Source organism: Peromyscus californicus, unplaced genomic scaffold (genome assembly GCF_007827085.1).
Source record: "Peromyscus californicus insignis strain IS unplaced genomic scaffold, ASM782708v3 Scaffold_14__1_contigs__length_90479793_seg_2, whole genome shotgun sequence".
Lineage (NCBI taxonomy): Eukaryota > Metazoa > Chordata > Mammalia > Rodentia > Cricetidae > Peromyscus > Peromyscus californicus.
Window position 1 is genome coordinate 69,419,144 of NW_026294436.1, and position 60,948 is coordinate 69,480,091.

The window sequence follows — 60,948 nt, forward strand, 5'->3', positions numbered from 1 at the left end:
CCCAACATGAGCCAGAAGTGAGGTATGTGAGCATTGTCGAGACATGGATATGGGGACCCCTTACATTTTGTGAGCTTGGGCGGAGCATATGACATGGTGCTACTTTGCAAAGTCTTAGAAGCCCAGAGATGTTACAAACCCAAGATGCATTTTTTTCTTTATATGTCTTATGTATTTGTGTATGTGTACATGGGAACATGTGCCACAGCACATATGTGGAGGTCAGAGTACAGTTTTCAGGAGTCAGTTCTCTCATTCCACATGGGTCCCAGGGATTGAATTCAGGTCACTGGGCTTAGCGGCAAGCACCCTTACCCACTGAGCCATCTCACTGGCCCCTAAGACCCACTTAATTAATATGGTCTAGACATCTCCATGTTGTGGATAGAGGGGATAGGCCTTCAGGGAATCAGAACTCAAGTCTTTGGCACACCTGTAATGGTTCCCCAGAACTGAGGCGATGAGGGTCATGAGTGGCCAGACTCCTATGAAGGAATCTGGTGATTCCTTCATATCTTTATTTTGGATATGAAAACAAAGTAGAGGTCAAAACAAATAAAAATGACTTGTTAAAGTCCCAAACTCCTCAGAACATAGTGCTATGCACATTCTATCTTAACGTCCATGGCTTTAGGGTGCTATTTATGGATTTACGAGTGAGAAACAAAATAATTGAACTGAGTCAGAGGCTATCCATTTTGCGAGCAGACTCCCTTGAGACTTGCTAATCCTACACTTCCCATGGTCCCAGCCTCCCAGTCCCCTCTCAGAAGCATCACACCCATGAGTGCTGACCCCACACCTGCCCAGCTCAGAGCCTGTGAATAGAGAAGAACTCAAGAGCTGCCCCATCATCCTCTATGATGACAGCTCATAATTTATTTGCCACCACCTCTCTTCAGGACGTGACGATTGCATGTGCGAAGGGGACAGATGAAGGCTCATTAATCTTCCCCCAGTGGGGAAGAGACTGATGGCAATTTAATTTAAATGGATGGGTGAGGTAGGTAAGAAAAGACCACAAGGTACAAATGACAAGATTAGTAACTGCCCCCAGGGCCGGCTGCTTACCAAGGTGCCTCATGCATGGAAGCAAGATGGGTCAATGTGGACATAGGTTCAAGCAAGGTTTACGGAGGGTTTTCTGCCAGAAGTGGGGGGTGGCGGGGCTTTACATTTCCAGGGAGAAAGCAAAGGAACCTCTGTGGGTAGAAGAGGAACTAGCACTGTGACCAGCTAAGCAAGCAGGCTAAAGTTGAAAAGGTCAGGGCAAAGTCAGAAATACTTCTCTTCTATGCCCGCAGAAAGGAAACGGTTGAACTTAATCACTGAGGTCTCCCTTTGAGTCCTGCACTTACCAACCTCCCTCCGGTTCCAACAAAGTCAGTTTTTCCTTCTGTCCAACTTGTTTGCAAGTGCTGAGTGAGCTACAGCTCTTTGCTTTGAAAGGATGAAAGTCTTCCACTTCCACCTCACGAATCTGAGGAAGAACTGAATACCCACCTCATGCTCCATGGGAACTTCTGGTATACCCACCCTCTCCCCCAGGAAACGTAATGTCATTAGGTAAAAAGATGAGAATTAATCACTCCTGGTTGCCAGCATCCTCCACAGTTACTCTTGGTGGGACCTAGGTACCTGTGTGAGAAATTGCAACAGTGGTGTCAGTGAGATGGCTCAGCAGGAAAAACGCTTGCTTTGCAAGGCTGATGGCCTGAGTTCAATCCCTGGAATCCACGTGAGAGTCAGCTTTGGAAGCAAACATATGTGAGTCTAGCTCTTTGAGAGTGGGGAAAGACCCAAGAATCATCTGGAAGCTCCCCTGGCCACACAGATGAAACTATGCAGCACAGAGACCAACAGAAGTCAGAGATCCTGCCTCAAACAAGGTAGAAGGAGAAAAACCAACTCCCTAGAGTTGTCCTCTGACCCCCATGGGGAAGCCATGGCGTGGACATGCACACACGCGCACACGCGCGCACACACACACGCGCACACGCACACACACACGCGCACACGCACACGCACACACACACACACACACACACACACACACACACACACAAGCTAATAAAAAACAAAATAAAATTGATTTGACAAATCCAACAGTGAGAAGTCATGCTCCCAAGCACAAACTACAATAAGAAAAGGTGCTGTGGATATTGCTTTATATAAATAAAGCACTGATTGGCCAGTGACCAGGCAGGAAGTACAGGAGAATTGAGGAAGGAGGAAGGAAAGGGAGACCGGCTGGAGCCACCGCCAAGACAAGGAAGATGTAAAGTACCGGTAAGCCACGAGCCACGTGGCAAAGTAAAGATTAATAGAAATGGGCTGAATATAAGAGTGAGAGCTAGACAATGGTAGGCCTGAGCTAATGGCCAACCAGTTTAAATAATGTAAGAGTCTGTGTGTTTATTTCATAAGTGGGCTCCAGGACTGGCGGGACTTGGTGGTGGGAGCTGGAGAAAAATTCTCCAGCTACAAAAAGGAAGCAACTGCTGTTCCAGTTCCTGGTCTAGTTCAAGACGTGTGCACAGAAATGGAATAAGGATCCTCCACGTGCCTTCAGTGGCCTGCTTCATGCCAGAAGGGTTCTGATTCCATCCCTGTGGCTCATTCCCATACCCACACTGAACAGGGCAAACTTTTTAGCTGGGGAATCTCATATAGTACCCCAAACATAATAAAACTGAAAGGTATCCATGTTTGATGCCTCGAGTTTTGAAAGGCATTTTTTTGACTGTCAGTAGGGACAGGGCAAGTATTAAGATCTCCAATTTACAGTAGAGAACCCAGAGACTAACAAGGGCTGGTTCTTGCTAAGGTCATGGGAAGCAGGACAGACATTAGAATCCCTTGATTCACTCTCATAGGTATCTGTGTGAGCCAGTGTCTCTTGATAATAGATCTACAACATACCTGCTCAAAAGTCCCTGACCAACCCAGGGAGACAGTGCAGCCAACAAAATGCTTGTCATGCAAGTTGAAGATCTGAGTTTAATCCTCAGAATTCACCTTAAAAAGGCTGAGCATGGTAGCTCATGGTTACAATCCAAGCACCAGGAGGCAGAGAGAGGTGGATCCCTAGGGCACACTGGCCAGCGGACTAATCAAACTCACAATTTCCAGGTTAGTGAGAGACACAATCTCACCCCGAGTAGATAATGAGCAGTCTGAAGAATGACACCTGACCTCCACACAAACACATACACATACAGACACACACACAGAACAGAAACACAGAGAGAGAGATACATACAGAGATACACACACAGATAGATACACACATAGAGAGATATACACACAGATAAACATAAACACAGATACACACAGATAAACATAAACAAACACAGATACACACAGATACACATCACACAGATACACATCACACACAGAGATAAACACACACAAACACAGATATACACACACTGAAACAGATATACAAACAGACACAGAGAGATACACATGCAGAGATACACACATACAGATACACAGATTACACATACATACAGATACATGCACATAAATTAACTAAAATTAAAAGTTACAGATCCCTTTTTTTATTCACAAAACAATTATTTTGCTCGGTGTCAATCAAAGTTGCCTCGGTCTCTGGAAACTACCAAATATCTGATCTAAAGATGGGTATGTGACCTGTGAGAGGAAAGAGGATGTCTGCTAAATAGTTTCCGGGAAGATTTTCCTCCATGATAAAAGGAAGGCACCATGAGAGAAAACTCTCTTGCCCTGCATTGCCCACTACCCCTTATTTTTACTATCATGTGTGTGTATCTGTGTGTATGAATATCTGTATGTGTGCGTATCTGTATGTATGAATATCTGCATGTGTGTGTATCTGTATGTATGAATATCTGCATGTGTGTGTATCTGTATGTATGAATATCTGCATGTGTGTGTATCTGTATGTATGAATATCTGCATGTGTGTGTATCTGTGTGTATGAATATCTGCATGTGTGTGTATCTGTATGTATGAATATCTGCATGTGTGTCTATCTGTATGTATGAATATCTGCATGTGTGTGTATCTATGTGTATGAATATCTGCATGTGTGTGTACCTGTGTGTATGAATATCTGCATGTGTGTGTACCTGTGTGTATGAATATCTGCATGTGTGTGTACCTGTGTGTATGAATATCTGCATGTGTGTACCTGTATGTATGAATATCTGCATGTGTGTGTATCTGTGTGTATGAATATCTGCATGTGTGTGTACCTGTGTGTATGAATATCTGCATGTGTGTGTACCTGTGTGTATGAATATCTGCATGTGTGTGTATCTGTGTGTATGAATATCTGCATGTGTGTGTATCTAAAGATGCAAAGACTGTAGCGAATGCAGCTTTTCTGCAGCAATGGAAGAGAGAGATGAGAACAGCAACAGCAGAGAGCCTGTAATCTACGCTTCTGAATCAGTGCCTGGAACTGACAATCAGCGTACTTACAGATAAGCCCAGCTCCTCAGTGTGTTGCAGAAGCTCAATCATTCCCAGCTAATATGCTTCCCCGTATATTGAGAAACTCAACGGCGGACACCATACCTTATTTATGCGTGAGTCCCTTCTGGGGTTTGGTCCAGAAAAGGCCCCTGAATAAATATTTGCCAGGAGCTGAGGATATTCCTCCATAGCAGAGAACTGGCGTAGCGCACACAGGGCCTGGGTTCAGCCCCTGTACCAAAAATAAATGAATAATTTCTAGAGTAAACGAAGAAAAAAAAGAATATACTCCTAACAGACATAGCTCAGTGTGAATGTCTCAGAAGAAGGAAAGCAACCAAGAGTTTGTGCTTGTTAATATTTGATCTACCGCTCAGTTCTACATTCCTGTTGTCTGATTTCTATCTCATTATGTGTTATAAACCTCGACAACAATGATATTTTTCATAAAATTAAATGAGTCAGTAATGCATGCTCACAATGAAGGTATCTTCCTGCTTACAAAAAAAACAAGTCACTTAAGAGTGGCATCTGTAATAAATGACAGGGAGACAATTCCTCCGTAAATGATGGAATATTCAGATAATTATTTGAAACAATTAATTAAGAGTTCTGGTTACTTAAGTCCCAGATGAATGGCATGCAACTATATAATGAAGTAAATGATTATCGAATTCTTTTACAATGTAAAGATGGGCTGGAGAAGTGGCTAAAGGTTAAGAGCACTTTCTACTCTTGCAGAGAATTAGGATGTGGTTCCCAGTACCCACATGGCAGCTCACAACTGCCTATAAACAGTTCCATAGGATCTGGTGCCCTCCTCTGGCCTCCATGGGCACCAGGCATGCACATGGTACGCAGACAAAACACCATACACATAAAATAAAAAATAAAATTCAAACTATTGTTCAGGAAAAAAAAAAAACACAGCATGAAAAGCGCCCAGGGATAAACAGGGCCTTGGTGTGCACATCTGTGATCACAGCTACCAGGAAGACTGGAGCAGGAAGATTGAAAGGTTCAAGGCCAGGCAACCTAGAGAGACCCTGTCTCAAATTTTTAAAGGTACAAAGGGGCTGGAGATGTAGTTCAGCGATAGAGTGCTTATTTAACATGTGATACTCTGGATTCAATCCCCAGCACTGAACAAAAAGAAAAGAAAAAGAAAAAAGTCCCCAGGAATAAACAACCCATAAAGCAAAAGAAGATATAAACTGAAATCTACAAAACATCACTGAGATTCATTTTAAAAGATAAATCTATTCATACATTGAAGGACTTAATAATAATAAAAACAGTCACTGCAGCCAAAGCAATCCACAGACAAAATGTATTTCTATCAAAATTTGTTTTTAACAAGATTGGGGAAACAATGTATCCTGCAATTCATGAGGAACCACAAATGAGCTCAAACAATCCAAATAATCTCAGGAAGGAGCAAAGCTGGAGCCATCACACACCCTGGTTTCAAAACACATTACAAACCCATGGTGAGTAAAACGGTATGGTCTGGGGAGAAAGAGACAAACGGAACAATGGATCGTAATATCCCACCCATCCACACAGTGAGGAGAAGGTGCTCCCTCCAGGCAATGGTGACAGCCAAGTGTCTGCAAGACTGAACAGACACTGGTCTCTAGCCAACAATGGTGTACGAGACGACCCATGAAAGATGGAGCCAGACCACCCACTCATGCTCACAACTCTAGACCCTCATTCTACTAAAGCTTTTGAGCTCTGGTTTCCTTTCCAGACTGTTCTGTTTCATTGCAGATTGTAGGTCAGGGATCGGGGAAGGAGCTACAAGCACCCTGGGTTTATTGCAGCCACATCATCAAGTTCAGCACCTGCAGGTTGGGCATCTCTTCCTGCTCGTCCTGCTGACGCCAAGTTTCTCCAAGTGCCTGGACCATACTGTGAGCTAAGCCATGACTATGTGGGGGTGCTTTATAGTGCTGGAGATGGAACCCAGAGCCTTGCATGTGCCAAGAGCTCTGCCACTGAACGACACCTCCAGCCATCACATTGGGTTTTATTGGTGAAACAAGTGGACCTGGCATTATGAGGCTCTCAGGGAGGAACAAGAAATGACAGCAAGCCGTGACACTGCTGGCCCTGCTACAGCCTCTGTATAGGAACCTCAGAAAAATGCGGGGGGTGGGGGGGATGCTTAAAAAAATCAAATTAAAAAAATAACAAGAGGGGGCACTTACAGAAGTGGCTCAGTGGTTAGGAGCGCTTGCTGCTGTGACAGAGGACCTGGGTTCAGCCCCCAGCCATCGATATGGAGGCTTACAACCACCCTGGGCTCCAGTTTCAGGAGATGGGGCCTCCGTGGGCACCAGGTATCCATACAGCGCACATACATACATGTTGGCAAAAACTCGTACTCATAGAATAAAAATTAATAAAACTTTTTCTAGAATGAGGAGAACATTTTAGCTCAAAACTGACTAAAGGGGGCCAGCAATATGGCTTAACCACATAGTGGACAGAGAGAACCAATTCTCACAAGTTGTCCTTTGACCTCCACACACTGGCAAACATGCAGATACACACACACACACACACACACACACACACACACACACACAGAGAGAGAGAGAGAGAGAGAGAGACAGAGACAGAGACAGAGACAGAGACAGAGACAGAGACAGACAGAGAAGTACATTTAAAACTTTTTAATTGACCCAAGAAAAAAACTACTGAGCAATCAGTCAGCACAGAAATGCAGAAACCCTACTGATGACAAAGACATTCGAACTAAAAAGAAGACGTTTGGGACGGTAGCCCAGTGGCAGTGAGGGTGCTGGTGAGTCTCTGAAGTCAGTTCTCAGCACCAGGCACAGGGAGAGTTAAATGAGGTTTCCCTTGTGCTTACTAGCTCTCCCCTCACCTGACCGCAGACACCTGGGAGAAACCATCTGAAGGAGAGGGGAGTCCTAGGCACCCCTTTTCACAGTCCCTGGAGGTGGGAGCTCCAGATGGAGCAGAGCACCTCACACCCTGGCATCCAGGATGGAAGGAGCAAACAGATGCCTGGCCCGGTGGCTTTGTCCCTCTGCCCTCCACTGCGAGTTCCAGGTCTCCAGCCCACCAGAGGGGCCACCACGGTCCATGGGTCTTCTCCCCTTCAGGGGTCCTCTCCAGGAGGTTCTCATAGATAGACCCAGAAACCAGCTTCACATCTCCTGGGTACTTCTCGGCCCCTCGGCAAGTTGACAATCAACACAAGCTCCAGGCAGAGAAGAAAAGTCCACAGAAACCCAAAGAAACCTTTGACCCATCACATCATCTTATTCTGGGGAACCCACCCTAGGGCCACACTTCTAAAGAGGAATACAAAGATCTATCTGTAAATGTGTCTATTGCAACGTTATGTAGGAGAATTGAAGAACAAATTAACCCAGCCCGGCATGGTGGCTCACAGTTATTATCTCAGCATTTAGGAATTTCACAGGCGCAGGAGCGGGAGGATTGTGAGGTCCAGGCCCGCCTGGCTTACGCGGAGTGATACAGCCCAGTGATAAGTTATCTGTGTGCCATACCCACGGCCCGGGTTTGTTCCCAACACTTCAATGGAAAAAAAAAAATAGAGAAATTAACTTAACCTTGTCAGTGACAGCTTATCTGCCTAATGCTCTTGCAGGGCAAATCTTGCAGCAGACGCCCCCCTGTGGTGGATTTGAAGAAGCAACACAGACAAGCAGGAAGTAACTTACACGTGTTACTATAAACTCCACTCCACAGTTTCTAAATGTTCCCATCTGAGCATGCATTGCTTTTATAACCAAAACCAACTATTTTGTGTCAGAAAAAAAAAAAACAATCAGACTCTCTCTTGTCTGAGTGTCATAAGCCCGGTGACGTGAGAGGACCTCCAGTCACGTTCCAGCTTTGGCACACGCTCAGATATGCCTCAGAGAACCGTGTTCAACAATACTCTTCGGCTGACAAGATGGCCCCGTCAGTAAAAGTGCTTGCCTTGAAATCTCACAAACCTGGGTTCAAGAGCCAAACCTCACGTAAAAAAAAAGCCAGATGTGGCCAAGGGAGAGAGGCTCGGTGAACAGTAAAATACTCACTGCCAAGGTTGATGGCCTGAATTGATCCCCGGGAGTGTTGGAAGGCGATAGATAATTCCCACAAGCTGTCATCCGACCTCCACATGTACATGATGATACTGCTCGACCCACAAATAAATAAATGGTTTCATAACGCCAGATATGGTAGCACACATCTGCAATCCCTGCCGTCTTACTTCAAGATGGGAGATGGCAGCGTTAGCAGAAACACATGGGCTAGCTAGCGGGGGAAACACATGAGAAGAGAAACAGGAGGGACCCTGCTTCACCGAGGTGGAAGGAGATAACTCCTAAAGTTGTCCTCTGACTTCTGCCCACGGTCCATGGCACGTGTACATGCCACTCACACACATTATAACATCATATATATGTGTATATATATACACATATATGTGTGTGTGTGTATTCAATAATAATAGTAATAAATTTTTTAATTTAAAGTCATACTGTCAGTACATCATCAACAACCTTTCTGGACAAATCTTGTTCATAAAACCAATAAAAAAAATTTTATACCTTCAATGCCCTGCGCAAATACTCTGGCCATAGCCTTACAAAACCCCGCAGAGGGAGACGGTGTAGTGTAACAAGTCTGTAATCTGAGTACTGGGAGCCGAGACAGGAGGAATGCAGTTTCAAGGCCAGCCTGGGCTACACAGCAAAACCACCTTCTCTCAAAAGAAAGAATGGAAGAAAGGGAGCGGGAGGGAGGGAGGATCACCTGCTTCCCTGGCATGTCCCCTTTCTGTGGCCTGCTTCTGGGGACCCACACAGCCCCCTGGCATGTCCCCTTTCTGTGGCCAGCTTCTCGGGGACCCACCCAGCCCCCTGGCATGTCCCCTTTCGGTGGCCTGCTTCTCGGGGACCCACACAGCCCCCTGGCATGTCCCCTTTCGGTGGCCTGCTTCTCGGGTACCCACACAGCCCCCTGGCATGTCCCCTTTCTGTGGCCAGCTTCTGGGGGGCCCACACAGCCCCCTGGCATGTCCCCTTTCTGTGGCCTGCTTCTGGGGACCCACACAGCCCCCTGGCATGTCCCCTTTCTGTGGCCTGCTTCTGGGGGGCCCACACAGCCCCCTGGCATGTCCCCTTTCTGTGGCCTGCTTCTGGGGACCCACACAGCCCCCTGGCATGTCCCCTTTCTGTGGCCTGCTTCTGGGGACCCACACAGCCCCAAGCCCTAGTCTTATTGTCTCTGAAGTTCCGTGTTCTTGCTGAAGGACAGTGACGCTCTCGGCTGTCCCTTCAACTACAGGCTGGTACTCTCGCTGGCACCTTCCACATCTTTCCTAAGAGAGCAGCAGGAACCTATCAGGGCTGAGGGAGGTTAGACACGAGTCTTGGGGAGAAGTTTGGTCAAGAAGGAAGTTGTAGCTCAGCCAGAACTGCCAAATTAGTCTCCAGTGTTTCATCGACTAAAATCATTCCCCTTCACACTGTGCCAAGAACCAGCCAGGGGGACCTGAAACCCCAGCTATTTCATGCTCAATATTTCCTCTCTGATTGATGTCTTACTGCAGAATGGTCTAACTCCTTGTGAGAGAAAATAAAACAAATTTATAATCTACATCTACTTTTGCCCCACCCTCCCTCATGACAAAAAGACCCAGGCCAACCCCCAGGCTTCATTCAGACTTCCCAAGCAATCCAAAACCCGTCCCCCATTTTATGCCCCTTGTCGATAATGTTCCCCATCCTCTGAGGCCTAGCATTGATGTTGCCTCCCTCAGGCTACCCTTGTCCTGCCTGCTTCCCCACAGCCCAAGCAGAAGCCATGGCCCCCATCTCATGGCACTCCCCAACAGTGTCAAGATCTGCTTTCTGCTTCTGCCTCCGCTCCACTGTGCGAAGATCCTCAAGAACAATGGTCAGGTTCCTGGAACATAGTCAGGACAGTGCTTCCATGTGACGGTTGTCCTCCTTGATCCTCTCAGAAGTCCCTATGAAAAAGCCAGAGAATTGCCACTCACCACAAGACAGAGGGGAAGTCGGGATGGCAGGCTCCACTGGAAGATGAAGGACGCAGCCACAAAGGATGCAGCATGGGCACCTTGCCTCCCTGTTTTAAGAAGGACCACAGATTTGAGGGAGGTCTTCACAAGAGAAATAATGTGTCCTGGAAACAAAGTCAGTCAGGCAAACGGGGTGAGGGGGGCCCATCTCAAATAGCCACACAACTATCTATAAAGAAGAAATGAGTTCCACTAGACTGCGCTCGAGTCTTCCGATAGAAGAAGCATGGCGTAAGCAAACCCCCAACAGGGCAGTGCTCCATGGTGCCCCACCTCCATGTCTGTTGAAGGAGCTGAATGGTATCCACTCAGTTGCCAAGGAACCAGACAGATTACAGAAGAGAACACAAACAACCTGTATACCAGTGTCCCATACAGGACATGAGAGGAGAGAAAAGACACGCTTTAAGAAATATTGAGATACTAGACTAGCTCTATAACCCAGATCCCAGATCCCAAGCCATTGGAAGAAAAAAATTAACCTCTCCCTCAAAGTAAATCAGTTTGGAAAATTAGCCCAAGCTAGAAATTATGGAGAACTTGTGAAAAGGAAAACATACATTGTCAAATGCATGACACTTAAAATGTCAATTTTTTTTTCCAAGAGCTTTCTGGTATGGATTTTCAATTATGCAAATCTCTTAATTATTACAATCCAATAGTTAGTGAGGGGGATACTAAATCGTGGCTGAGATGGGGCTAGAGCAGTGGCCCTGAAGTGACGGCTGAGTTCACTATTGTCTTTAGTCACACAGAATAGTGCATATTGCCTTCATCTCCAACACACCTCCAAAGGGCTTAGGCCTGATTCCAACTCCAGCTTGGTCGTGACAGTCAGTGAGTTTGGGAGTCACATTACCACACTCCACATTCAGCTTTCTCAACTATAAAATGACAGCAGCGACATTTGTGTATTCATTTGCTTCTCTGCTGCTGTGATAAAGCACTGTGACCAAAAGCTACTTCAGAAAGAAAGGGTTTATTTAGCTTGCAGGTTACAGTCCATCCTCAAAGACCTCGATGGCGCTGAAGCAGGAACCTGGAGGCGAGAACTGGAGCACAGACCATGGAGGAAAGCTCTAGACTGGCTTGCTCCCTCTGACTTCTTAGCTTTTCCATACCCACCTGCTCGGGGATTTACCTGCTCACAGTGAGCTGGGCCCTCCTACATTAATTAGCAATCAAGAAAATGCCCCACAGACACGTCCACAAGCCAATCTGAAGGAGACAATTGCTTAGTAGGCAGAGGGGTCCTTCTTCCCAGGTGTGTCAAGTTGACAACGGACATTATGGCATCTGTCTCCAAGATACCTAAAGAAAGACCAACTCTTCTCCTTATTTTCCCTCCTCCGTGGCCTACTCAGAATGTACAATCAGAGTATGGGGAAACAATTACTGCCTGGTGTATGGGTCTCACAGCTGCATAAGTGGAAGGCAAGGTAAACAGACAGCTTCTGCTGTGAAAAGCATAAAAACAAAGTCCGTAGACTGAAAACACCTGACATAAACCGCATCCAGGGGCAGGGGCAGGGATGGTGAAGAGTCCAAGACGGTGGGTACAGTGAATCAAGACAAACTTCCTGTGAGATGTGCGCCTCAGTGTGCAAGATACAAAGAGAAAAGGGTGTGAGCTTCCTGGAGAGGAGGAAGAACTGGGAGAAGTCAGGATACCAAAGAAGGAAGGTCTTGGAAATCTCAATCGTAACGTCAACTGCAAGCTTTAGCACAGCACAGCCTGTTGAGCTTTTGGGTCTTGTATTCACAGAAGGACTAGAAGAGAAAACTTGGAGGCGTGGGGGTCATTCTAACAATGATCACTCCCTCATTGTCCAGCCTCAGAAAGGGTAGAAATATGTCTCCTTAGGCACATGAGTCATAGGAGGAGGATCCCTGAAGACAAAAGTTTTGTGTGGTCCATCTTGATGGCCCACATGATACCTAAATCAGAACTGTGCATCACTGTTAAGTCAGCTTTCCACTTCCCCATCTGGGAAAGATCTGATGTGATGGTTTCTAACTTGAGTCTCTGTCTACACCCACTTCTTACTCCACATTGTAGGATGTACCACGACTTCTTCCAGACCTTTGAAGATGCTTCTCCTGCCTGGAAAGCACTGCACAGATCCTAAGTAGGTCATGACATCCTGCAATAGGCCTTCTCTGTCACCCACCACAACACCTGACGACTTCCTCAAGCTCCTAGCATGTGCTGGTACATTATACCATGATTTCCTGGCCCTTACCTGCCTCAGGGTCTGGTCAGGTTCCCTGAGGTCACATAAATTATTTTATCAATTTTTATTTCCTGTATACCACATGTAATCAATATATATGAATGGTCCATAATATAAACATAGTGGAATACCTCAAATCCTAGTCCAAATGGCCTAGAAATGAAGGAACTTGAAAGAGGAGGTGTCTGTCTTGGCTTTAACATGTCTTTGCCCCTGGCAGGACAATTGTTGAATACAATGCTACCTGGTAGAGTGTAGCTCAAGGCTAACCTTGGCCCTTACATCTGTGCCTCCTCTGCAACTACCAAGCTCCTAGATGGGCATACACCACACCCCACTCGGAGTATGCTACTGTGTGATGGACAGCCTCCACAACTCCACTGTGTCCTTTAATCAGCAAGCTGCCCAGGACAGACCAAGACAGCACATGATTTTATCATAAGCTCAATAACTTGAAATAAAAGGCTCAACTCACTGATTTTCTAACAACAACAAAAGGCAGGCGTGACTAACCCTCCTCATCAGATCATAATGCAGGTGCCCATTGGGACACCCAACAAAACCCAGGAATACAAAAGAAAAAACACGGGCAGCTTGAGGAGGGAGGAGAGAATACCCAGCAATGTAGGGCTGGTCAGTACAGCACTTCTAGAACAATCTATAAAGCAGCATAAGATTTCCCCAAAGCAGAAGCCCAGCATGATTCTCTTTTGATGGAGCTCTGCAGACATGCTAAAAATCCAGGTTTCCCTCTGCCCTCCCCCCCAGCTTCTATCTGCCTTATGAAAGAGAATTCTATGTCCCCAAATCTAGAGGGTGTGTGATGATGCCTTCCAGAGAAGACATCTGTTCTGGAATGCGTGAGAGGTGTCACCAACAGGAGCACAAACTCAACAGCAGCCCAGCAGTGGACTTCAAAATCAAGCTCATTTTGAATAGCAATAATAGTTTCCTTAAATTCAATGATGTGAACTCACTCACTCTGCTTTGCTCAGTGGGACGTACCTTTACCTCCAACCCAACTTGACCAAAGCGGCCTGTTTCTGCTAGGAGATATCCCAGACTGTTAGATCATTTATCCCTTGATATCACTGTCAGATCTATGGTTTCTGATATGTGTATATTCATAAGTAGTGGATTCATGACTTCCGTAAGTGAATTTGGTTAAGGCTGGTCTACATGACAGAGCTCAGTCCTCTGGAGTCCCTCATCACTTGCCTCCATCCTTTGCCCCCTCCAGACGCCTTTTCCAGATAACCGCCTTCCAAAACAGACCATGACCATGAGAGTCTGCGCATATAGGCTCAGCGGCATAGTCCACTTAAGATATAATTACTCCCGCCCTATGAACACCGGTCTAGCCAAGCCAGATCCCCACTCTATCAATTCAACCAGCCCAAGTCATTTATCAACAAGATGGCTGATTCTTGGTGTCTGGGTAAGCAGGGAAATATTTCATGAAGACATTCGACACTGTCCTTTGAAGGGTGACTGGCAGCACTATGAATACCTCTGACTAACATCTAAAGGCAGCCTGGCTACTCTGAAATTGTCCCTCCATGGAGAAGCTCCAGGTAAATCCAGCTGGCTCCCACTGTTGGGACCTCTACCATTTCAACCCATTCATCAGCAATCCCATCTGTCCCAGTTCAAGGTGTTCTGTGTGTCTATGGGTCTGTTATGTCTGCCTGGCTTCTTCAAGAGTCCCTGGCCTCTGTGCAAGGCCTAATCCAGGCCTGTCATCTTTCCCAGTGATGGAGTTGAGACAGCTGTTGCTTCTTCCTAGATGGTAGGGTGGCTGCCAGGATGCCTGAGGGGCCCACCATTGTAATTTCCATGCTTCAAGAGAAATCTGCATGTGCATGATCTTTCCCTGAAACTGTAGGAGAGGGCTATGCCCCTCTGCCTTTCACACCAAATTGATTTAATGTCTTTCTAAAGAGCTCTGAGCTCATCTCCATGCCTGCTCAACTTCAAACGGCCAGCGATCTCATTAACCTAATTGCCTGGCTTTAAGTAACTTGCTTAAATTACCAATTCATGGATGACAATCCAGGTCCAAACAAGACGTTTTTAAAGCTTTCCCACTAAAAAAGAAATCACTTTCAACCATGACAGATGACTCTCTCCCTTTGGAGGATTATTACAATAATTAGAGTTGCTATGCTTTAAGCCCTAAGGCATTTCTAAAAGAAAGGTACAAGTGACAAATTCCTCCAAACTGTGGGATCCTTCTCCTGTGATGGCATTTGTGAAAGGTATGCTGTTCAACCAAGCCACACTGAATTATAAAGGCAGTTAAGGTGTTGGTTCTGAAGAACATTTGTCCTTAGAGAGAAAATGTCCCTCAGGAAGAAAGAATACTGTCAGAAGCCCCTGTTGGCTACATTAAAACTAATAAAACTCCTGATGATAAATTCTTCAGCAATGAGGAGTCCCCGCTGCGCTGCCTCTACAGTCTTTAGTCACAGGGAGCAGGAGGCATGGAGGTTGAATTATCGGCTAGACTTGTTTTATTGGTTTGGGTTTGGGCGGGGTGGGAGCAGTGGTTATACGGAAGATTCTTTTCATGTTTCGCTTCCCACCTCCCTCAAGAAGCAGCTGGTTTTGTCTTTAGTTTCAAATGTCAATAAAATAATATGTCAGAGCCATCATTAGAAGGTAAGAATTTGGACATGGGTATTTCCCAAAACACCTGAGGTCAATCTCAGCCATTTTGCTAGGAAAAGACATTCAAGACTCTACTAAAGAGAGAAGCTGGGGGAAGGGGGAGGAGGGGTGGAGAGCTGTGGTCCTGGCTGGTAGGTGGCCCTGGGGATGGAGAAAGAAGGATACCTGGTAGGAAATGACAGAAAGGAAGAAAGGCTGAGACGTTGTGGGCTGCTGGGGCTGCAGCAGGCCCAGTGGGCTCACTCACCTACCAAGCCACGTTCCTCTCTCTTGTTGATCCAAGTGTGGTTTTCGCTGTCACTGTAGAAACGACAGCTATGCTGTGCAAGGTATCAAAATTCCAATGCAAGTCTCAAGAACAGCGTGGGGCAGCTGAAGACAAGGTGGGTGGGGGATGAAATTGCCTGGAGCTGTAACCTTCTCAAGGAGGCCCGGGGCTGGTGCTGATTTCAGAGTACAGATTGACTCTTTAGTCCCTTTCAAGTCAGCCAAACAGCTCTTCTCCACTTTAGGCTACGCCACAAAGAATAATAAAGAGAAATCCAAAGCCTGGACTGAAATAAGTCTCCATCTCTCATCCCATCTCCTGAGGATGCATGAGACCTAAGGATGCATGACAACACTGTGCAACTGTAACACAGGACCTACTCTGAGCAACACTGTTCACCTCAAGGGCTGCAATCACGCCCGGTGCTTAGCAGTAGCTGGTACTGATGCCCACCTGCTCACTAATTTCTCCCACATCCATTCTCTACTCTTTTCTACATTGCTTGGTACCCAGAAGAATGACTTCAATGGACCTCGTCTTCATCCGTAGTTGTCGAGATTCACTGATCGGAGACTAGAGCAAGAGATCAGGGTGTTCCCCCTCTTCCCTCTGCATTCTGACATGTGCCCTCTACCCTCAATTGTGGGCTACTACAGCCCCACTTTGAACAGCAAGTCGGGTAACAGTCTCTGAAGATAAGCAGCTCGTTGTCCTAGTTTGCCCTCTATTGCGGTGATAAACACTGACCAAAAATGACTTGAGGAGGAAAGTTTGCTTGACTTACGGAGTTACAGTCCATCTCCAAGGAAATCCAGGTCAGAAACTCAAGCAGGAACCTGGAGGCAGGAACTGAAGCACAGACCATGGAGAAATGTTGTTCCCTGCTCTTCCCTGTGGCCTGTTCAACTACCTTCTTTATCCAATTCAAGCCCACCTGCACAGGGATGGCAACGCCCACAATAGGCTAGGCCCGCCCACAACAGGCTGGGCCCGCCCACGTCAATCAGCAATCAAGAAAAAGCTCCACAGGCTGATCTGACTCGGGCAATTTCTCAACTGAGATTCCCTCTTCTGAGGTGTCTCTACTTTGAGTCAAGTTGACAAGACTGATTAGCACGTTCCTAATCTCAGTAATCTCATGTGGCAAAGGAAGAGTGCAGACATGATTAAGCTAATTAAGATAACTTAAGATCCTGAGACGGGAGCTGATGCTGGAGTAGTGTGTGGGTGCCAAACGAAACCACAAATCTACTTGTAGAAAGAAGCCCTGGGACTAGGGAGATAAGACAGTGGGCAAAATGTCTGCTGTGCCAGCCTGAGGGCCCAAGTCTGGGTCTCAGAAGCCATGTTGAAAACCAAGTGTGCTGGCACACACCTGTAACCCCAGCACTGGGGAGGCAGAGGCGGGAGCATCTTTGAGGCTTGCTGGCCAGTCAGCCTGTCCTAATTGGTGAACTCCAGGCCAATGAGAGTCCTTGTCTCAATAACAAGAAGGCTGGAAATATGGCTCAGTCAGTAAGAACACTTGCTATGCGAACATGAGCACCTGAATTTAGATCCCAAGTATCCACATTAAAAAAATAAAAATTAAAAATCCAGATGTGGGGGCTGGAGAGATGGCTCAGAGGTTAAGAGCTGCTCTTCCAGAGGACCCGGGTTCAATTCCTAGCACCCACATGGCAGCTCACAACTGTCTGTAAGTTCAGATCTCCAGGATCTGACACCTTCACACCAATGCATATAAAATAAAGTTAAAATAGATTTAAATAAAATAAAATGAGGCTTTAAAAAAGAAATCCAGATGTGGCTGTAACCACAGCCCTGCGAGGCATGGAGACAGGAGGGTCACTGCCACTTACTGGCTGCTGGTGTAGCTCTGGGTTCAGTGAAGTTCCCTATCTCAGCACACCAAAGACTTCCTCAGACATCTACAAGTGCTCTCTCTCTCTCTCTCTCTCTCTCTCTCTCTCTCTCTCTCTCTCTCTCACACACACACACACACACACACACACACACACACACACAAAATCATACACAAGCACGCACCATGTACACATATACCACATATATACCAAAAATTAATAACAAATAATAGTAATATAAGATAAATAGTTCCTAAAGCTAACACCCAAGATTCACTTCTGGCCTCCATGTACATATGTATACCTGTATGTACATGTTTGTACACACGCGCGCGCGTGCACACACACACGAGGAAGGCAAAAGGAAATGTGATGCAGAGCAGAAGTCTACGTCACCAGAGAAACCAAATTTGGAGTGTTAAGGACATAAACCAAGGAATGTCAGCAGCAAACCTGAAGCTACACAACACCTTTCTCCCCTTGGGACATCCAGAAGGATCCGTCCCTGTCAACATTGTGTCTGCACCCTGAGAAACTCCTTTCAGACTTCTTTCTCCAGAATGCTGAGCAAATAAAGTTATGAAGTTTTAAGTCACTAGGTTGATGCTAATTTGGGGCAGTAGCCTAAGAAAGAAACTAATACCCTTCCCCAGCCCACTGTTGCTAATGGAAACATCTCTTGATGGCTTTTGCACTTCCAGAAACAGTCCATCAAAGTTTCTTCAGAATGACCCACAGAATGCATCTTCTACTTCCTGCCAGAATTGCATCTACTATATTCTACTTTGTCTGCAGACAGAACTTGTGATGTGCTACTTAAATGGTACAATAAAATGTGCCCAGTGAGAAAAAGAAAATGAGAAACCGAGCAAGTTGGTGCATGCCAGTAATCCCAGCCTTTGGGATGTGGAGCTCAAGGCCAGCTTTGGCTACAAAATGAGTTCCAGGCCAGCCTGAGCTATATGAGATCCTGTACCACAGAAATAGAGAGAGAAAGAGGGAGGGAGAAGAAGGAGGAAGCAGGAGAGAGCTGGGACTAGAGAGTTAGCTCTGTGGTTAAAAAGCAAGTACTGCTCCTGCAGAGGACCTAAGTTCAGTTCTCAGCACCCACATCTGAGAGCTTACAACCACCTGTAACTCAAGTTCCAGATGACTGGATGCCCTCTTCTGGCCTCAGCGGGACCCACACAAGGACACAAAGACACCTGACTTAAAACAAAAGAGAGGTGGGAGCAAAGGAGGAAGAAAAGAAGAATGGCGGGAGGAAAGAAGGGAGAGAGAGAGAATGCAAAATCAAAATTGATCTTAGCACCCCAAATCCACACCTTACCCTGGACATGTGCAGCCAATTACCCAGCAGATAGGATCCTCAATCTCTCCAGCAGCCACAGGGAAGGAGCTAGTGTATGAGTTACTTTTCTGTTGTGATAAAACACGGTGAGCAGGAAGTGGAAACCTGAGAGAAATCAGATCTTGAACTATGAACACAAAGCACTGTAAACAGACAGTGGAGAGAAACTATGAACCCTCAAAGCCCATCCTCGGTGACATGCTTCCTCCAGCCAGGCTGCACCACCTGAAGGCTCCATAACCTCCCCAAACAGCACCACCTACCAGGAAACACATTCAAATACCTGAGCCTGTGGGGACACTTCTCATTCACCACCACAGCTAATTTACTATCTCCTAAACTAGTCCCCCCCCCCCTCTCGCCCTTCTTCTTCTCAACAAGAAGCCCCTCACCCCACCCATTGAGTTTAATTCTGGCTGCTGACTTGGATACTTGTTAGCCATCCAGATACCCAGTCCCCACCTCCTCTAAGGTCGTAAAATCAGAATCTAGTAGGGAAATAATAAGACCTGGATTCTAACAAATAACCAAGGTGAGTGTGACTCACAAGAGAAATGGAGTTCATGGTGTAAAATTAAGGCACCATCTCAAGACTGGAAGGATGTCATCAACCGCATGTGGTAATAGTTTGCTGTACTCTAATTAACTTGCCTGCAGATCAGAGGACAGAGCCAGCCACAGAGTTAGCCACAGAGGTCAGGCAGTGGTGGCACACACCTTTAATCCTAGCACTCGGGAGGCAGAGATCAGTCTGTGTAGTTCAAAGCCACCCTGAACTACACGAGATTAGTCCAGTTTAAAAGAGAAACAGCCAGGCAGTGGTGGCACATACCTTTAATTCCAGCACTTGGGAGTCACACACCTTTAATTCCAGCACTAGGAAGGTTGAGACAGGAAGTGATATGGCTGAGCAGAGAAAGGAACATAAGGCGGAGGAGACAGGAATTTTAGGCCCCTTTGGACTGAGGACTCAGGGGCATTCAGTCTGAGGGTTTGTGGAGACAGGATCAGCTGAGGAGTTGGCGAGGTGAGAAGTGACTGCGACTTGTTTCCTCTGATCTTCCAGCATTTACCCCAATATCTGGCTCTGGGTTTTTATTACAAGACCATTTAGGATTGGTGCAACAACAGATGGGATCCAGGGCAACCAGCTTACAGCTTTTTGGTAGATTGGCAAGGGTGTGCATCAGGGGAAATAAAATAACATACCTGTGCCCTAACTGACGATCTGTACAGTAGTGGGCTCCTGAATTTCGTCTTCTGTTTCCATCCCCTTTTCCTCTTTCCAAATTCCTTCAGTGTCATTTGGGGGGTCTCCGTGGACAGGAATGAAGAAGCCAACTCAGCTAACGGTGAAGCGAGCAGTGGCCTTCATCAGTATAATCAAACCTCTTCCCAGGGATCCCAGTGACAGCCAGTGTGTAGCAGCTGGTGCAGCACACACAGAAATGGAGGCTTGGTAGTGGGACAGAGGCCAGACTGAATGTTGAAAGGCACAAGGAGAAGCCTGGGGTAAGATGCTCTCACACAGACCCATGAGTGAAACTTCCTTCACCACCATGAATCTCCCGTCATGTGAACTACTGACTCTCCTTTACTGGCTACACCATCTTAAATTACATCTAAAGGCGCTACCGCCATTGTATGTTTCCAATATTTTTATTTAATTTTAAATTTTGTGGGGGAGGGAAGTATGTGCACAGGCCCGTGGGTGCCTTAGAAGCCAGAAGAGGGTGTTGGAGCCCCTTGAGCAGGAGTTACAGGCACTCATGGACCACACAGTGACCCATCAACCATCACCTCCTCCCTAGACCCAGGATTAGCACTCACCAGGAGCCACCCAAGGGTATGCCCAGCACTTCAGGGGAGGGATGAGAACTGATTACATCATCAGCGTCTGGCTGTCCTTTCCCAACTACTCCAGCTACTTTGAGAGACTGACTGGCTTTGATTCTTAACTGGGGTGGTCAGTTCTTAAGAAAATCTTTCTGATCCAAAGCCTGAGGTTTGATTGCCATTGATATAAAAAATATTATTTGTGGGGAGGTTTCAGTTTTATGTTTTCATTTGACAATTTTATTCACCTGTATTCTGAATTGGAGGCATCTTTGCCTTCATTACCCTCCCTCCCTCTTCCCCCCCCCAAGCCCTTCTCCTCAACAAGACCCCCATTTTGATGCCCCCCACTGAGTTTAATTGTGGCTGCTGACATGGATATGAATGGGGGGGGGATATTTACTGGCAACTTATCAGTGGCTACACTACTCAAGAAAATTGCTTCCCCTTCCCCTGCACCCATTAACCATCTACAGTCCCTCTGTGAGGAAAGAGGCCACATGAGCCTCCCATGTGGGTAGTTTTGTTTGGTTGGTTGGTTTGGGTTTTTGATTTTTGAGATAGGGTTTCTCTGTGTAGTCCTGGCTGTCCTGGAACTCACTTTATAGACCAGATTGGCCTCAAAGTCACAGACATCCACCTGCCTCTGTGTGCCACCACATCACCACCCCTGGTTTATGGGGATTTAATGTAGAGAGTCCCAGCTTTGCCAAATAAAAATGTTCTGAATATTGTTACTCTAATGTGACCCCCTTGACAATACTAAACAATATGCTTACACCTTATTGTCACTCTTTATGTGTGGAGTAGCAGCTAATATGAACAGAGGAACAGTTTCAAAGAACTGGCTACTGTTTGAACACAAGGATGGTTACTGTTAACCTTATTACATAACGTGTCCCTCACAACAGCCCTAAAGAAGGTAGTAGTGTTATTAATACTGTTGCTATTTTCTTGATTTTTTTTTTACAGATTTTTAACTATGGGTAGGTTTGAGTGCAGTGCCCTCAGGGGCCAGAAAAGAGTATTAGATCCCCCAGAGCTGTAAATTGTCTGACAGGGCTTCTGGGAATGAAACTTGGGTCCTTGGGAAGAAAAGTGCTTTTAACCACTGAGTGCTTTTAACCACTGAGTGCTTTTAACCACTGAGCCATCTCTCCAGCCCCGATTTTGCTCATATTTACAGAAGTTTGGTTATCCCCAACCGACAACCTCTCGAAAAGGAAAAATTAGTTTTCTCCCATGGCGTCTCACTGGGTACATAAACCACACTCAAGGGCAGGCCCCATGCCCAGCAATAGATGGCCAACCCCCCCCAAAAGAACCCAATGGTATTTGGGGAGATTTTTTTAACCTTACTGGTCTTTTGCATATATATATTATATATATATATAATATATATATTATGTTTGTCTGGATTTTCTGTGTGGGCATGTGTCTCTGCGTGTGTATGTGCTTCTCAGACTTTTTTTCATTTTTGTTTGTTTTGTTTCTCTGTTTGTTTTGTTCCATTCTGATTTGTTTGTATTTTTTGTTTTCTAAAAAGTGAGAGGGGGGGTGGGCGGGGTTGGATTAGTGGGGAGGTGGGGAGGACCTGGGAGGAGAAGAGGAAAGAGAAATTGTGATCAGGATATACTGTATGAAAAAGATTTACTTTCAGTTTAATTTTTTTTTAAACGAAACCGGACTGACGCTTAGATTTCAAGGTAACACAACAGTCCAAGATTACAAAGACAGCAAGCGCATACACGTCCTCCGTGGGAGGAGGCTCTCAAGGGAGGGTCTCAGGCTTCACTGGCCTCAGAACATCTGAAAAAGTTACAGTGGAGACTAAGAGGTGTTTGTTTTTGGCATTGTTATCATGATACGCTTGTTTGAAACAGTCTCAGGTAGCCCAGGCTAGCCTCAGACTAGCAATGTATCCCAGATCTCAAATTCCTCATCCAACTGCCTCTGCCTCCCAATATGAGATTGTACCTGGTGTTGGTCCGTGTGATTGTATCTACGTTCATACATTACCTGTGAGCAGTGGAAATCTATGATAGCAAAGTCTGTGTCTTCTCTCCCACCCCCACCCCCACCCCCATCTAACCGCATGGCGCTATGGAGCAATTCAAATACAGCCGCTGCAGTCCACAAAATCTATTTTTCATTTCGTGCTAAAGTAAATGTGAACAGTCCTACGACAGGTATATTGCAACATGGAAACATAGTTTTGAAAAGCATTTTACTAAAGTAAAAAAAAAAAAAACTGAAAGGTTTGTAAAACATTTTAAATGCACACAGGATGATGTCACCACTACAAACGTGGCCCCGGGGAGACTTGTGGGAAAGGCAATAACCTTTTATTGTGAAAATAGTTTTGACCTCAGGGATCTTCTGAAAGAACCCTTCGGGGACCGGGGACCACACTGTGAGTCTTGGGGGCCTGACAGAGCTTTTCTCCCCCAGTCTCTGGAGGAGTCTGTCATCCTACCTGCCGAAGATTCCTCTTTACACTTTTTCTCCCTTTTGCCCCGCTCGCCTGGTTCACTAGGGCCAGGTGCTGGGCATGCGGGGACACAGAGAGGCTGAATGCTCACTCTGGGTCCTTGCAGTCTGCTGAAGGGAAAGAGGGCAGTGATCGAGGCTGGGCTGCCTGGGGAGACTCAGCCCACCGAGTTCCCAAATCCTCGAGGGAGATCAAACTGAGAAAGAGAAAGAAGCGCCTCGAGTCAGATTCAAACTGCAATATGGCCAATAGGAAAGGCGGTCTCCCTGGAGTCCGTCTTTGCCCTCCTTCCAGCAGGGAGGAAAAGGGAGGCCTCTGAAGGCTGGAGTGAGGGCTTCACGGGGTCCTCTGGGGCAACTTAATCAAGGAAATTATTTTCCCACAGACGAGGCCAAGAATATCTTAATGGCTTCTCCCTGATTGAGGGATAAATCTATTAATTTATGGCCCATCCGATCAGTTGTGTCAACTCTGCCCGCTCTGTGAGAAACACTTCAAAATGCCACCTCTTTTGTGATTTCCTCCTCCCTAATTCCCCTTTCTCTTTTTCCCCACCATTCCTTCTCTGCTTTACCCTAGTCCCCAGCACTTGCTCCAAATAAATCGCCAACTCTCCCAGTTGCACCCCATCACCCTAGGAAAAATTTCCGGGAGCAGCCAAACAGGAAGGGGACTCCCCACCTGCCTCATACAATGTAAAGACATTAAGAAATTAAGCAGAGACAGTGTTCTTCGCAGCAAAGCCTTGGGTTCCAGCCCTGAAAAAAAAATCCCACAACTGGAGTGGTGCAAACAGGAGGTTCAAAAATCCTAAGCCAATCCTTGGGTGCATAGGAAGCCCCGAGGCCAGCCTGGGCAACCTGAGAAAAATTAAATTATATCCGAGAAAAAATGGAAAACTCGGATATGGTTTGGGAGTTGTGTGGACGTGGGCATCCTGAGCGCTCGCTTCAAACAAGCCGGGTTCCTGCAGTGCAATTGGGCTCAAAGACCTGACCCCAACAGTAAATCAAATCCAGAGGAGAGCGAAAAGCTGGTGTCAGGCAGACTCAATTAGCACGCCCCGGGGGTAATTGCTAAACAGCTCCGCTTTATCTCCAGGACCACCTGCGTTGGCTGACCTAAGCTCGGATCTCCCAGCGCCAGGGCCAAGGAGCTCCCTAAGCTGAGGGACTTGAATAGTTAAAGCGACCCTAGCGCTCCAGTAATTCAGCTTTTTGTCGCCAGCAGGAGTTCTTCGTAAGACTTGGCAGAAGTAGCTGTTTCGTTATTACTGTGAAAGACTTAGGTAACCTGGGCTGTGGAGAGAGAGAGAGAGAGAGAGAGAGAGACTCTTCCCAGTTCCACTTCGCGTCTGTCGGCAAGTCATTTAACTGTCTTAGCCTAATTTACCTATCCATTAAACGAGGACAATAGAAGGAATAACATGATTGAAATTTGGTTTAACAAAGCAAGTGAGCAAATAAGTTTAGAACAGTGCCCGGCACATAGGCACACGACAATTCACTGTGTACAAATTGAAAGCCGTGGCTGTCACTGTAAATTCAACCGTATGGGGCTTTACTCCCGTTACATCTTTACAGCAGTAAGGATAAAGAAGTCTATGGGGAGCCGGCAGTTCAATTTAATGCTGTTCCTGTGCTCGGGTGTGTCCTGGCACCCGCGAGTGGGAACCACACTGGGCTGGCTTTACAATGTCAGTCTGGCCAAATGAAATAATGAAATGGGACCTCTCTGCTCTCAAGGGGGCTTCTGTCCCAGACCTGATGCTCCAGCCACTGTCACCGAAGGCCCACAGAGTTTTCGCACCCTCCCTGACTTTTGGGGTTATTCTTTACTGAAGTCACGAATGAGTATCACATCTGTGTGGTCCAGGCAGCCTCTGAAGTCGAGGGCCTTATACTCCAGGCCTGGTAAGCTGTCTTCACTTTGGACCACGCGGACAGTCGCTGGGCCTAGAGTTCCATCCTGACAGCGCTGCGCCCAGCTGCAGCCAGTATAGACAAGCCCCGCTCCCGGGGAGGACCACTCTTCTGTCTCCCTAGGCTTGTCCTGCAGTAACAGGGCTGTGGAGTCTGCGACCACTTCGCGCCTGGAATGAAAGTTTTCAGCCGCTCCCGCCAAGAGGGTGACTGCAAAGCGACAGAATGGAGAGCTCTGGTCGGACACAGTAGGTGGCGGTGGCGCCCGCCGCCCCAACTCAAGGTCTGGATCTCCCAGGGCCTCGGCTTTCTGGTGCTCAGGGCTCTGGAGCCAGAAAGTGTATACACACCATAAATTTCCCCGCCCCACCCAGCTTGGCGCTCAGCGGTCTCTCAGCTCCAGCCGCCTTCTCTGGCACAAGAAACCGCAGCGCTGCAGGTCCTCAGCAACCCTGGGCAGGGCTGTGCAGCTGCCTCTCCACAGCAAGAACGCAGTAGCAGCGTGAAGACTCCGGTCATAACCTGCAGGAAGCGCCCAGACACTACCTACCTAGGAGGGAAGATCTGGAGAGTTCAATCGAATGGGAAGGAGGTGGAAGGGAGGGGCTGGAGACCAGATGAGGGCGGCAAGAGAGAGGAAAGAATCCTGGAAGGTCTGTGGCTTCTACTAAACGGCCCTTTGCTCAAAGATGTCCTCGCTGTGAGCTCTTTCCTCGCTCCGTTGTACTGACACATCAAGAAGCCGCTTTCCCAGGGGATGCCACAGATCATCACTTATTAAGGGTTTCTCAGAGCGTCGGAATGTTGCTTAGTGATGGGGAGCAAACATAAGTGGCTCTGGGTTTTACACACACACACACACACACACACACACACACACACACACACACACACACCACTGCAACCTAAAAGAAAAGTTTTTCCCATAGTTGCTTTGAGTCTACACTCGGGTCTATATGGTGTTTGAAATGATGACCAAAATATTTCAAAAAGAGAAAACAAAGCTTGACTGTGGAGTTTTCTTCCCCTCCTCTGAGGGAAGCATCATCAAGTCCCCTAGTTCTGGGATTGGGACAAGACAAAACATTAAGAAACGGGGAATGTCTTTGTTTTGGTTTGGTTGTCATTGACACTGGAGGGTCTTACAATGTTGCCCAGGCTAGCCTCCATTTCCAAATCTCCCAGCCTCATCACCAGTGATTGCTGGAATTTTGGACTTGCCTGTGACAACCTCTTTCCTCTGTTCTTATGCGTTTGTAACTAGATATGAGTTTATTAGTTCAATGGTAAAACTCTTGTGTAGCATGTGTAAGGCCCTGGGTTCAGTTGACAGCATCTTTTCTCAGTTCTGCCTTGTCATCTTGCTTCCTCTGTGTCTGGCCAGCGACTCCCGACTCCTCCTCTGTTCTTTACCTACACACCCCATTGGTGATTTCAAACACTCAGTATAATGGTGTACTATGGATAATAGTTTAATTAAAGAGTTTACAGACTCCCAGATTCCATCCCCTCCAGTTGCCATGAGAGCTGTGTGTGGTTTATGATCCTGCTCAGTATCTGGTTGGAAACTCTCATCCATCTGCCTTCAGGTTGCAGAGTCGGTTGGGGGTGAGGGGGATAGAGATGGGGCAGGGCATTTAATGGGAGAGCATGGGTCGGGGAAAGGTGAGATTGCTTTTCTTGTGACCTTTCTTTCACAGGGGAAAGGTAGGAGAGCAAGGTGCAGGGAAATGGGTAAGAAACGTCCAGTTTCCAACTGGTAAAAGCTTGGGCTGAGGGAAGAGACCTCAGAACATTCACACATCTGTCCATTCCCAGACACCGATTGCTCCTGACCCAAAAGGGATCGGTGTGCAATAGAGTGGGAAGTAGAAACACACACCACAGCTGGTATGTTGACAGATGGTGCCCAGGGTGTAGGTTGCTCAGGTGTCCAGACTTGGCCACAGGCTTATGAGCAATGCCTCTGGAGAGAACGGAATGCTGGGGAGGTGTCTCACTTCCTTGGAAGTTGTGCACACCCATTAGTTTTTAAATAAGCTTTCTGAAACTGCTGCCTTTCACTGCCTGTTGGTCGCAGGCTACCCTGTACCACCCCAGGAGTATCCCGATGCCTGGATGCTCCGTCACTCACACACCTTCTCTATGGTCATTCCAGAACACAGCAGAAGGGGGTAAGGATGCCTCCTAAAATCTCAATAGGAGCTTTGAACCACTTCAGAAGAGGAGGAAGGCCCGAACGCTGGGAATAGATCATGGAAGAGGGAGGAAGAGCTGAGGACGCGAACATCGAGGAACACAAGGATGAGTGACGAGAGGGGTGTCTGAGGTGTGCTGCATGTGATTTCAAGATCGCACAAAGTGAGCCTTTGTCGGCCTGCTGCTTTTATTGCTTGTCAAGGTGCCCCTGCCCCAGCCTTAGAGGAGAATCTAGGCTTAGGAGAGTTGTGGGTGAAGCTGCAGGGGAGGGAAGGAAAGCGGGGTTTGAGTTGTCGAGTACCAACCATCTTGACTGCCTCAAAGAGGACAAACTACCGTACGGACAGAAGAGGAGCGAGAGGGGATGGATTTAGATTACTGAGCGCGTCCAAGGTGGGATGCACAAGAATGAAGTCTTCTCCACCGTGGGGAGGAGCCTCGGACTGGGAGCTTGCTAAGGATTAGGAGAAGCCTTGCTTCGGGGTTGAGGATCCAGGATCTGGGGCTACCCACTAGTGACAATCCAGGCAAACACAGAGAACCTTGTGTGATAATAAAATCTTCTGCAAAGGCACGTCTGCTCGGAGCCTCCCGCACTTCTTTGGAGACCGCTTGGGGCTACCGCGTCCACACGCGGCTCTCCCGGAGGTAGCTTAGGAAATGGCCCGAAGTACAGATGAAGAGCCCAGTTCCCAGTTAGTTCACGCGCTCGGTTTCTCCCGCTTCCATCACTCGCTGTTCTGGCTGGGAGCCTAGCACCTCTCCCAGATTCGGAGAAATAAAAATAAACAGCCCTGTCAAATCAAAGTGAGGCTGAAACGTCCAGACCAGAAAAAGGGGGGGGGGGGGTCGGGGTGGAGGGGGCGAGTGTGACCGAATCGCCTGCATTTAGCCCCAGCCCGACCTTGAACTCCTCCCCACCTGAGTGCTGTCCTTACAGGCTTGGGCCAGCACTCTGGGTTTATGTAGTTGACGTGACTAACAAGTCTAGGGCGCAGGCAGTCCCAGCTCTCAGGTCCGGGTCTATGCTGTACTCCCCGTTCGAAGACAGAGTTCTCCCTCGAGGGCCAGCGCTCTCTGACCAGAGGAAGAACCGAGACTTTCAGGTTTCTGTCCTGGCTCTTATTTTGGTAACCGAGAGGAAGGTTGACCTCAGGCATCATTTAACACCTCCATAGTCGCATCTACCTACAAGGTGAGGCCAAGGACGCCTGTGGGCACCCAACTCCTGGTGAGCCAGCCCGGAGTACCCGGAGCCCTACCTGTGTACTCTCCCATGGCTGCACTGTGATGGTCTCAAGCTGCCCCAACACCCTTCCAGTGTCTCGATGATAGCTCCTTGTGTATGCAACTCGTTCACACTAAACACAAGAGCCACAATAATAATATTCATTTCTCCAGTAAATACTTTGAGGACACCAAGTACTGTGTTAAGTGCTAGACTCTTCAACCACTTAGCAGAGACCCCATGAGAGTATCTGGGGTAGAGCGTTTGTGTAACAAGCATGAGGTACTAGGTTCAAATCCCAGCGCCACAAATCATCACTGTCATTATCATAACCATCTAAGGGTATTTTCGCCCGTGAAAGACATATAATTAATTTCCTGTTTTCTGTGTTGAGCCCCCTCCTTACTATTAGTTAAGATCTTAAAGCTCCCAACGCGCCATTTGTCCTGACACATTTCAACAGCAGGCGCATAACTCCCCCGGGGACGCCATAGCAGCTTCAACTTCCACCAAATCCTGTATCAGAAAACTCTAGCATCTTCCCCTTCAAACTCCCAATCACACCTACAAGGGTTGTAGCAAATGTCTGTTGTCTGTGCAGCACTGGATGCAGTTCCTGGAGCAGGAGAAGTGCCTGGGGGATCTGATACTGTTGGTGGCAACAGGTGACCCTGACACCTTCACTCAAGGCCTTCAAAGATTTCCAGGGAACATTGGACAAAATGGTCTCATATTCATAAGCTTCATTGGCTTCAGATGATTTATTTTCTTGGTAGGTGAGAATTACCTCGATTTCTTTTTTTTTCCCCTACAGTGTGAACACTAACAGAGATCTCAACAAATAGTGTAACAAATAAACAAGTAAAAGAATATATCATGTCTAATTGTACACTGGCTACTTCCCTCTTTGAAGGTTTTTTTTTTTAATGCAACTGATCTTCGTGGCAATTTATGATTTAGGTTCATTCACTTGTATTGTACATAGAGTTGGGGCAGACCAAAGCCAAAGGGTTAGATGAATTTCTCAAGGTTAGTGCAACTAATTGTTGTGCCTGTAAGTGAATGAGTGCTTCTGGAGCTAATTTGGATCCTCCTCTACTGGCCTAGGATCAAGAGCCCTGGTTCCCAGCTATATGCACTAACCATTGGCCATACCCACCACCACACTGAAAAAGAAAATGAGAAAATCAGTAGAACTATCCCGAGGTCTAAGTCAGGTGATGCCTCTTCCACAAACCAAGGGTTTTAGCCTGTTAACTGTCACTGCTGAAGTTAAGTCTAAGGTTAAGGACGGAGGGAGGGAGAGAGATAGGGAAAGGGAGGGAGGGGGTGCTGGTACCTCAGTACCCCCAAGTGCTAGTGCAGTCTGCTTCCTGCCCAGAATAACAGAAGTGACCAAGGACAGCTGAAAGCTACCACAGATAGTGTCAGAACCCTCGGAGCCCAGCTGCTGCACAGCCAGGGACATAGCAAGTTGGAGAGAAGGGTGTCAACCAGCAGACAACCAGCCGGCCACCTCTGGAGAGACAACCTCTCAGGGACACACAGTCCACCACCATCTCCACCCCTGCTTAACCCAATGTGGTGGGGAGGGCAGAGTTCCTAGCCCATGGTTCTGAGACTTTCATTCTCCTCTGTGAAAACCCAAAGAGCTTTGATCATGATCAGAATCCATTAGGCAGGCCCATCAGGAGGAAGCTCTCATATTCTTGCATTCTTCAGAAGATGTGGATCCCAAGGTCCACATTGGTCCTGGCATTCATTCACTGGGTGATCTTGAACAAATGTCTTTACTTTTCTTCCTGTTGCCTGACTCATCCCTAGAATGGGGGCATCAGAAGTAATCATAGTATGGGAGCATCTATCTTTGTTTTCTAAAATGATGGAGGTGGGGGGGCATGGGGGGGTAGGAGGGTGGGGGGAAACAAAGCGTTCCAGGGTCCAACAGTCCTGAGCTTGCCTGTATGGGGAGAGCAGGAGTCCCCACAGAGTCAAGGTGGGAGGGTACCTTGCCAAGTGCATCCCACTCTGGGAAAGCAGGCTGGACTCTCCACAGGATGAGGGCATGCCTTATAGAAGAGCCTCCATTTGCCTTGGGGACCCTGGACAATATCAAGACATTTAAAATGACATGGTGTTCAAGATCTATCAAATCCAGGTTTTTATCTCCCCTTCCTAACATAGCACCTTCAGGTAAAGTTCTTAGAACCCAGCTCCCGTTCTCCACGAAGACCATCGGGCACCAGGTGTGTTTACTCTACCTCCCAGAGGCTAAAGAAGAGGGAAGGTGTTGTCTTATATGTTTAGAGGTCCCTTGGCCTTCTCCGATGCAGTGCCACTATATGGTAGGAAAAAGACTGAGTTCACAATATCTCCACCTGTTCTTCAAAAAAGGGGGGAGCTAGAAAGGAACCAGTGGAAGGAGGGCATAAGACGGTCTACCTAAACTTTTGGCCTCTTTTGTTGCTTGTCCCAAGCCTATCCCACCAGTCTGCTTAGGGCTGTCATAGCTTGGAAAGAAGATCATATTCCTGAACTGGTTAAAATACCAAAAAGTAATGTTCGATTCAAATGCCCTGCTAAAGACTGAGGCTCCTACCTTGCCTCTGAGGACCCCCCCAGCCTCAATAGGCAACTGCCAGTCTGTGCAGAGGAACCTGGGCCCAGTTTCAGGGTTCTTGGATCTCTGGTACCTTGAAGAAGAAAGCCTGCCTGCGACTAGCAATATTACATTCCTGTTTTCATTGGTGCAGTCTGACCCAGCCACCATCCCTGCCAGGGGCTGGAGAGGGACAACAGCCAGAGAAAAGACTCCCGAATGCCTGGGTTTTCTTTTGGTCCCTCTGAGGTTTGGAGGGGATCTGGGATTTGTGAGGCTTCCGCCAATCCTTGGAGGGGTGAGGAGTGGATGAAACTAGGGAGTGATTTCCTTGGCTGAGTCTGCTAGACTCTTCCTTAAATACTTGGCCTTGATGTCTCTCAGAACCTGACATCTTTGGCCCCAGTGGGACTGGAAAGCGGGGTGGCACACTGGACGAATCCAGGTTCCTCCCCACTTTCTGCAGAGGACGGCATATGCAGAAGGTGGATCTGGTTTTCAGTGGTTTTGGTCTGTGGCGCCAGACAAATGCCACCAAGACAAGCGTCCCACCCACAAAGGCAGAATAAGGTGGTGCGAGGATCCTCTCCTCGCCTTCTTTTGCCACACAGAGGAGAATGGAACACACACACACACACACACACGTTTCTGTGAGCGGCTATGTTTCTGTCCCTGATGTGTGTGTGTGTGTGTGTGTCAGTGAGTGCAGGGGTGGAGGTTGTCTGTCAGACCTCTACTCCTTCTGCCTAGGGAAATTCACCCCTGCCTATGTTTTTCGGAGGCCTTGGTATATTAGTGCTGTGGGCTCCTCATGGAGGGGTGCTCCTGCAAGGGATAAGGAAAAGCCCAACTCTGTCCAGAGTAACTACTCCTTGGAGGAAGGCTCCGAGTCCCGCACCGCAAGCCTTAGAAGACGTGTCCGAAGGAGGACCAGGACCTTGGCTGCATTTTGCTCTGCGCGGCTCCGGACCTGGACCTTCGCACGCCCACCTCCTCCAGGCTCCAACCAGCCCCGAGGTCTGGCGTCAGCTAATCTTCCACGCTTAGCCTTCTCCTCTTCCCCTCAGAAACCTCCACCCTAAGCTACCCAGGCTAGGATCAAGCGCTTCCAGAAAGACCCCTAGAGTCCAGCAAGCACGCTCCAGCACAAAACCACCAGCCCCGAAAAGCAGCCTTCAAAGTCCAGCGGCCTACCGGGGTGGGGGCGGGGGAGGGGGCGGGGGCGGGGGGTGTCTTCTCCCTGCAGCTGCCCTTTTTCCACGTAAACGAAACTTCACAGGGCTTGTGACATTATGGCTGCTGGTGGAAGAGAGAGTTTCACGAAATAAATAAATGGTCAGAAACTATAGGAAGAGGCGCCAAAGTGCTCTCGAGCACCCCCCGACTTTCAGACTACCCACTCCTCCGGGTGGGACGCATTCGATGCTTTCCATGCTACCTCCTCCAGGTGACCGGCGCCGGGGTAATTTCCGTCCCAGCTCCCGCGAGTTCAGGGCCTTGCCCAGCCTGGCTGAAAAAAGGCCGAGGGTCTACCCGGAAAAGCACACCATCCCCTTACCCCAGCAAGGGTTTCTTTCCATCCTTTACTAAGTCTAGAAGCCAGGAAGGAAAGCGGCTGCGGTCGGTCCGGTTGAGAAGAGAGCAGGGGAGAGGCGCCGCGAGCGGGAGACGCTGGGAAGTTTGCATAAAGCACCGGCTCCTCCCAGTCTCTCCCCAGACAGGCCCCGCTCCTCCTCGCTATACCCTGGCTCTGCTCTCTTTAATGTCAGAATTGGGTTTCACTGTGTCCTGATTCCGTGTCTTTTGAATGTTCGGATTCCAAGTTTTAAATATGTCTGGAGTTGAAGAGAAATCTAGACAATGACTACAAACTTGAGGTACAAGGGGAAATACTAAAGTTTGAGAAGGAAAGACCAATGGGAGACTTGGGGGCACTGTCACACCCCCACCTGAAGCCCGGGGCTGTCTGTCTTAGAGGCTGCCCGTCGTCGATGTGGCCCCCAACTCTTGTGAGTAACTAGGGATAATAGCTAGTTTGCACTCCTCTTTAAATGGGGTCCCTAGTGGGGATGTTCAATCTTGATCTCTTCTTGCTTTTCTCCAACAACCTTCTCTACGATCTTTCTAAAAAGTATCCCACTTCTTCACTCCAGCCCTGGGCCACAGGTCCGGAGCGAGAATCCAGGAACTAGCTCCAGGGAACGATGAATCAAAGGGAACAGAAGATAAGCAAGACTCAAAAGGCTGAGCAGACCCAAATCTTGCAGTTCCTTCCAGGAGGAGAGTGCCTCCTAGGATCTCTGGACTCAGCACTTTTCCTCCCTTCCTTGGGCAGGATGAGTTCCAGGGATTAGATGCTAAGAGGACTTGTGCCCTGGCATTACTCTGTGCCAAAAAATTGTTGAGGACATCTTTTTGTTGCTGCTGCTGCTGCTGTTTCAATATTTTCCCCCAAAAGATGGTTACTATCTTAACGCTTTTCACATCATTTCAAGCGAAGGAGGTGGTAGAAAAGGGCTTCTTCACATTCTAAAAGAAAAAAGCCTTCTAGGATTCATCCTCGTGACTGCGTTAAAGTGTCCCCCTGTAATGGACACTGTCTCCTGCCTCCCTGAGGCTCGTAGTGGGTCCCTCCAGCGGAAGAATTGCAAAGGGAGATTTTTATCTGGGTTCAGGGGAGGGAGGAGTGGTAAGTATATTGCCTAGATTCACTGGGCAAACGTGGGCCAGGAGGTCCACATCGGGCTTCACCTCGGTCTAACATTCAAAGTCGCCTCATTACTGCCCAATTACATCAGCCTCTTTAACACCAGGGCCTTGGCACTTGGAAGACCTGGTCTCCTCCGGTCCCTAACTATTGTGACCTCTCTGTCTTTTCTTGAGACGTTGCTTCGGGTTTCCCTACCTCGCCACTGCGCAGCTGCACTGGTCCAGCCCCCAAACTCCAGGCTGGGAGCTCAGCAAAGGTCTAGTGAGCAATGGCTGTGCCTGGTTGAATTCCAGCAGCAGAGCGGATTCCATGCTAACTCCGAGCTCTCCGCAGTCACAGAGAACGCAGGCACAAGCACGTGTGCTCCCTGCATCCCGACCCTGCTTAGGGAAGCCATCTGCAGAACAGGCCTAAGATTCTACAATTTGTTCCTTTGCAGGCCTCGCAGGCCTCGCACCCAAGCAGTCGTAGGTGGGGGTTGCCAAGGACTTCAACGCTGAGTGAAATCGCTACCACCCCACAGGGGTCTCTGCAGTGAGGTGGCTCCGGGGCTGCTTTTTCCCCCCTCCTGCAGCTGCTACCATGTACTGTGTGTCAGGGCTAAGGTTCAGGTCCCCGGATCTTTAGTACTTAACAACCTCACTACCCGAACAAGCCAGCAAGCCAAGCGGGCCTTTTACAAACCGTAGTAAACATTTTATTTACAAGTTAAAGGCCTCCTAAGTGCAGCGTGTCCTTATGTCAAGACCCCTGGTGCTCAGAGGAACAGTTCCGTCCAACACTTCACAGTGTGAGCTGCTTGGGTAGGGAGAACAGTTAAATTCTTTGGCAGGGGGAACCTCACAACTCTCCTCTCATTTGGGAGCTGTAGGCCTCAGGCAGCCTAGGCAGCAAGAGAAAGGGTGTGAACCCCCCAAGAAACTGCCCTCGGCGGCGTCTCCCGTCTTGGCGACCCTGGCCACCAACTAAAGTAGGCACAAACTCCGGCCAGTGTTGGGGAAGCTGCATGCCATGCCATGCCGTAGGTGCCCTCGGTCCAGTCTATAAGCCTGCAAGCGGGGCTTGGGCAGGCTCCGGGCTCTGGGGATTGCTGGTGACTGAAGGCTGGTGAGCCGGGAGCAGCTCCGAGCAGCTGCCGCCGCCAAGGCTGTTGGCACTCCCCGCGCCGCTGTGGCTGCTACCCAGGCTGCCGGCGCTGCCGAAGCTGAAGCTGCCCCCGCTCGCGCTGCTGCTAGCTGTGATGAGGGCGCCCGGGGCGGAGGCCTTGATGACCGTAGTTTGGTGCAGGGACCGCTCAGTACCCTCAGTCCGTTCCGTGTCGCTGGGGGCCATGTCCAGGGACTCCGAGTCACTACTCTCGCTCTCGGCCTCGCCCTCGGAACGGCTGGGGCTTCTCTCTTCCAGTTCGCCCTCGGCGGGGGCTCCGCCTGAAGGCTTTTCGACGGCTTCCTTGTCCTTGTCCTTCTGCGCCTGAGCCTCCTTAGAGTGTCGCCACTTCATCCTCCGGTTCTGGAACCACACCTTCACCTGTGTGCAACATCACAAGAGACGCGAGATAAACAACGAGCTCACTACACCTACCGTTAGCCCCCTAAGACAGGATAGCACGGCGGACACTTGCTACACCTCCTCTGGAACCCAGACACTGTAACTAAGCATAAAGATCCAGGAGCTATCAAGAGGTGAAACCGGCCCAACCCACTAGGGACCATTCTTTAAATGTGGCCCTCGAACCTCAAGCCTGAAATGACCTGGGGCTCAAGGGAAGGACAGATTTCTTGTAAATTGCTTCCTAATCTCACCAAATTCAGGGCTCCCGCAGGACTGATTAAAATTAAGGAGTCCTGGCCCCCAAATTGCACATATACCCCTATTGTGTACACCATGTCAAGGTTTTGGTGAGCCAATATTAAGAACTTCTGAGGGCCCTCATCTCCAGGCATTCAGTACAATCCAAAGCAATTCACTGCAAAAAAAAAAAAAAAATCACTGTACCACCTCCATCCCCTTAGGATTTTTGAGACAGGGACTCTTTTGAACCAGGCTGGCTTTGAACTTGAGATCCTCCTGCCTCTGCCTCCTGAGTGCTCAGATTACAGCCCTGGGCCACCACTGTTTGTTTTAAGGGTGGAAGCAGGCAAAAGGACAGGGAAATCAAAGAGTCAATCCCACCAGAATGGGTACCTGCTGGGCTTTAAGTAAAGGAGAATCACCTTGGCATATTTTCACCTAAAAGTTGATAGAGACCCTGTTTTTGTGTGAGACAAACTTATTCTCCTGGGGCTCAGAAAATGCTGGAATTAAATGTGCAGCATGCAGGAATAGGGAAGAGATGGAGTGGAGAATCTATATAAATATACGATCCCCTGGGGGACCCAACGCATTCACACAAGTTCCAGCTTCCCCTTTAAAAATAACACGCACAGCTGGTAGAAAGCGGCTGGGCTTTCCAGTACGTCTCTGAGTGCTGAGGAAGCGCGTTGTGTAATGGAGAACAGAAAGACAGGAGGACAGAAGTCCGAACCAGGCAGCTAGAAAGAGAGAGGCCAGCAAGCTTTGGCCTTGGCTCTGTGGGAGTCAGGAGTGCAGAACAAGAAAGTGTGCTGTAGTCGAGAAAGCAAAGAGAAACTCTAACTCTTGAAATTGAGAAGAAAAAAAAAAAAAGGTTCCAGGACAATAGATTTCCTATTGTCTTTTTTTTTTTTTAAAAAAATCAAGTCTTCAGGACCTACTAAAAAAAACGTTCTTGTACGTTCTAAGAAAATCTTTTTTTTCTTTCTCTCACTCAACTCCAACACCAACTGTCTTCAGAGGCCCGGCTGTTAGAAAGTGGGATTGTGGCTGCTCCAAGCCCACTCACTCCCTGTCTTAAAGCGACTCAAAGTCATTCCGTTTGAAATTATATTTTCAGTTCCTCACAAGTGGGATTTCACAATCCAGTGAAGGAAGGCAGGGACCAACAATAAACTATTGACACTGGTTTTTTATCTCTTCTGAAATAAACTGCCTCCTACAGCGAGGCGCGCTCCAGTCTGGTGCATAATTATCATCTCCCGTGGCCTGTTCGCTTTCTCCGCGGTTCTTTGGCCTCTTGGCCAAAATAAACATTCAGTGCTTGTTGACATACATCTTCAGGAATGGACTATTCTCTCCGTCCCTCTCCTCCATCTCCACCCCTACCCGTCTCTCCTCTGGCTTGGAGTTGCTACACCGCAAAGCCTCGTGAAATTCAAGACCTTGTGTTTTGACTGCTGAAGGTGAGAGCAGACGTGGAGGAGGCCTGCGGGTCCCACCCGTGTGCTGTTTACTGCGTGTGCGGGAGAACACGCGGCGGTGGGCTTACCTGTGCGTCTGTGAGTCCCAGCATGGCTGCCAGCTGCTTTCGGTCCGGCTTCGTCACATACTTCTGGATCTCAAACCTCTTCTCCAGGCCTTTCCTTTGCAGATTGGAAAAGACCGCGCGGGACCACGAGCGCTTCCGCTTGTACGTCTGCGGCATGGTGTCCTTGGTGAGCACAGCATAGGGACCTGCCAAGCGTCAGGAAGAGAGGTTCAGGGCCACGTTTAGTGTTAGGGCCGCAGCCTGCGAGCCTCTGGTTCTCATTGGATATTTAAAGGTGTTTTGAGTTTACAGTCGCCTCTCAGTTCCTTTCCCTTGTGCCGGAATGGCCTAAGGAAGATTTTTTTTTTTTTAACAGATCTTTGCAGGACCACTTTAGGCCTAAGACCGGGAAGAATCCGCTACTCCGTGAATTCGTTCAAGAGAAATGCACAAACTTAACGGACAATCACCAGACCTGATGAAATAGTTGGAACTGTCCCTGGGGCCTGAATGACCTGCCAGTGACAGCCTTATACTCCCCCGCATTTGTCTTTCAGAGACGATATAACCAGCCAAGCAAAACTGTGTGTGTGTGTGTGTGTGTGTGTGTGTGTGTGTGTGTGTGTGTGTGTGAATGCTTTGAATGCTTCATTTTCAAACCACCCTCTCTGAGCGAAAAGAATAGGGACAGCGACTCACACCCATATACACACTCCCTTGGCTCCCCTCTCTTCTCCAACTGTCCTGCTAAAAAGAACCGTCAGTTTCTCTCCTAGGACTTAGGAGGCTCCTACCCCAGCTGTGGGGTTTCAATGCTGGCCTTTGCGGCATCAGACTGAGAGTCAAGACTCAGAGGCTCACGGACTGAACTCGGGAAGTTTTCTACCTGGAAATGTGTCCTGGAATTGATGCTGAACAGAATTTCTTGGGTTGGAGCTTAAGGGGCTGAGGATAGCTGTCGCCTCGTTAATGGGATCTAGAGATGCGAAGAACTGTCCGGCAGAAGGCTGTAGGCCCGCTAGGTGCACCCCTGCAGGCCGCCCACCGGTTAGCAGCGACGTGAGATCTGGGGAGCGGGAAAGAAGAGTCAGTTACACCTTGGACAAACTCATACCTTCTGGGAAGATTTCTTCCTCCCTTCCCTTCTCCCTTGAATCAGTTTTATCCAAGCGGAAGTCAAAAGACCCCCATATCCACTGGAAGCACTTTCCCCCACAGCTGCCAAGGATGGGGCCTGAACCTCCCCTGCGTGGGTCAACCACGTCCAGTCCACCCCACAGCAAGAAAAGGCTTTTCTTAAACCGGTCCTAAGATGGTAGGCCCCTCACTCTGCCCTCTCCCTCAGAAGCTTAGACTAGCAGTTTTGCTTCCCCACAATTCTTGGGAAGAATTGTACTGGAAACCACATAAACGCAAAATGTCCTCACGCTGAGATTTCCCTGTGACAAAGGCCTAAGTCTTTCTGTAGATACGTCATTCAAAAGATAGATTATACCCACCCACTTTTGCAAAAGTTTACAGCAATCAGTGTTGACACCCGTTCTGCGCTGTTTAAATATCCGAGAGTCACTTTTTACGTGGAGTAGTTGAGTTTTAAATGCCTCATAGTTTTCTTACGGTTCGTCTTCTTCTCCCTCAGTCTACTGATTAGCCCTTAAGTGTAAAAGCACCCCAAACGCGCACGGGATCGGGGCCCTCGTGAGTGGTTGAGGCCTGAAGCCTCCTAGCCAGGACGTACCTCTTAGCGTGTTGCCTTCCTTGACTTTTGGGTCAAATTCTGCAGACAGAATTCGGTCGATTCCAAATTTGAGGTCTTTGCTGGAGGGGGCAGGGGCGGAGCCGCTATGGTGGGGGACCACCCGCGTCCCTGAAGCCGGTGGTGGCTGCAGGGAGCCTGCCCGCGGTGGAGGCGGAGGCTGTTGCTGCGACTGTTGCTGCTGCTGCGTCGGTTGTTGCTGCGGGAGATGCTGGTGGTAGGCAGCGGAGAGCGGGGACAGCCGCTGGGGGAAGCCAGCCGGGACTTCTGAGGGCGCCACCACCGGGGTGGGGCGTAGCGGGGATCTGGCGGCAGCTTGGAAGGAGGCGTGCGGGTGCACGGAGCCCAAGTGCGCGGTGAGGGCGGCCGAAGCCCCCACCAGTCCCTCCGCCGCCGGCCCCGGCTCCCCGACGCCGCCGGCGTGCAGGATGTCCGCGATGCAGAAAGAGGGCTTCTTGACAGCGGCCGGGTCCAAGGGGAAGGAGCAGCCGCCCGGGCCGCCGGCCGAGGAACAGTAAGCGGCCGACCAGAGACTGAAGTTGGAAGCGTAGAAGGGAGCCAGGCCGGCGGCGAACATCCTCGCAGGGTCCTGGCGGGGTCCCGGGTGAGTGGGTAAGTGGGTGGGTGCTCGGGGAGAAGCGGTGCCCAGCCAAGCTCAATCTGCTTTCGGTTCTCCGCCCGCACTGAAGCACAGGGCCAGCCGGGAGCCCGAGCGCCACCGAGAGAGGAGGCGACAGCCGGGTCGCCTCCCGCCACGGCCTGGGCCCCTGGCCTGGCTTGAAAGGCGGCGCGGCGAGCGCGCTCCCCGCGGGATGGAAGCGATCGCCCGGTGCTGGAGCGGCGAGGCGGGTGCGGCCTCGCTCCGCTACTCCGGAGAAGCGGGGGAAGACAGGAGCCCGACACCGAAAGAAAAACCCAAACAGCTAAGCCCTAAGAGCTAAATTTAAAACAACAATAATGATCCGTTAGTTTAAAAAAAAATTAAGGAGGAAAAAAAAAAAGAAAAAAAAAAAACTTCTCTCTAAAAACTCCCAAAGTTTTGGCAGGAGCTTTCGAGTCAGACCCGGGGTAGGACCTTGATCCGGGCGCTCATTGGACGTCTGTGTGACCAATGGGACTCAGGAGTGGAGGGGAATTGGGAAAGAGGGGGCGTGGCCGGCCCTCAGCCACGCCCCGGCCACACCAAAGTGTTTTCTGCGGCCGCGTGGGCTGAGCTGAGGACTGTGAGTCCCCGGGAGCCGCTTAGGGGCGGAGAGTCGGCTCCTCCGGCCTCTGGCTGTCCTCTATCCCCTGCTGCAGCTCGGGGACCCGCCACCGGGAGAGAGGAGCCGGTCTCAGGAGTTTTCCTGGAGCTGCCGGGAAGGAGGGGAGCGGGGGAGCTCCCAGGCTCCCGCCCCAGAGCAGAGCAGGCGGGCGACCCATAGGCTGTCCTTCTATAGTCTGCTTTCATACGATTCTTCTCCTCTCTGCTTTTATCCCAAGTGCTAGTGCGCTAGGCAAAGGCCCCATCTTTCCCGGGCCCCTGCAACCTAGAATCCGGGTCCAAGTCTGCACTCGGTCTGCCTCTCAGCTCACAGGAGCTCCTCAGAGAAGCCAGAAGGAGGGCCGGCCGCAAAATAGTTTTATTCCGAGCTGTCATTCCAGTGACAACTTGAAAGAGTGACTTTTCAAACAAAATAAGATCGATGGCTCCAAACGTCTCCCTGAGACACATCCAAACTTTTGCCCGGAGCCTCGGAAACAACAAAACGGGGGCTTTCTCGCTCGCCAGGCCCAGGAGAGCAGCGCGCGCGTCCCCTCCCTGCACCTTGTAGGAAGTGCCACCCTTCGCTGGCCACCACTTCCCCGGGTCACGTGGATCTGATGTTTTGCAAGTGCCAGGGAGCGGTTGCCTTTGAGATTAAATACCTACTTTCAATTGGTGGCAGTTTTTCCAGGATCCGCTTTGGCCTGTTGGCGGGAGGCGCTGTCCCAGCCGCCATAGTCAGCGCCTTCCATTCTAGCCGGGTCCTTAGAACTCAGGGTAGGTGTAGCGGGGATTTTCTGTCGCATCAACATCTCTATTTTAAGAATTCGTTCTCTTTTAAATTATAGTCAGAATGGATTTCCCCGCCCCTCTCCCAAACAGACCACAGGCCACCCGGATGAGCTGTTCTTGCACATTTTCAGGAAGAAAATAAAATAACGACAATAACGAAACCATCAAATTTCTTTTTTGTTTTCGATTGTCCAAATAAGTATCTCCTAAATGAGATTCCAAGGCATGTTTTATTTCTCCTCAGCTCTAAGATACCAGTTAAACCCGAAAACGCAAGGGGACGTTGTGCCAGGCTGTTATCAGTTCAGGATTGGAGTGGGCTCCTGAGTTAATTAATGTCTAGCAGCTCCGTGGCCTTCCTCAGCGACGTTGTCATCCTCAGCGGTTGCCTTAACTACAGTCAATGGCTAATCGATCACAGGATCTGCAGCCACTGAGATTCTTCCTCTCTCTTCCCTCCCCACCGCCCTGTTCTTTCCTCGCTTTCCACCCAGTCCCCTTCCCTTCTCGCACAGAAAGGCTCCCTGGCCCTAAATCCTGGCGTCAGGGACAGAGGTAGTAGCTATATCCAGAGGCAGAGGGGTATAGACAGTTGACGGCAGCGGTGCCTGGGGCGAGAGAGGCCGGAAATCATGTCTAGCTAGCAGGGGGTGGACTTGTGACAAGTACAGGGCCACCGGAGGTGAGGCTTGGGCTAAAGGTTCTGGTGTGACGAGGTGAGAGTGAACAGTTTCACTGACTTCATCGGGTGCTAGGGACAGCAAGTCTAGGCTCCCCTGCTCACTCGCCTCTTTTCTAGGAGCCTTGTCACTGGCTTGCGATCCCAGCTTGACCGCAGACGTCCAGACAGTGAGCGGCCTAGACCAAAGTCCCAGTTCAAAAGGACTTAACGCTTCACCCAGAGGCCTGCACCTTCACTTCCTCCCCTAGAAATAAGGCTCCCACCCCTTTCTCCTCCTCTTTGCGCTGTTTGAGACCCGCTGTGCAGAGGTGTGGGGTGCAGAACACGAACGCTCCAGGTTATCTGGCAGTGTTCATCGTCGTATCTGCCGCGCATAGAAACCAGGAGTGGCCGGCGGCTCAAAACCTGGATAGACTGCAAGGGCTTCTTTCTCCACAGCTCCGCGGCTGCTTTACAGGCTCGGGAGGGTGGGGGTGCGGAGGGGGGGGATCCTCTATTCTCCCAGGCCGGCGGCGTCATTGCAATCGTTGCAGCCCAGCCGCAGGCTCACCCACTCACTACCCAAGGCCTAATCGGAGCTCGGGGGCCGGGGGTTGGGGCGGGTGGGATGGGGGGAGCGAACGCAGAAGAAAAAGAAAAGACGAAATGAAGCCTTTGGGTGTGGGATTCTTTCTTGCCCCAGTTCCAAGCCTCACCCCTGCAGGCCACTTACTTGCCTATGCACTGTCCTCCTCTTTACCCCCAACCCTTCAGAACCAAGAACGCCACAGGAAACCCAGGGCTCGCCGGAGTTCAGGTCATCTCCTGTTTTTTTGATGGGCTCAAACTTGGACTAAATGAGCGGATATGCCTGCGAGATTGGTCTCAAAATAGAAGCGGTCCTAGTATTTTAGGATACTGCAGAAATCCTTATTTCTTCCGGAGAAAAACTCTATAATGACTCCTAGCACTTCCCCTTTCAATATTTGTGCAACTTTATCTCCACCGGCAAGTTGCTGTGGTGACGCAAATCCGCTCTTCTGTATTACAACTTCCAAAATAAATGCACGGAAATCAATTCCCTTCTAGCAATGAAAATATAAATACACAGCTGTGACTTTCGCCTTTAATCTTTGCTTTCCGAGCGGTTCGGGGCTGTGGCGAAATGAACTAGCTCAGAGCTGTTGTTGCCTGAGGAGGGAGGCCCTAGGGGCAGAGGCGTGGGCTCCCGAGAGACCTTGTAACCACCAGGGATAGATATGGGCCCGATTAAATCAAATTACTTGAACTTAGTTCACACACACGCGTCCTTAAAAACACTATCGTGCCTGGGGCGTCAGGTCATTTGTGATTCCTGCAGCCAACCCCCTTTTTCTTTTCCAGAAGAAGACACAGCCAAATATTATTTCACAATCCCAGGAATAGTCAAGGTCTAGGTGGGTCCCTTTTATACTTGACAATGTGGTTTATGAGGATTTAAGATTGGGAAAGCGATGGATGCAAATACTCTCACAAGAAAAGAGTTTGGTTCTCTCTTTGGTTCTCTCTTGTGCTTAAAGGGGCAAATTCTTGCATTAAACCCAGGGACACACAAGGTCCTTTAGAGAACATGCTAGGCATTCTTTATTGCCAGAAGATAACTCCAGGTGGGCTTAAATCAGCCAGACCTTCAAAGCACTTTTGGTTTTGTCTTAAGACTTTGGGGAATATAATATGTAAAGTTACTCCTATCTCCACCTGAGGATTCCCTCTCCAGTTCACTTTAAAGGGTCTTTCAAACATACCACCTTCTCAGGAGTTTTTGTGTTATTTTTATAAGGACAGAGAAATAAATACCCGCAGTCAAAAGGGGAAGGGAATACAGCATACCCCGGTATTTAAGCATTTGAGAGACTCTCTGCACAGCTCGGTGGGGACCTGTGTGGAGTGTGCCCATCGCTCCGCCAGCTGAGGTTTGATTTATAGACTGCACGCCCAGCTCATGTTTAGTGGTGAATGCTGGACTTTTCTTTCCTTGTGGGTTCTAGAGAGCACAGTTTAGTAAAGTGGGGAGGTATTCTAAGAAGGCTCACCTCCCTTTCCTGATCTCCTTAGGGTTACTTGGGTTGGGGGAAACTAGACTTTCTATGAGGTGAGAAGAGCAACAGGATTCTAGGCACCTGTGACCATTTGATTTACACACACACACACACACACACACACACACACACTCCTCCCCACTTCCCAGGTGTGCCAGGCTCTCTGGTGACCCACCCTCTCCTAGGACCATAATCTTCCCCCTTTAAACTTTATTTATCCCACAGGTCTGGCACCCAAATCTCTGAGGCCCTTTGGGTCTGGTCCCATTTGCCCTTTTCTGGAGGGCATTGGGGTGGGGGCATGTGTCTCCTGTTCCCTTTTTCCTGTTTCTAGGATGCGTCACTTCGCAGATGTGGAGACACTTGGCTCTCTTCCTACCCCCTCATGTCACACCCTCCCCTCTCTCTCCCTTCCCACTCCCCTTAGAGATGGGGGAGTGATAATCAAGGTAAGCAGTTTAAAACCTGCTCCTGATGTAAAAATGCAGCTTCTCTAGCCAACTCATCTTTACATGCAGTAATGCCTCAGGCCTCAGAGGAGCTGGGGTAGAACCCACCCCGCCGTGGATGTGCATTGGAGTGAAACTGAGAGGACATCTGGTACACCGGGTACCATTTGCTCATGGTCAGGTGTGCTCTCCAGCTCCCAGGGAATTAGCCATTGGCTTATTGAATCTGAATGGTTTGCTGCTGAGGGGGAAAGAAGAAAGTCTGGGTACAATAAACAAATAACTCCATGTTTACACCCAGGAGAAAGGGCAGTCATTCCAGAGCAGTGCTTCTTTAAGGAAACACACAACGCAAAGAGAATTGACATGGATTTTCCAAACTGCTTCATCCTAGGGCAGAAAGGGGCCCCAAACTCACTCTTCAATAATAAGTTCATTCCTGCCTGGTGGGGTTAATTCATATGTGGGGACGGAGCCCTCATGACCTTGTTATGGTATGAACATGAAATGTTCCCCAAAAGTTCGTGTGTCGCACACATGGTCCCCACCTGGTGGCATTATTTTGAGAGGTAGTGGAAACTTTGGGAGGTGGAGTCTAGGTGCAGAAAGTAAGTCACCGAGGGCTGCTTCTAGGTTCCGTGGACAAAGGCAAGAACGGGAAGAAACCAGGTGAGGGGTAAGGATCCTGGAGAGGGACTCTGTAGACTGAGCCGATGGTGTATCTCCCTCTCAGAGCTCTGAATCTGCGCCACCACCCCGCCCCCGAGTTGGAGCAGCTGTGAAATTCTAGCAGAACCCACCAGCCCTGTCTCAGCACCAGGCATCTTTTCCCTTCCCTCTGCTGACACCTGCTGGACCATCCCTACACCAGCAACACTATTGGGATGCAAGTTGACTCTTGGATTTTTACAAAAATGTGGGTTTCTAAAATTGGCTCTGACCTACAGCCGTTTCCTTCCCTGTTGCCGACTGCATGGGAAGCCCTTAAGGGTCATGAGTTAAAAGTCACCAGACAGGGTGAGGGAACCAGCGGGTACCAGCAATAACACTGTGCTGCATCTCACCTACTCTTTAAAATAATGGACCGCTAGGGCATGGGAGAGAGAGTTTTTGGGCTTAGGAAACTGATACTCCTAGAGGTTAAGTGGCTTGTCCAAGGTTACAGTTGTTAGGAAATGGTGTTTCAAGGAATGGGGGCTTGCATTCTGAAGCGCTCCATCCACACCATCCAGCACTAAGTGGTTGTGTAGGATTTCAGTGCCTTTCAACTCCATAATGTGAATAACCTTTCACTTCTGAGGCCCAAAATACACACACACACACACACACACACACACACACACACACACACACACACACACACAATGCATATCATAGCCTATGTGCACAGTCTGAGTGTTAAGTAACACTGGTCTATTGAAAGAGAATTTGAGACAGAAGTAGAAAGACAGGCCTGGAATCACAAAACAGGTCTTCCTGCTAAGCGTTGTCCCGCTGGCTCTGCCTTGCTTTAAACTGTCCTCACGAAGATGGGAATGGCATTGAATGTGTGAGATGAGGCAGAGTGAAGTGTGCAGGTGGGGGGCTGAGAGGATCCTGGGTGACTCCATCCTTAAACAGACCCTGCTGTGGACATGTTTTGTTGAATGAGTGTGTACAACATTCCCTTCTTCACTGTTCTGCTTTCTGAGGTTTCAGTAACCCACCACCATTTGCAGTCCAAAAAAAACATTAAGTAGAAAATTCTGGGAAACAAACTATTTGTTTATAAGATTAAAATTGTGTGCACTTCTAAGTGTCGTGGTGAAGTCTCACACCAGCCAGCACCATCTTGCCTAGAACACACATCATCCACACTGTATGGATCACCTGCTTGTTGGTCATCTGTCGGTCATTTAGCAGTCCCCTGGGTTATCGGATCATCTCTTTGCGTACCAAGTGTCTATGATGAGCTAATTCTCCCCTGTTAGCCTCACATGGTGTTGTTCCCTCACTTTATCTCATCACGTGGGTGCTGTGTCTCCCATCTTCACAAGGAGGATGAACATAGCACAGAAAGGTCCTGAAAGACAGACCACACACGTCCTGGCTGCTGAAGTGAGCAGTTGTGCTGATGTGTGCTGCTGACATCTTACGTGCCTTATCACGGGCCCGAAGCACAGGCTGTGCCAGTCGTGGACTGGACCTCTGAAAGTGGGCCAAAATAAACCTTTCTGTTTAGATTAATTACCTCCTGTATTTTGTTACAGTAACATGAAACTAACATAGCCACTACGGACAGTTTTATTAAAGGTGTTTTGTGACTCTGTGTGTGTGTGTGTGTGTGTGTGTGTGTGTGTGTGTGTGTGTGTGTGACTTACCCATTCCCAATTCATAGCCTGCTTTTGATATACAGGCCTGGAAGTAGAAATGTCCGCACCCTCCTAATAGCTGTCATAATGTTCCCTACCCTTCCCAAGACGGCCCTTCACTCCTTAGGGCTCTCTGGGGCTCAGATTTTCTGGGCTGCCTTGGATCTCTGGATATCACAGTGTCTGCATCGAGAGCCTGCTGTGAGCCAGCTAACTTCCCTGACTTTGCTTGGTTCTTGTTCTCAGCTCTTCTAGTCTCATTTAACGATACCAGGGCTGAACATGTCCAAAATTAAAAAAATAAGAAAGGAGAGAGAGAGAGAGAGAGAGAGAGAGAGAGAGAGAGAGAGAGAGAGAGGAAGAAGAAGAAGAGGAAGAAGAAGAAGAAGAAGAAGAAGAAGAAGAAGAAGAAGAAGAAGAAGAAGAAGAAGAAGAAGAAGAAGAAGAAGAAATGAGAAAGAAGGGGGCAGTGAAATTTAACTTCTCTCCAACCAAAAATCTACAGTTAATTCTATAACAAACAGGCAGTAGTGGTTATAACTCATAAATATAACTCTGAAATATATGTTTAAAATACAACTGTTTAATAAGCTCAGTTGCAATATTATGCGGGTGGGGGTGATATATGAAAACATGTGTACATGGATGCATGCTCCTGCAAGTCCTCAGAGAGAGGGAGACTTTGGGTGTCCTGCTCTGTTACTCCCCACCTCATTCCCTTGGGATGGGGTCTCTCACTGAACCTGGAACTAGACTGGTGGCCAGCAAGCCCCAGGGGTCCTTCTGCCTCTGCTTCTGCCCCTGAATGCTCTGATTCCAGGTGCACAGGGCCAAGCCCAGGTCTTTATGTGGGCACTGAGGATCTAAACCCAAGTCCTCACTCAAGCCCAGCAAGTGTCCTTCACTGAGCCGTCTCCACACATATTGTCCTCATTTCTAGTTCCCTTTTAACGTTCCCGTTGTGAGGGCTATGTGTAGCATGAATCTTAAATGGTCTTATTGATTAAATCAAACCCGAGGCTAGTTATTGGGGTGAACGCTGGAAGATCAGAGAGACAGAACAGGCCACAGCCAACCTCACCTCGCCAGTTCCCTAGCTGATCCTGTTTCCTCAGACTGGAAGCCTCTGAGTCCTCATCCAGAATGAATCTCAGCTGAACTGCTGCTCCAAAGCCTGAAACCTTAACCAGCTAAAAGCTAGTTTCTGGTCCTCATGCCTTATATATCTTTCTGGTTTTGCCATCACTCCCTGGGATTAAAGGCTCACTTCTTGGGATGAAAGGTGTGTGTCACCATGCCTGGTTGTTTCCAATGTGGCCTTGAACTCACAGAGATCCAGAGGGATTTCTGTCTCTGGAATGCTAGGATTAAAGGTGTGAGTGCCACCATTTTCTAGCCTTTGTATCTAGTGACTGTTCTGTCTCTGACCCCAGATAAGTTTATTAGGGTGCACAATATTTTGGGAACACAATACCACCACATTTCCCCTTATTTTGTCTAAAATTTAAAAAAAGCTTATAACTAATACAACAAAAACTATCCAATAAGTATATACAATATATACAGTCAAAAATTACATTAACAATGTCTAATCCATTAACATTTGATAAACTCAGACAAAAATTTCATTACTTATCCTATTTAAAACAAGTAGTTTCTGTTTTAAAGTATTTTTTCTTTTCATAATAGATTCAGTAATCTACCTTTTGTCATTTTTATATCTTCCTCTTTTTCTTTTTAGAGTAGATTCAATCATCTACCCATTTATCCTATTATTTCTTCATCTTTTTTTCTCAGAGTAGATTCTTTGATCTACCTCAGCTATGTGCTTACTCGGTGTAGAAATCTCTCAGGGTTTTTGTTAATTTGGACATTTTCTAAGAACTAGAGAAAATGTGACTACTTGTAAGGTTTCTTATTGTCATTTTAGTCCTATGACTGGAGACTATGTGTTAGAGGGGGTATCAGGTTCTCAAACCAATGCCAGAACTAGTAAACTCCTTGTGCCTGATCACCATGGAACAGGGAAGATACCCTAGAAAGCCAGGGTGGACTGGGGATGGAGCCCAATTACTGGAGTGCTTGTCTACTGCGCATAAAGCTCTGGGTTCAATCCCACCTGGTTGGCTGTGGTGACATACACCTGTAACTCTAGTATGTGGAAGGTTGAGAGAGAAGGTTCAAGGTTATCCCCAGCTACAAAAAATGTTTCATGCCAGCCTGATTTACATGAGACTCTGTGTCCCTCGCCCCCCACACTTCCCCCTCCCCCAACAACAACAACAAAAAGCCAAAATGGACAGAGGACTTGTAACTAGGCTTTCACTGCACAAGAACTTATTCTTTTCCCTTCAAATGACAGATTTAAACTTTTTAATTGCATTTAGTGTATGTGTGTGTGTGTGTGTGTGTGTGTGTGTGTGTGTGTGTGTGTGTGTGTGTAGGCAGAGGATAACTTGTGGGAATCAGTTTTCTCCTTCCACCACGTGACTTCTAGTAATTGGACTCAGGTTACAGGCTCAGCCAGATCAACAAGCGCCTTTTCCTGCTGAGCGGTCTCATTGGCACTGCACAGATAAGCTTTATACTACAGCTGGAAGTCACAAAGATGAAGTCCGAGAAAACGACAAGACTCCTAAAAGTGGCTCAACATGGGAAGTTAAGAGATTCGCTGCTTTTGCAGAGACCCACATAATAGCTCATAACCATCATAACTCCAGTGGCAGAGAACCTGATGCCCTCTTCTGGCTTCTCTAGGTACTGCATGCACACGATTCACATACAAGTATGCAGGCAAAACACTTAGATGTAAATAAACACGTATTTAAAAAAAAAAAAAGGTTTCAGAATGGCTAGAACCTAGGGAAGGGCCAGACCTTCAAAAATAAGTGTCTGAGGTGACAAAAACTTGGAACATTCAGTCCCAAATGGGATGTCTTCATCAAATCTCTCCCCAGGGTTCAAGGAACTCCGTGGAAGAGAAAGTGCAAAGATCATGAGAGCTATTGCGGATGGAGGATGCTATGGAAACAGTGCCTTCTAGATACAACATGACTGATGTACATAAGTGTCCACGAATCCTAAATGGTCTTAATAAGAACCTGGAGCCAGATATTGGGGTAAATGTTGAAAGATCAGAGAGACAACGGAACAAGCCACTAGAGAAACTTCTCATCACTACAAAATCCTCAGGCTGAAAAGGAGGTGATGTCTCCACAAATCCTAAGACTGCAAGCCTCTGAGTCCTCAGTCAAAAAGTGCTTAGCTGAAAAGCTCTAGTTCCTGTCTCCTCACACCTTATATACCTTTCTCCACCCAGCCATTTCAGTTCCTTCCTAGTGCTGGGATTAAAGGTATGTGACTCCCAAGTGCTGGGATTAAAGGTGTGTGCCACCACTGCCTGGCTCTGTTTCTCTCCTAACTTGAATCAATCTCATGTAGTCCAGGGTGACTTTGAACTCACAGAGATCCAGACAGATCTCCGCCTCCTGGGTGCTAGGATTAAAGGTGTGTGCCACCACTGCCTGACCTCTATGTTTAACCTAGTGGCTGCCTCTGTCCTCCGATCCTCAGGCAAGCTTTATTTGATACACAATATATCACCACACATAAGAATTCACAGAGACTGAGGCAGCATGTACAGGGACTCCACAGGTCGAAAGATGAGGTCCCAGAGCTGAGAGAGAGAAATGGTAATAAGTTCCCATCCTTAACCCAGAAGTTATCTCCAATCAAGAACGGCTAACAATGGAAAACTTAGTTTTCTCCAGTGGAGTCTCACTGGGTAGACAAACCACACTTAAGGGCAGGTCCCTTGCCCAAGAGTAGCTGCAAACACAAAATGAACTCTGGTAATTTTGGAGGGATTTGTCTCATAATGCTTTGTCCGGGTGTTTTCTTGTTTTTGATCTTACCGATCTTTTGATCATATATCATTGTTTCTGGTTCTGTGGTTTTACAGGATTTCTCTGTGTGTGAACGTGGGTGTCTCTGTGTCTACATGAGTTTCTTGTGCATTTTGGTTCTTTCTTCTGTTTGTTTGTTTTGCCCTATTTTGGTTTGTTTTTATGGTATATTGTTTTATTTTGTTTTATTTTAGATGACTGTTTTCTAATGAGAGAGAGCAAGAAAGGGTGTAGATTTGGGGAGGTGGAAAGATGGGATCTGAGAGATGAGGGAGAGAAAACTAACCAGAATATATTTTGTGAAAAGAAATCTATTTTCAATAAAAAAATAAAGCAAACAGGACTTCTAAATCTACCTGAGAGAAGAGTGGAAGAGTCTCATCCCACCATTCTCACTAGAAGTGGTGGAGTCCAGCTAACAGCACATAGATCAGAACCACCCATGACGGTTGTACTTCAGGAAGTCTTGTCCTTCAGGAAGAAGGATTTTCAAATTGCAGATGGATTTTTAAACAATTAATGTGGATTTGGAGTTCTAATCTAGTACACACCTTGAAAATAAAAGCAATTATTTTAAATTGGTTTGGTCCCTGAGCTTGGATTTACAACCTTTTCCGAAACACTTAAAAGAATTCTGATGTAATCTTAGAGTCACTGTTGACTGCATTTTGGGGGATTTATGAAGAATGTAATCTTAGAGTCATTGTTGACTGCATTTGGGGGAATTTATGAAGGATGGGAAAATGGCCAAAACCCAGAAACCAAAAATAAAAAAAAAAAATCCTCCAAATTTTAAAAGAGTTTTAAGTCCCAAGCTAGTAAATGTGATACTATTTCCTGGAAATTCCAGCCTAGAGTATTAAGTATCATTTATCTGCATCCTGAAAAGCTTATAGGGCCCATTGAAGCAGAGAGATTATTTTTTCAAATAATGTCAAACCAATAACATTCTTATTTTTAAAAAAGGTTAGTAAGTTGGTTAAGGGTTAAGGTTAACATATATATATATATATATATATATATATATATATATATACACACACATATATATATATATATATGTTGAGCTGGGTCCTATCTGCCAAGAACTCCTCTAAATACTGGCAACCTCGGCGAAAAGCGGAAACCTCTTGCCTTCAAGAAGCACAAGCTCTTGTAGCAAAACAGGAAGAAAAGTGGCCAGATGTGTCATTGCTAATAGTGACAAATGCTGGGAATAAAAACAAAGCTGGGCCAGAGGACAGACGCTGAGAGGTGGGAGATGGAAAAGCTGCATTTTTCTATATGCAACCCACGGGGCGGTGGCTGCACGCTGCAAATGTAGCACAAGGCCGTGGACGTGCTTGTGGGATGTCCGCTGATTGAATCCTTCAGCCTGACACTCAGTAACTGACTGGGTTCGTTCAAGATCATAGATCATATTGGTTCTGGTCCAGGTTTGATTAACACTAGTCGTTAGGGTTAGATGGAGCTGCCCAGATGCTAAACCAAACATGCAGGGCAGCAAACAGGGAGGGTAAGGTGGTGTAGGTAAGGAATGAGTGACACTGACAGAGGAGGCAGGCTCTCAGAAGGGCACCTAGGAGACCAGGTTTGCTGCTCAAGCAGAAGGTCCTGAGTCTGGGTCCCCAGCACCACATGAAAGCTGGGTGTGGCCGCGTGTACCTGTAATCCCAGGCTGCAGAGACAGACAGGTCTAGCCAGAGCTCACTGGTCGGCTGCTGAAGCCAAATCACTGTGTTCTGGGTCCAGTGAGAGATCTTGTCTCAGAAAGTGAGGTGGCAGACCGCGTGTGGGGGCACAAGCCTTTAACCCCACGCTGGGGAGGCAGGAACAGGCAGATCTCTAGGAACTCCCTGATAGACTGGTAAGTTGAGGCCAGCCAGGAGTGCATAGTGAGACACTCTCTCAAGTGAAAAAAAAAAAAAAGAATGCTAAAATGGAGAGCAATATTGGAAGACACCTGACCTCCACATTCACACACACACACACATGAACACACACACACACACACCACCACTACCACCACCACCAACAACAACAACTACAGCAGCTCAAACCCTTCCAATGTTAACATTTCAACAAGGAGTTCTCAAACTCCCTGTCACTGCTAAGTTTGAAATGAACCAAAACAGCAGCCTAAGGGTTTCCAACTGTCCCCCAATCCCAGGGGGAAACTGACGGCAGCAGATGCTGTCCTTTGTTCCTTCCTGGCCCCAAACAAACAAAAGCTAAAAGGTAAACTTTCAGGATAATAAATTTGGTTGGCTATCTCCTATCTCAAACACCCATACTGAGTTTGGGCCACACAAAACAGCCTTTAATTAGCTTAAAGTTAAAAGCCAACAGTAAGGGGATGTGGTAAAGTATTTTCAGCCAGTAGGTCACATCAACTGGGAAGAAAACAGTTTTTGTGCCCACCCCAATAAAAGTCTCAGTGGACAAAGACTTCTGTCTCCTGCCTCTGCCCTTCCTGACAAACACACTGTCCTCTGCACTCTAGGCTCATCCAAAGCTCGCTTGGCCTCTCCTCTGCTCTCCTTAGGCTTTTGTCTAGCAAGAAGCTCTAGGGAAGATATCCCTAACCTCAGGCTACCTCCCCCAAAGACTGACTAACAGCAATGGTGTAAAATCGGTAGATACTGGCTGGGCATGGTTGTGAACGCCTTTAACCCTGGCACTCAGGAGGCAGAGATAGGCGGATCTCTGTGAGTTTAAAACCATCCTGGCTAGTGAGTTCCAGGTGTTGAATTGGCACAGGCTAGACATAAAGGCAATAGAATGTGGCTGAATAATGCTAATCAACATAATGAAAAAAGATCATTCTTTTTAGCACGTGATTTATGGTAACTGGACATCAGCACACAAAATTCTGAAGCTGTGTTCTAACCTCACACCACAGACACAAAGTAGCTCAAAGTAGATCGTGGACCTAAACAAGAAAAAAAACTGTAGAAGATATCATAAGAATATCTTTGAGATATTATGCTAAGCAATGATTTCTTACACATGGTACCAAAATACAATAAAAAAATAAACTGGACTTCAAAAAAAAAAAAAAAGAAAGAAAAGTTCTTAAGCTGGGTAGTGGTGTCACACTCCTTTAATCCCAGCACTTGGGAGGCAGAGGTGAGTAGATCTCTAAGTTTGAGACCAGCCTGGTCTACAGAGTGGGTTCCAGGACACCCAGAGTCACATAGAGAAACCCTGTCTCAAAAACCAAACCAAAAATAAAATTAAAACCTTCTATATTTCCAAGGAAACAATCAATAGAGTAAAAGAAAATCCATGGAATGGGAGAGATACATTGAAATTATGAAACTTCCGTACATAAAGGATTTGTACAGAGATTATGTGAAGTAGGCCGGTGAGACGGCTTAGTGGATGTAGGTGCTTGCTGCCAAGGCCAATGTCCTAAGTCTGATCCCTGGGACCCACAAGGTGGAAAGAGAGAACCGATTCCCATGGATTGTCCTCTGACATTCACACATGAACACAGAGGAACATGTGCAACACACACACACACACACACACACACACACACACACACACACACTAAATAAATGCAATTGAGAAACTAAAACGAAGTTCCCTTTAATAATGAACAGTTACATCAAGGCAGTAAGAGAATCCAATTTTAAAATGGACGACGGATTCTATTGGGCATTTCTCGAAAACAAACTACAGCTAGAGTTGTGTAAACAGATGTCAACATCAGTCACTAGGGAAATGAAAAGCAAAACCACAGTACTCCAACTCCTAGACACCGCCCCTCGAGTATACTATCACCCTCTTTTTCTTGTGCACAGCATCCCCTCCGAAGCAGTCTCTCCCCTCACTCTTCTGGCTTACTCCTGTTTGTCATTCAGAGCTGTCTTCTTCCTGGAAACTTCCCCTGACTTCATTCCCGCTTTTCATTTAATTTCTTTGGGATTTCTCCTTCCCCGGGATCCCAGAGCATCTGTGCTGACCTTGGTGATGGCCTTTAGCATGTTATGTTGCAATCTCACATAGACAGACACACGCTCCTGGCTAAGAGTCATCATCCCTGGACAGACTGACTTATTCTGAGTCTCCCATACCCAGCATGTGGAATGACAGACAGGAAGTGACCAGCAAATGATTTGTCTGTGATTTACAGAGACACTAGTCTGACCAAAATCATAGACAACAAAATTGGCACAAAAACAAAACAAAAATATTGATTGCATTACAAATGCCAAATGAAGAAAGGATTCCATGGACCTTACAAAGAAAAAGTCATCAGAATGACTCCCAGAAAAGGAGAAGTATGGCAGGAGGTAACGAAGCCTCGGGGCAGAGAACAGAATGTGAAGGACCTGGATTCCATCGCTTGCAAAGAAAAGATAAACAGCTGGGCATGTGTTTGCCCTCCAGACAAGTCAGGCTGCCCAGGCAGGATGGACACCCTGTTTGACCACATATTTTAAATGGTATCTTCTGTAAAAGGCAGTCAATTCGCTGATCCAGGTTTCCAGACTGGAGGCGTGCACACAGGGAACTGAGCTAAACATCAGCAGAACTAATGAGAAAAGGGGGGTCCAAAGGAAATACCAGGCTGACACATTTTTAAAAATTAAAACCGTTAAAGGGAGCTTTAGGATTCTTCCTCACGCACAAAAATACCTAATAACAATAACAGCCAATAGCTAAGACTTATTCTGATGCCAATTACTACAGCAAAGACTTTATTACATATTATCACTTAATCGTAGGGATGTTTTGTGCAGAACACACCAGAAATCATCTTTATTGATACTTTCTCTAAATAGATACTTGGCAACATTCAGTTTAATGTATTCTACAGAAGAAAAACCCAGTGTTTTTCTTCTAAGGGGGCAGAAAATGAATGTGTGTTAATATTCTCCATTCTATTTTTTATCTTTATTAATTTTGTTCGTTAGTGTTATTCTTGACGTAAAGGCTCTGATTATTTTTGACCTGTCATTTTCTAAGGAACATATGTTTTATAACTACAGAATTTCCTGTATGTTGCTTCAGTTGTATCCCATATGTTTTGATAAGACATTTTATTATTTATTTTAAATTAGATTTGCTTTGTTTTTACATCTGAGAATGTGAAAAAAAATGCTTTAAACTTCCCATGTGGAGGTTTGTGTATGAGTGTGTATGTGAGTGAGTGTGTGTATGTATGTGAGTGAGTGTGTGTATGTATGTGTGTGTGCGCGTAGGTGCTAGAGGCCAAAGTCTTTCTCTCTCACTCTCCACTTCTATTTTTTGAGACCACGTCTCTCCCTGACCGTGGGGCTTGTTTCAGCTAGCGACCCGAGGAACACACGGGTCTCTGCCTCCAACTCCCACTCCAGGGCTACGGAAGCACACTGCCACACCCAGATTTGATGAGGGTGCTGAGAACCTGGATTCAGACCCTCATTCCTGCACAAGCAAACCTTTACCCGCTGAATCATCGCCCCATCCGCCTGGTTCACTGGTGTTTTCTTGAGACCTCTTGCTATAGAGTCGAAGCTGGCCTACGAAGCCTAGGCTGGCACAGAACCTTCAATCTTTCTGCCCTAGCCTCCTGAGTGCAGGGAATTATAGGCGTGCATTGCCTCACCCATTGTAATATTCCTCATATTATCACAAGGGAACATGAAAACAAGGACACATACATGTATATCTTAGGTGGGGCATAATGCCTCCTGTCTGCTCCTTGCAGATAGCCGCCTTGGGATGTTAATGGGAATGTCACACGTGTGAAATCTATGTTGACTAACCCTGTCCGGGACCACTCTCCACTCTTTCATTTCTTATCATCTTCACTTTCCCCCCCATTCTCACTCTTGCTCTGTCTCTTCTTCCCCCGGCCCTCTCTCCCACTGCATCTGATGAAGTATTCCCAACAAGCCTTCTGAATGACCCGCCTCCAAGGGCCTTCCTCCTGAGAAATTGGGTGGCTGTGTCAATGCCTCTGAAGCCTATTTTTACACTCGTGTTTGTCGGAGTCTGACGTGGTTTATCACAGTCTCTCCCAAAGGCCCATTGTTCAGCACTCCAAGAAGAATGTTGTTATATGGACTGTTAGTGCGTCAGCCCGGCTCTCTCTGGAGCAGCTCTTGGATGAAATTAGACAATTTCCATTAGGAGACCGTGCGTTATTAGTCCCTGGTGCCAAACTGGAGAATGAGCCAAGATGACTATTTCTGGCCAGGCTCACCTCAGGAAGGAACCTTCTTGGCTTTAATGGGATTTTGCTATTGTTGGTTGCCTTCTGTTTGACACCAGGCCAGATGAAGCTTGGAAATTGTTTAGAAAGCTGCATGAAATATAATAGAGCCCCAGCCATTTGCTGAGGCACATTCCTGCACAGAGTTTATTTTGAAGAAGGGGAAAAAAATATATTGTCCTTGGCAGACAACAATTAAAAAAAGAAAAGAAAGAAAGAAAACAGTAACCTGACTCTCTGACCGTATGCTTCTCGTTGCCAGTTGTGTTTAAAAACTCCCTGCTGGTATCAGAGAAATTCACACCAAAGCAATAAATCTCTTGTAATATTTATAAGCATCTTCATTACACAGATTCATTACAGATCCAGGAAGATGTTTAAACTCGTGGAGGCCTTCAGGGTTGAAGCTGTTTGGAAAGGGTGAGTGGACAGGGAAACACTGAAAGAATATTCCAGACTCATGCTGATCCCCACTGGGACCACAGATACGAAGTTCACAACATTTCCCCTGCCTCTCGTTCTGTCAAAATGCTCCTCACACGTCTGGGGATGTAGCTCAGTTGGTAGCATGCTTGCCTAGCATGTGGAAAGCCCTGGGGTTTATTCTCCAGCACCATGTAAACACAGCATAGTAGCCATGCCCATAATCCCAGCATTCAGGAGGTAGAGGCAGGAGGATCACAAGTTCAAGGTAACAGCACACTGGGAGCAAGGCTAGACTACATGAGATTGTGTCTCCAAATAAATAAATAAATAAATAAAATGTTGCCTCACCCATCCTCAGCAGCAGAACCTTAGCGAGTCCAGCAGAGTTACTGACTGACGTGTTGGGAAATGGCAGAACTGAACTCTGAGGCCCTTCGGTCTTCAGGTTGGATGAAGGGCCGTCCTTTGATGGCAGCGCTAATGAAAGCGTGATCACCATCGAAGTTTGATTTTGGAGCAGAAGTTGTCTATTTAGGCACAGCTATTATAAAATCCTTTTCTTAGGATACTGAAGTGCCAGACATTCTTGGATGAGACTGAAAGCCTGAAATAGTTTTCTTACAAACCCTCTTGGTGTCCCAGCTGGCCTTCTTTTTTTGTTCAGCCCCTTTGAGTCTAAAGTGTGTATGTGAGAAAATGGAAGCCGACTAAAACAAAGCAAAACAAAACCCTAAGGCAGAGTCTGAATAGACGAGCAACTGAAGCAGCCATCGGATTCTATTACAAGATTAAATTGAATTGGTTGAATTAAGATGCTGTTTTCCCACGATGCTTAACGATAACATCTTTAAGTCTAGAAGCCAGTTCCATCAATTGACATTCTGATGTCTTCAGACTTGCTGCTTCCTTTCACTTAGAAGGCGTTACCTTGGCCTTTTCCTCTTTAGTTCTTTCAATAAATAATACCTACAATTAAATCTTGACTGTCAACAACAATGTGGAGGAGGGAAAACAGAGATAATTAAAAAGATAACACCCCAGGTCAGCCACCAAGTCAATTTTAGACATAAATGTCACCCCTTTCCCATGAAATCTTTCATTGCAATTGCTGATCCATGGCCAAAGCAGACTGACGGGTGGTGTGTGAGCCATGAACAAGAGGAAGCAAACACCGAAGCCCAGAGTCCAGGCAGCTGGTGGAGCCTGCTTTAGCCATGCCTACATAATGGAGCCATGCTCTCACCTGAAGAAGACCAAGGCATGCTCAGTCCTAGGAACAACTTTGACATAGTATAGAGAATTATAAAGATGATCCCCCAAATGGCAGACTCCCACGTACATGCCACACACAATTCTCTGTGAGTGCAGCTGAGTCCTTTGTATGGGAAGCTGTATTACTCCTCTGACTAGGTTATAGCATGTAGCAAAGAAGAAGAGATTTCTCAGCTGTACTTGAGGCCCTGACTCAGGTACTTAGTGAGTCAGAGGGAGATCATCACGTGTGGGTCTCACCTCATCAAGCGGACATCTATAAGGGAACCTGGAACCTCTTCAGGAGAGAGACACTGTACTGGTTAATCTTGATAGTCAACTTGACAGGCTCTAGAATGGCCTAGAACACAAAACTCTGGGCATACCCGAGAGGGAGTTTCAACAATAGGTTAACAGAGGTGAAGCGATCCACACTAATGTGGGTAGCATCATTCCATGAGCCAGGGTCCTGGACAGAATGAAAAGGGCCGGTGAGATGGCTCAGCAGGAAAAAGTACTTACCATGCAAACCTAACAACCTGAGTTCGGTCCCTGCAGTAGAGAGAGAATCAACTGACCTCTGACTTCCAAGTGTGTAAGCACACACACACACACATACGCACACACATACACACACTCACACACATACACACACACACACACACACACACATACACACACACCTACCTGAGAATACATAAAATTTTAAAAGAAAGTGAGCTGGGCACCAAAATCAGTCTCTCTGCACTTCCTGACTGCTAATACCCTGAGACTAGCTGTCTCAGGCCCCTGCTACCGTTCCCCTCCCCTCTATGATGAACAGTACCCTCAAACTATGAGTCAAAAATCAGCCTTTGTCACTTTGTCCAGTCACTTTCGTCAGGTCATTTTGCCACATCAATGAGAACAACGAACTAATACCTCGTCTTAGTGAGTTTGAGCTGCCAGAGCAAAGTGCCGAACGGAGGTGGAGGCTTATAAACCTGGAGGCTTTATTCCTCATAGCTCTGGAGACTGGAAGTCACGTGTCATGTGTCAGCCCAGCCGGGCACCAGTGAGGACTCTCTTCCTGGTGTGTGGACAGCTGCCTTCTTGCTTACATGGTAAACATTAGCTAGTACCCGCCGGAGTCCTGTATGGTTCTTGAGGCGAGGTCTCTCTGTGTCACTGATACTGGTCTTGAGGACCCCGAGGGTCCTCTGCCTCAGCACACTGCATGCTGGGATGACAGGTGTGTGCCACGGTGCTGATATAGGGTCTGTTGTATAGGAGCATTAATTCCATCACCAGGCCCCCACCCTCACGACCTTATTACCCCCCAAAGGAGGTTAGGATTCATTTTCAATATCTTTTATTTATTCTTTTACAATTTCATACTTGTGTGCAGTATATCTGGATTATACCCACTCCCAACTCCTCCTTCCCACTCTCCCACGACATTCTCCTACATGTCCTCTTCTATCTTAGGGTTAGTATTGCTATAATGAAACGCCATGACCACAAACAACTTGAGGAGGAAAGGGTTTCTTGGGTTTACACTTCCACATCACTGTCCATCCTCAAAGGGAGTCAGGGCAGGAGCCTGGAGGCGGGCGCTGATGCAGACTCCTTCTCACCCTAACGTCCTCTCTTTCTTTTGTAACCTCAGGACCAGTCAGTGCTGCCTGTTGGAAAGTTAACCGATCTCGGCTTGACTGTGTGCAGCTAATGGCAGCTGCAGTGAGTTCCTGAGTGCAGCCTTGTCTCCTCCAGAGGACAGCACCTCACAGCTTTGCTCCCCACCTCCAGCTCTTCCCTCCCTTCTGCTCCCCCTCCAGCTGTGTTCACTGTGTTCAATGGGGGGGGGGGATATTGATGTCCTGTTTAGAACTCAATAGTCACCCTTCTCAGCCATCTGATTAGTTATGAGTCTATGCATCAACTGTTGCCCCTGGCAACATGAAGCATCTCTGTTCAAGGTTGAGAGCAGCACTAATCTGTGGGTATGAACGTAAATACGTAGAAGGTAATTTGACAACACGTTCATTTGTCCAAACAGTAGGAGGTGTGGTGGTCTGAAAGGAAATGGCTCCCAAAGGGAGTGGCACTATTAGGAGGTGTGGCCTTGTTGGTAGAAGTGTGTCTCTGTGGGGGTGGGCTTTGGGGGTCTCCTATACACAAGCTACGCCCAGTGTCACAGTTCGCTTCCTGTTGCCCATGGATCAAGATGTAGCTCTGTCAGCTCCTTCTCCAGCACCATGTCTGCCTGCATGCTGGCTGCTATATCCTGCATGGACTAAATGAGTAATGGACTAAATCTCTGAAACCATGTTACCCCCAATTAAATGCTTTCCTTTATAAGAGTTGCTGACGTCATGGTGTCTTTTCACAGTGATAGAGACTCTAAGACAGTAGGTTACCCCTTAGAGACTATGATCTTCTGAACCATGGCATTTAAATCAGGTTTATGGTACCAAGCCTGAATTATCTCCTGTCGGCAGCTCTCAGCTCCAGTCAGAGAGCAGTTGGATACTCCATAGCCTTCTTACCATTCTTACATCAGTGATACATCTTGCAAGGCAGGTCAGTATTG

At 47.6% G+C, this 60,948-nt stretch overlaps 1 protein-coding gene across 1 annotated transcript; it reads right to left on the minus strand.

The window, feature by feature from the left end:
- Positions 1-34,684: 34,684 nt before the first annotated feature.
- Positions 34,685-41,164, minus strand: Hlx (H2.0 like homeobox). The gene is made up of 4 exons (XM_052736678.1): positions 38,992-41,164; positions 38,140-38,319; positions 37,275-37,459; positions 34,685-35,458 (listed from the first exon to the last, which is right to left on the minus strand). The coding sequence occupies exons 1-4, from the start codon at positions 39,584-39,586 to the stop codon at positions 34,973-34,975; spliced, it is 1,446 nt and encodes a 481-aa protein (XP_052592638.1). The 5' UTR covers positions 39,587-41,164; the 3' UTR covers positions 34,685-34,972.
- Positions 41,165-60,948: the final 19,784 nt, after the last annotated feature.

Coding starts and splice junctions, on each gene's coding strand:
- Hlx (XM_052736678.1), bottom strand. CDS start 39,586: ATGTTCGCCGCCGGCCTGGCTCCCTTCTACGCTTCCAACTTCAGTCTC. Junction 38,320..38,991: donor GGAAGGCAACACGCTAAGAG/GTACGTCCTGGC, acceptor CCCGCTCCCCAG/ATCTCACGTCGCTGCTAACC. Junction 37,460..38,139: donor ATTCCAGGACACATTTCCAG/GTAGAAAACTTC, acceptor GACGCTTGGCAG/GTCCCTATGCTGTGCTCACC.